The 63,849-nt window shown below is 39.7% G+C and overlaps 4 protein-coding genes across 6 annotated transcripts in view; 3 read left to right on the top strand and 1 right to left on the bottom strand.

Moving 5' to 3' along the window:
- eif2ak1 (eukaryotic translation initiation factor 2-alpha kinase 1) overlaps positions 1-4,393 on the top strand; it is a 10,998-nt gene extending 6,605 nt beyond the window's left edge. For both annotated transcript variants that reach the window (XM_063003179.1, XM_063003180.1), the window contains exons 10-15: positions 131-245; positions 427-521; positions 1,160-1,289; positions 2,602-2,681; positions 2,834-3,067; positions 3,697-4,393. In XM_063003179.1, coding sequence (XP_062859249.1) covers positions 131-245; positions 427-521; positions 1,160-1,289; positions 2,602-2,681; positions 2,834-3,067; positions 3,697-3,816 — 774 coding nt within the window. In that variant the 3' untranslated portion in view covers positions 3,817-4,393. The remainder of the gene's footprint in view (positions 1-130; positions 246-426; positions 522-1,159; positions 1,290-2,601; positions 2,682-2,833; positions 3,068-3,696) is intronic.
- Positions 4,394-27,667: 23,274 nt separating this feature from the next.
- usp42 (ubiquitin specific peptidase 42) lies at positions 27,668-38,592 on the top strand. Of its 2 annotated transcripts, XR_010013849.1 has the most exons (19): positions 27,668-27,899; positions 28,015-28,224; positions 28,319-28,429; positions 28,518-28,617; positions 29,045-29,112; positions 29,296-29,366; positions 30,307-30,389; positions 31,351-31,462; positions 32,163-32,303; positions 32,386-32,486; positions 32,593-32,743; positions 32,822-33,448; positions 34,612-34,694; positions 34,806-35,702; positions 36,591-36,865; positions 37,062-37,208; positions 37,328-37,377; positions 37,475-37,545; positions 37,689-38,592. XR_010013849.1 is itself a non-coding variant. In XM_063003182.1 (18 exons), coding segments are annotated over exons 1-17 (3,411 nt in total). In that variant the 3' UTR covers positions 37,330-37,377; positions 37,475-38,592. The 2 variants fall into 2 exon arrangements, 1 of the variants encoding a protein (XP_062859252.1); XM_063003182.1 differs by having other exon boundaries at positions 37,475-38,592.
- A 1,772-nt stretch (positions 38,593-40,364) lies between these two features.
- cyth3a (cytohesin 3a) lies at positions 40,365-57,795 on the bottom strand. Its single transcript, XM_063003829.1, has 13 exons — positions 57,528-57,795; positions 49,489-49,571; positions 49,336-49,400; positions 49,164-49,230; positions 48,898-49,016; positions 48,203-48,283; positions 47,906-48,018; positions 47,415-47,563; positions 47,202-47,313; positions 45,785-45,861; positions 42,869-42,940; positions 42,618-42,772; positions 40,365-41,353 (listed from the first exon to the last, which is right to left on the bottom strand). Exons 1-13 carry the CDS (start codon positions 57,544-57,546, stop codon positions 41,281-41,283), a joined length of 1,185 nt encoding a protein of 394 aa, XP_062859899.1. The 5' UTR covers positions 57,547-57,795; the 3' UTR covers positions 40,365-41,280.
- A 5,655-nt stretch (positions 57,796-63,450) lies between these two features.
- Positions 63,451-63,849, top strand: part of minpp1b (multiple inositol-polyphosphate phosphatase 1b) — a 16,946-nt gene continuing 16,547 nt past the window's right edge. The window contains exon 1 of the mRNA XM_063003830.1: positions 63,451-63,849. This exon is cut by the window's right edge and continues 184 nt beyond it. Coding sequence (XP_062859900.1) covers positions 63,451-63,849 — 399 coding nt within the window.

The following is a 63,849-nucleotide window of genomic DNA, read 5'->3' on the forward strand; positions in this document are numbered from 1 at the left end:
ATTCTCATAATCATTTTGACTTTATTCTCGAAATTAAAACTGTAAAATATTTTTACAGTGGCCCCAGTACGCCGTCGTAAATGGTCATGTTTTAATGTGCTGTTGTTGTTTGTTGTTGGCATATATTCAGCAGGTTCAGTTCCACTTGATGCTCTACATTCAGATGCAGCTGTGTGAACGTTCTTTAAAAGACTGGATTCAGGAAAGAAACTTTAGGCCCGAGTCAGAACTCACAACATTATCGGGTAAGTTTAGTATTACTTACAAACACAGAGTACCCATTAACACATCAAAGTCTAGAGTGGTTTGTCTCATATTATATTCATTAAATTTATGAAAAAATGCATTCTTTTGTGGTTTGCATTTTATATTAAACATTGATATTTAAATTAAATAATAATGTTAAATATTTGTATTTATTTCCAGATGCTTTTCAGTCTGAAGCATCTAATATTTTGAAGAAAATACTTGAAGGGGTGGAGTACATTCACTCCTGTGGCATCATGCACAGAGACCTTAAGGTAGGTTTATATGATTTTATATTAAACTGTTAGATATATATGGCCAAAAGTATTTGGATATCCTGTTTCAAAACAAATGGTATTAAAATGGAGCAAACAATTTTAACTTTTTTTTCAAGGACCCTTCTTACTCACTCTGCTCTGTAGAATCTGTGGTTTGCAAGATGTAAACAAAGCATCCACAAGGGGGCAATCGTGTACAATTTTATTTAAATGTTATTATTTTTCTCTGTGGCCGATTTTTTGACTCGGGACCCAGGGTTTGAAAAACCCTCAAATAGAGTGAACTAGCAACAGCCAGGCTTCTGAGAAGGCTTCTCGCAAGACTTTAAAGTATGTCTGTTTTTGTGCAGGAAAGGGCCTTCCCTAAACTGTTGCTGCAAGGTTGGAAACATAATTTCCCTTATATAACTGCACTAGTGCACATTTAATGACTTGAGTTATAGTAGTCATATATTAATCATTCTTCACAGTAAAACTGAGAGATCATTTCTGTTATCTATGTTTTAAATGTAGTCATTTGTACGCTGAGCATGGGGTGGCACTGTTTTCAATTTATTTAGTAGAATTTACACTCATTCTAGTGATTTCGATTTGATGAATAATTCATTATGCTGTGTTGATCTGTTTGTTTACAGCCAAGAAATATTTTCCTGCATGGGAACGAGTGTCATGTGAAAATAGGAGATTTTGGGCTGGCTTGTAAAGATATTGTACTAAATGACAATGAGCAGCTATCTTCCACTTCTCCTGTAGCTGTAAATACAGGTGAGAACTGAATTTCAGTGAGCCTAATTACTACACTGCTTAAATAAATAAAGGGAACATCTAATTATCACAGTAGAACATCAAGTCAGTTAAACCGCAGGGATCAATCTGTACACAGAGGAATCATGAGCAAATGTGAATCAATTGTACCTGCTTTTGTGCAAATGAAAGTGACAACAGTAAAGATTTTCACCTTGAACCATTCAGTCATTGAGATCCAACATGTGATTTAAGTGTTCCATTAATTTTCTTGATGATCTCTCAAACACCCCCAACTTTTTAGACTTTTTTTAGTTTTTAGGATTTGGGAAACTATAGTAGAAAACCTTTTGAAAAGGCTTAAAATATGCACCACTACCCTAGTTACATTCATTGCAAGTTGGTTAGAGATTATTAGAGATTTTATTTAAAATAAGAACTTACCTACTGCAGCTTTGTATATTATTTATGCTGTAATTAAGTATGGAAGCATGTATTTTCTTAATTGGCTTCACCTCTGAAAATACATTCCTGCACTTCTGGATCCAAACTATCCCCCTTTAATCACCCAATCAGCGCCCAGGTGGTGCAGCAGGACATTCCGCTAGCTCACCAACTCCAAGATTCTGAACTCCTCTGTTCGAAACTCGGCATTGCCACTGGTCGGCTGGGTGCCATCTGGTGGTCACAATTGGCAGTGCCTGCAGCAGATACTAATTGGCCACCATATCTGCAGGGTGGGGGCTGGACTATGTGTGGGTATGATCTTCATACGCTGTGTAAGGACCCTGATTGGCGGAATGCAGGGGCGAGAAGAGGAGGGCTGTACACATGTCGGCAGAGGTGTGTACAGTGACGTGCTCTTCTCGGATACAATCAGGTAACCCTCAGCAGCGGAAGACAAATTGAGTGCGCTAAATCGGGAGGAAAATGGGGAGAAAATGCATTTAAAAAAAAGAGCTGGATCACCACAAACCCCCTCTAACACGTGTCAATCTGCAGCTGCTTCACCTGCCAGTGTTGGGTTCCGTAACCCCTGGAAAAAAAAACCCACACAGACACTACGACTAAAAGTCTACACACCCCTGTTAAAATCCCATGTTTATTTGTGATACAAAGATACAAGATGGGACTTTCTCCTTATTTAATGTGATATATAATCTGTACAATGCAATTGAAAAAACCCCAAACTGAACTGTTTCAATATTAATTAAAACCTTTCTATAAAGTGCTAACAAAGGTATATCGGGGCATTTGTGTTGATTTTGTAATCTTGATTTGTTCTGCGTCTGACCATGATGTCAGTCTGACCTTTATAAATGTTGTTTTGCAGAGATTGTGCACACTACAGGAGTGGGTACGTTTGTCTATGCCTCTCCAGAGCAGCTGGAGGGCTCTAATTATGACTCAAAGGTACTTAGCTTATCTACTTGCTTTAAATGAGACTAAATTTGTATAAGTAATAATAATGTATACTTTCTATAATTCACTTTGTAAAGAAAAGCAGTTATACATTTTATTACAATGCTTACGGTTTACATTTCTTTTATCTTCTGTTTGTGCAGTCTGATATGTATAGTGTTGGGGTGATTGCTGTTGAGCTGTTCCAGCCTTTTCAGACAGAGATGGAGCGTGTCCACACACTTGGGCACCTGAGGCAGGGGAAGGTACCAGACACCCTGTCTATAAACTGGCCAGTCTTGACCAAGTATGTTAGATTGCTGACCAGCTCTGACACATCTGTGAGACCAAGTGCTTCTGAACTACTTCAAAGTGATCTTTTCAGCGACAAAGACATGGTATGATGGTTGTTTTAGAACTTTAATTTTCTCCCTATCTATTCATATGCAATTATCTGATTGTATTTAGCCTCTACTGCTGATGACATCCACTCCTGACCTAAAAGGGCTGTAGCTAACACATGGTGTGGTGGTGTATATTGGGATTCTAGAGAGACATTTGTCAAGTCAATGAATATTTCTGTAAGGTAATGCCAGGTCTTGTTCTGCATGTGCAACAACAGTGTGAAGTATGTGTGATTTACTTGCCTGCAGTCCACATCTGTCTCCTACTGACCGAATGAACAACTCATTTTCCTCTGGTAAAATGCAAGGTCTCTAAAGACATGGATCAACAAGTGGTTGTGGATTCCAGTGGCCTTCACAGAGCTTTGATCTCAACTCCATTAAATAAATTTTATGAGCCTCCAGCATCAGCGTCTAACCTCTCAAATGCACTTTTGACTAAACGGGCACTTTTGACTAAATTCCCACAAACACACTCCAAAATCTCAGTTTAGAAAGAATGATGTGGTACTAGGCCTTTATCTCTCAGAAATGTGGTTAATCCATATGATGGGACTATGGTCACATTGTGAATGGACTGTGAATGGAGTTGAATTTAATACAAGAATTGATTTTATTTTCAGGAAATCCACAATTTGCAGAGGAAGATTGATGAACAAGAGGAGGAACTTCTTCAACTCAGAAGACAGATAAGCGAGCTGCAGAGCTCCCAAAGTCATGCAGACAAACCAGAAAAGACTTAGCTCTAATCATTGCTTATACTTTGCTAAACCCATGTTAAACAGAACAAAATCATGGTTATTACCTAACAGTGAAAACTCAAACTTATATAGGAAAATCTCACTTTTTGTATATTGTCTGTCTTCAACAACTCTGAACTAGCTAGTGTCTTTTCTCACTTTGTACTGATAAAATGTGATTTCATAAATGTAAACAAACTTTTTATCACACTGGTTTACAATTGGGCAAAAGCAAGTGGACGAAGTGTGTTTTCAAAGTTGATTTAGTCCAAATTTGCCATCCTACTCTACTGTACATTTATTAATTTATTTATTTTAACCAACCACTTCATCCTGGTTAGGATCACAGACACACTGGACAGGGCACCAATCCATAGTGGCTTGACTGTACATTATAATTATACAGCAGAAGTGATGGAAGTAAAGTCTTCATGCTACCATTTATACAAGCATTCAATGGTTGGAAAATGCTTTCAGTTTCTCTTTGTTAATATTTTTCAGTCCTGCAGTTACTGCTTTGTAAAGATGGTGTGAATGGGTGTGAGTGAAGCTTTAATTTAAAATTGTTTAGTTGATAAAACCAGTCTGTGTCTTGAGGTGCAAACTACATACATTATATTTTCCAGCACTTTTAACTGCCAAGCTAATAATAATTTGAATTTGAAATGCTTATAACATATGCACATACAACAGAACGTATAGTGTACCTTGCCTGTAAAATTTCTTCATATCCCTTTGAAATGGTCACCTTTTGTGTCTTGGAAAACTCACAAAAATACCTTTCTCCAGCTTTTCACATATTGCCTTACAACATTCAAGTAATGAGAAACAAGAACATGTTCTGAATTTCATTTAAAAAGGAAACCTAGAATAACATGGTTATTAGTGATTAGTCCTTATTTAGTACTGTATAGAGACGACTATTAATTTAATTACAGACAATCTGTTGGAATATGTGGAATATGGAAAATGCACACCTAGATTGGGGAACATCTGCCAATTTTGCTTTGAATTGTTTGAGTTCAGTCAGATTTGGTGATGACGGCAATGAGCTGCTCTCTTTCAATACATCCAGAGATTCTCTTTTGGATTTAGGTCAGGGCTTTAACTTGACCACTAAAGAAACTATAGTGATGTAGTATAAATGTACAAGAAGTCTTAATAAACCGAGAAATATTAATTAATACAAACAATTTACATAAGTTTACATAATTTCTAGTTTAAATTAAAAACATCTGGTTGCCTTGACAAATGTTCATGAACACCATTACTCAACCCCCAGCCTCAGTACTTGATGGAGCATCCTTTTGCCTTGATAATCTCCAAATCAAGCAAAGCTTGGATAATGGATCTGGAGTGGAATATTCTTTAGTGGAAGTTCCAGTCAGGAGTAAAACAAGGAGCTGCTCATGGGTTCATCATGCTCATGCTTTCAGAAGAGCACAGGCGGGCCCGGTGCTGGTTGGCTGTGGGCGCAGTTACCCGGATGTAGCAGTGGGGAAACTACGTCATTGTTCACCGCCGGACGCTCTGTGGATATTATAATGGACGAACGTAGCTAAATCTTATTAACAGAAATACAGGTAAGTGCGCTAATGTAATTTATTACGTCTTATATTTGGCGGTTATACCACGTTATGTTGTGTGTGGCGGGTTTAATATGAATGTGGCTGGAAACGCCGGTTTGCGCGGTGTGTGTGTGTTGTCTCTAGTAGTATGCTAGCCAAGCTAACTGTCGGCTAACGCGCACCGGCGAATTTTAAATGTCGTGCTCCTCCTATTCCAGTCCCCACCGACTTTAACATTTAAACACTCAAACCCCGCGCTAATCTACCTGCTACGAGTCGGGGAGACCACACTCGGATGTGCAGGGATCAGTTTTCTTGTTCTGTCTCTGTTACACAGGCTATTTGTCTCGTGTTCACCCATGCTACTGACGTCCGAACCTGCACACTACTGTACTAAACAGTATGTCAGGATAGAGCACCACCATCACCACACACATCCAAGATCACATCCGAACCTGCACACTACTGTACTAAATAATATGTCAGGATAGAGCGGCACCATCACCACACACATCCAAGATCACATCCGAACCTGCACACTACTGTACTAAATAATATGTCAGGATAGAGCGGCACCATCACCACACACATCCAAGATCACATCCGAACCTGCACACTACTGTACTAAATAATATGTCAGGATAGAGCGCCACCATCACCACACATATCCAAGATCACATCCGAACCTGCACACTACTGTACTAAATAATATGTCAGGATAGAGCACCACCATCACCACACACATCCAACATCACATCCGAACCTGAACACTACTGTACTAAACAGTATGTCAGGATAGAGCACCACCATCACCACACATATCCAAGATCACATCCGAACCTGAACACTACTGTACTAAATAATATGTCAGGATAGAGCGCCACCATCACCACACACATCCAACATCACATCCGAACCTGAACACTACTGTACTAAATAATATGTCAGGATAGAGCGGCACCATCACCACACACATCCAACATCACATCCGAACCTGAACACTACTGTACTAAATAATATGTCAGGATAGAGCGCCACCATCACCACACACATCCAAGATCACATCCGAACCTGCACACTACTGTACTAAACAGTATGTCAGGATAGAGCACCACCATCACCACACACATCCAACATCACATCCGCACCTGAACACTACTGTACTAAATAATATGTCAGGATAGAGCACCACCATCACCACACATATCCAAGATCCCATCCGAACCTGAACACTACTGTACTAAATAATATGTCAGGATAGAGCACCACCATCACCACACATATCCAAGATCCCATCCGAACCTGAACACTACTGTACTAAATAATATGTCAGGATAGAGCGCCACCATCACCACACACATCCAAGATCCCATCCGAACCTGAACACTACTGTACTAAATAATATGTCAGGATAGAGCGCCACCATCACCACACACATCCAAGATCACATCCGAACCTGAACACTACTGTACTAAATAATATGTCAGGATAGAGCGCCACCATCACCACACACATCCAAGATCCCATCCGAACCTGCACACTACTGTACTAAATAATATGTCAGGATAGAGCGCCACCATCACCACACACATCCAAGATCACATCCGAACCTGAACACTACTGTACTAAATAATATGTCAGGATAGAGCGCCACCATCACCACACACATCCAAGATCACATCCGAACCTGAACACTACTGTACTAAATAATATGTCAGGATAGAGCGGCACCATCACCACACACATCCAAGATCACATCCGAACCTGCACACTACTGTACTAAATAATATGTCAGGATAGAGCGCCACCATCACCACACACATCCAAGATCCCATCCGAACCTGAACACTACTGTACTAAATAATATGTCAGGATAGAGCACCACCATCACCACACACATCCAAGATCCCATCCGAACCTGCACACTACTGTACTAAATAATATGTCAGGATAGAGCACCACCATCACCACACACATCCAAGATCCCATCCGAACCTGCACACTACTGTACTAAATAATATGTCAGGATAGAGCACCACCATCACCACACACATCCAAGATCCCATCCGAACCTGCACACTACTGTACTAAATAATATGTCAGGATAGAGCGGCACCATCACCACACACATCCAAGATCACATCCGAACCTGAACACTACTGTACTAAATAATATGTCAGGATAGAGCACCACCATCACCACACACATCCAAGATCCCATCCGAACCTGCACACTACTGTACTAAATAATATGTCAGGATAGAGCGGCACCATCACCACACACATCCAAGATCACATCCGAACCTGAACACTACTGTACTAAATAATATGTCAGGATAGAGCGCCACCATCACCACACATATCCAAGATCACATCCGAACCTGCACACTACTGTACTAAATAATATGTCAGGATAGAGCGGCACCATCACCACACACATCCAAGATCACATCCGAACCTGCACACTACTGTACTAAACAGTATGTCAGGATAGAGCGCCACCATCACCACACACATCCAAGATCACATCCGAACCTGAACACTACTGTACTAAATAATATGTCAGGATAGAGCACCACCATCACCACACACATCCAAGATCCCATCCGAACCTGCACACTACTGTACTAAATAATATGTCAGGATAGAGCACCACCATCACCACACACATCCAACATCACATCCGAACCTGAACACTACTGTACTAAATAATATGTCAGGATAGAGCACCACCATCACCACACACATCCAAGATCCCATCCGAACCTGCACACTACTGTACTAAATAATATGTCAGGATAGAGCGGCACCATCACCACACACATCCAAGATCACATCCGAACCTGAACACTACTGTACTAAATAATATGTCAGGATAGAGCACCACCATCACCACACACATCCAAGATCACATCCGAACCTGAACACTACTGTACTAAATAATATGTCAGGATAGAGCACCACCATCACCACACACATCCAAGATCCCATCCGAACCTGCACACTACTGTACTAAATAATATGTCAGGATAGAGCGGCACCATCACCACACACATCCAAGATCACATCCGAACCTGCACACTACTGTACTAAATAATATGTCAGGATAGAGCGCCACCATCACCACACATATCCAAGATCACATCCGAACCTGCACACTACTGTACTAAATAATATGTCAGGATAGAGCGGCACCATCACCACACACATCCAAGATCACATCCGAACCTGCACACTACTGTACTAAATAATATGTCAGGATAGAGCACCACCATCACCACACACATCCAAGATCCCATCCGAACCTGCACACTACTGTACTAAATAATATGTCAGGATAGAGCGGCACCATCACCACACACATCCAAGATCACATCCGAACCTGAACACTACTGTACTAAATAATATGTCAGGATAGAGCACCACCATCACCACACACATCCAAGATCACATCCGAACCTGAACACTACTGTACTAAATAATATGTCAGGATAGAGCACCACCATCACCACACACATCCAAGATCCCATCCGAACCTGCACACTACTGTACTAAATAATATGTCAGGATAGAGCGGCACCATCACCACACACATCCAAGATCACATCCGAACCTGCACACTACTGTACTAAATAATATGTCAGGATAGAGCGCCACCATCACCACACATATCCAAGATCACATCCGAACCTGAACACTACTGTACTAAATAATATGTCAGGATAGAGCGCCACCATCACCACACATATCCAAGATCACATCCGAACCTGAACACTACTGTACTAAATAATATGTCAGGATAGAGCGGCACCATCACCACACATATCCAAGATCACATCCGAACCTGCACACTACTGTACTAAATAATATGTCAGGATAGAGCGGCACCATCACCACACACATCCAAGATCCCATCCGAACCTGAACACTACTGTACTAAATAATATGTCAGGATAGAGCACCACCATCACCACACATATCCAAGATCACATCCGAACCTGAACACTACTGTACTAAATAATATGTCAGGATAGAGCGGCACCATCACCACACATATCCAAGATCACATCCGAACCTGAACACTACTGTACTAAATAATATGTCAGGATAGAGCGGCACCATCACCACACATATCCAAGATCACATCCGAACCTGAACACTACTGTACTAAATAATATGTCAGGATAGAGCGCCACCATCACCACACACATCCAAGATCACATCCGAACCTGAACACTACTGTACTAAATAATATGTCAGGATAGAGCACCACCATCACCACACATATCCAAGATCACATCCGAACCTGAACACTACTGTACTAAACAGTATGTCAGGATAGAGCACCACCATCACCACACACATCCAAGATCACATCCGAACCTGCACACTACTGTACTAAATAATATGTCAGGATAGAGCACCACCATCACCACACATATCCAAGATCACATCCGAACCTGAACACTACTGTACTAAATAATATGTCAGGATAGAGCACCACCATCACCACACACATCCAAGATCACATCCGAACCTGCACACTACTGTACTAAATAATATGTCAGGATAGAGCGGCACCATCACCACACACATCCAAGATCACCTCCGAACCTGCACACTACTGTACTAAATAATATGTCAGGATAGAGCGCCACCATCACCACACATATCCAAGATCACATCCGAACCTGCACACTACTGTACTAAATAATATGTCAGGATAGAGCGGCACCATCACCACACACATCCAAGATCACATCCGAACCTGCACACTACTGTACTAAATAATATGTCAGGATAGAGCGGCACCATCACCACACACATCCAAGATCCCATCCGAACCTGAACACTACTGTACTAAATAATATGTCAGGATAGAGCGCCACCATCACCACACACATCCAAGATCACATCCGAACCTGAACACTACTGTACTAAATAATATGTCAGGATAGAGCGCCACCATCACCACACACATCCAAGATCACATCCGAACCTGCACACTACTGTACTAAATAATATGTCAGGATAGAGCGCCACCATCACCACACACATCCAAGATCACATCCGAACCTGAACACTACTGTACTAAATAATATGTCAGGATAGAGCGGCACCATCACCACACACATCCAAGATCACATCCGAACCTGAACACTACTGTACTAAATAATATGTCAGGATAGAGCACCACCATCACCACACACATCCAAGATCCCATCCGAACCTGCACACTACTGTACTAAATAATATGTCAGGATAGAGCACCACCATCACCACACACATCCAAGATCCCATCCGAACCTGAACACTACTGTACTAAATAATATGTCAGGATAGAGCACCACCATCACCACACACATCCAAGATCCCATCCGAACCTGCACACTACTGTACTAAATAATATGTCAGGATAGAGCACCACCATCACCACACACATCCAAGATCCCATCCGAACCTGCACACTACTGTACTAAATAATATGTCAGGATAGAGCGGCACCATCACCACACACATCCAAGATCACATCCGAACCTGAACACTACTGTACTAAATAATATGTCAGGATAGAGCACCACCATCACCACACACATCCAAGATCACATCCGAACCTGAACACTACTGTACTAAATAATATGTCAGGATAGAGCACCACCATCACCACACACATCCAACATCACATCCGAACCTGCACACTACTGTACTAAATAATATGTCAGGATAGAGCACCACCATCACCACACACATCCAAGATCACATCCGAACCTGAACACTACTGTACTAAATAATATGTCAGGATAGAGCACCACCATCACCACACACATCCAAGATCACATCCGAACCTGAACACTACTGTACTAAATAATATGTCAGGATAGAGCACCACCATCACCACACACATCCAAGATCCCATCCGAACCTGCACACTACTGTACTAAATAATATGTCAGGATAGAGCGGCACCATCACCACACACATCCAAGATCACATCCGAACCTGCACACTACTGTACTAAATAATATGTCAGGATAGAGCGCCACCATCACCACACATATCCAAGATCACATCCGAACCTGCACACTACTGTACTAAATAATATGTCAGGATAGAGCGGCACCATCACCACACACATCCAAGATCACATCCGAACCTGCACACTACTGTACTAAACAGTATGTCAGGATAGAGCGCCACCATCACCACACATATCCAAGATCACATCCGAACCTGAACACTACTGTACTAAATAATATGTCAGGATAGAGCGGCACCATCACCACACATATCCAAGATCACATCCGAACCTGCACACTACTGTACTAAATAATATGTCAGGATAGAGCGGCACCATCACCACACATATCCAAGATCACATCCGAACCTGAACACTACTGTACTAAATAATATGTCAGGATAGAGCGGCACCATCACCACACATATCCAAGATCACATCCGAACCTGAACACTACTGTACTAAATAATATGTCAGGATAGAGCGCCACCATCACCACACATATCCAAGATCACATCCGAACCTGAACACTACTGTACTAAATAATATGTCAGGATAGAGCGCCACCATCACCACACACATCCAAGATCACATCCGAACCTGAACACTACTGTACTAAACAGTATGTCAGGATAGAGCGCCACCATCACCACACATATCCAAGATCACATCCGAACCTGAACACTACTGTACTAAATAATATGTCAGGATAGAGCACCACCATCACCACACACATCCAAGATCACATCCGAACCTGCACACTACTGTACTAAATAATATGTCAGGATAGAGCACCACCATCACCACACATATCCAAGATCACATCCGAACCTGCACACTACTGTACTAAATAATATGTCAGGATAGAGCACCACCATCACCACACACATCCAAGATCACATCCGAACCTGCACACTACTGTACTAAATAATATGTCAGGATAGAGCGCCACCATCACCACACACATCCAAGATCACATCCGAACCTGCACACTACTGTACTAAATAATATGTCAGGATAGAGCGGCACCATCACCACACATATCCAAGATCACATCCGAACCTGAACACTACTGTACTAAATAATATGTCAGGATAGAGCACCACCATCACCACACACATCCAAGATCACATCCGAACCTGCACACTACTGTACTAAATAATATGTCAGGATAGAGCGGCACCATCACCACACACATCCAAGATCACCTCCGAACCTGCACACTACTGTACTAAATAATATGTCAGGATAGAGCACCACCATCACCACACACATCCAAGATCACATCCGAACCTGCACACTACTGTACTAAATAATATGTCAGGATAGAGCGGCACCATCACCACACACATCCAAGATCACATCCGAACCTGCACACTACTGTACTAAATAATATGTCAGGATAGAGCGGCACCATCACCACACACATCCAAGATCACATCCGAACCTGCACACTACTGTACTAAATAATATGTCAGGATAGAGCACCACCATCACCACACATATCCAAGATCACATCCGAACCTGAACACTACTGTACTAAATAATATGTCAGGATAGAGCGGCACCATCACCACACACATCCAAGATCACATCCGAACCTGCACACTACTGTACTAAATAATATGTCAGGATAGAGCGCCACCATCACCACACACATCCAAGATCCCATCCGAACCTGAACACTACTGTACTAAATAATATGTCAGGATAGAGCGGCACCATCACCACACATATCCAAGATCACATCCGAACCTGCACACTACTGTACTAAATAATATGTCAGGATAGAGCACCACCATCACCACACATATCCAAGATCACATCCGAACCTGAACACTACTGTACTAAATAATATGTCAGGATAGAGCGGCACCATCACCACACACATCCAAGATCACATCCGAACCTGAACACTACTGTACTAAATAATATGTCAGGATAGAGCACCACCATCACCACACACATCCAAGATCACATCCGAACCAGCACACTACTGTACTAAATAATATGTCAGGATAGAGCACCACCATCACCACACACATCCAAGATCACATCCGAACCTGCACACTACTGTACTAAATAATATGTCAGGATAGAGCGCCACCATCACCACACACATCCAAGATCACATCCGAACCTGCACACTACTGTACTAAATAATATGTCAGGATAGAGCACCACCATCACCACACACATCCAAGATCACATCCGAACCTGCACACTACTGTACTAAATAATATGTCAGGATAGAGCGGCACCATCACCACACACATCCAAGATCACATCCGAACCTGAACACTACTGTACTAAATAATATGTCAGGATAGAGCGCCACCATCACCACACACATCCAAGATCACATCTGAACCTGAACACAACTGTACTAAATAATATGTCAGGATAGAGCACCACCATCACCACACACATCCAAGATCCCATCCGAACCTGAACACTACTGTACTAAACAGTATGTCAGGATAGAGCGGCACCATCACCACACATATCCAAGATCACATCCGAACCTGAACACAACTGTACTAAATAATATGTCAGGATAGAGCGCCACCATCACCACACACATCCAAGATCACATCCGAACCAGCACACTACTGTACTAAATAATATGTCAGGATAGAGCACCACCATCACCACACACATCCAAGATCCCATCCGAACCTGAACACTACTGTACTAAACAGTATGTCAGGATAGAGCACCACCATCACCACACATATCCAAGATCACATCCGAACCTGAACACAACTGTACTAAATAATATGTCAGGATAGAGCACCACCATCACCACACACATCCAAGATCCCATCCGAACCTGAACACTACTGTACTAAACAGTATGTCAGGATAGAGCGGCACCATCACCACACATATCCAAGATCACATCCGAACCTGAACACAACTGTACTAAATAATATGTCAGGATAGAGTGCCACCATCACCACACATATCCAAGATCACCTCCGAACCTGAACACTACTGTACTAAATAATATGTCAGGATAGAGCGCCACCATCACCACACATATCCAAGATCACATCCGAACCTGAACACTACTGTACTAAATAATATGTCAGGATAGAGCGCCACCATCACCACACATATCCAAGATCACATCCGAACCTGCACACTACTGTACTAAATAATATGTCAGGATAGAGCGCCACCATCACCACACACATCCAAGATCACATCCGAACCTGAACACTACTGTACTAAATAATATGTCAGGATAGAGCGCCACCATCACCACACACATCCAAGATCACATCCGAACCTGCACATTACTGTACTAAATAATATGTCAGGATAGAGTGCCACCATCACCACACATATCCAAGATCACCCCCGAACCTGAACACTACTGTACTAAACAGTATGTCAGGATAGAGCGCCACCATCACCACACACATCCAAGATCACATCCGAACCTGCACATTACTGTACTAAATAATATGTCAGGATAGAGCGCCACCATCACCACACACATCCAAGATCACATCCGAACCTGAACACTACTGTACTAAATAATATGTCAGGATAGAGCACCACCATCACCACACACATCCAAGATCACATCCGAACCTGAACACTACTGTACTAAATAATATGTCAGGATAGAGCGCCACCATCACCACACATATCCAAGATCACATCCGAACCTGAACACTACTGTACTAAATAATATGTCAGGATAGAGCGCCACCATCACCACACACATCCAAGATCACATCCGAACCTGCACATTACTGTACTAAATAATATGTCAGGATAGAGCACCACCATCACCACACACATCCAAGATCACATCCGAACCTGAACACTACTGTACTAAATAATATGTCAGGATAGAGCGGCACCATCACCACACATATCCAAGATCACCTCCGAACCTGAACACCACTGTACTAAACAGTATGTCAGGATAGAGCGCCACCATCACCACACATATCCAAGATCACATCCGAACCTGAACACTACTGTACTAAACAGTATGTCAGGATAGAGCACCACCATCACCACACATATCCAAGATCACATCCGAACCAGCACACTACTGTACTAAACAGTATGTCAGGATAGAGCGCCACCATCACCACACACATCCAAGATCACATCCGAACCTGCACATTACTGTACTAAATAATATGTCAGGATAGAGCGCCACCATCACCACACACATCCAAGATCACATCCGAACCTGAACACTACTGTACTAAATAATATGTCAGGATAGAGCGCCACCATCACCACACACATCCAAGATCACATCCGAACCTGCACATTACTGTACTAAATAATATGTCAGGATAGAGCACCACCATCACCACACACATCCAAGATCACATCCGAACCTGAACACTACTGTACTAAATAATATGTCAGGATAGAGCGCCACCATCACCACACATATCCAAGATCACCTCCGAACCTGCACACTACTGTACTAAACAGTATGTCAGGATAGAGCACCACCATCACCACACACATCCAAGATCACATCCGAACCTGAACACTACTGTACTAAATAATATGTCAGGATAGAGCACCACCATCACCACACACATCCAAGATCACATCCGAACCTGAACACTACTGTACTAAATAATATGTCAGGATAGAGCGCCACCATCACCACACATATCCAAGATCACCTCCGAACCTGCACACTACTGTACTAAACAGTATGTCAGGATAGAGCGCCACCATCACCACACATATCCAAGATCACATCCGAACCTGCACATTACTGTACTAAATAATATGTCAGGATAGAGCGCCACCATCACCACACACATCCAAGATCCCATCCGAACCTGAACACTACTGTACTAAATAATATGTCAGGATAGAGCACCACCATCACCACACATATCCAAGATCACATCCGAACCTGAACACTACTGTACTAAATAATATGTCAGGATAGAGCACCACCATCACCACACACATCCAAGATCACATCCGAACCTGCACACTACTGTACTAAATAATATGTCAGGATAGAGCACCACCATCACCACACACATCCAAGATCACATCCGAACCTGCACATTACTGTACTAAATAATATGTCAGGATAGAGCGCCACCATCACCACACACATCCAAGATCACATCCGAACCTGCACATTACTGTACTAAATAATATGTCAGGATAGAGCGCCACCATCACCACACATATCCAAGATCACCTCCGAACCTGAACACTACTGTACTAAACAGTATGTCAGGATAGAGCGCCACCATCACCACACATATCCAAGATCACCTCCGAACCTGAACACTACTGTACTAAACAGTATGTCAGGATAGAGCGCCACCATCACCACACATATCCAAGATCACCTCCGAACCTGAACACTACTGTACTAAATAATATGTCAGGATAGAGCGCCACCATCACCACACATATCCAAGATCACATCCGAACCTGAGCACTACTGTACTAAATAATATGTCAGGATAGAGCACCACCATCACCACACACATCCAAGATCACATCCGAACCTGCACATTACTGTACTAAATAATATGTCAGGATAGAGCGCCACCATCACCACACACATCCAAGATCACATCCGAACCTGCACATTACTGTACTAAATAATATGTCAGGATAGAGCGCCACCATCACCACACATATCCAAGATCACCTCCGAACCTGAACACTACTGTACTAAACAGTATGTCAGGATAGAGCGCCACCATCACCACACATATCCAAGATCACCTCCGAACCTGAACACTACTGTACTAAACAGTATGTCAGGATAGAGCGCCACCATCACCACACATATCCAAGATCACCTCCGAACCTGAACACTACTGTACTAAATAATATGTCAGGATAGAGCGCCACCATCACCACACACATCCAAGATCACATCCGAACCTGAACACTACTGTACTAAATAATATGTCAGGATAGAGCACCACCATCACCACACATATCCAAGATCACATCCGAACCTGAACACTACTGTACTAAACAGTATGTCAGGATAGAGTGCCACCATCACCACACATATCCAAGATCACATCCGAACCTGAACACTACTGTACTAAATAATATGTCAGGATAGAGCGCCACCATCACCACACACATCCAAGATCCCATCCGAACCTGAACACTACTGTACTAAATAATATGTCAGGATAGAGCACCACCATCACCACACACATCCAAGATCACATCCGAACCTGAACACTACTGTACTAAATAATATGTCAGGATAGAGCACCACCATCACCACACACATCCAAGATCACATCCGAACCTGAACACTACTGTACTAAATAATATGTCAGGATAGAGCACCACCATCACCACACATATCCAAGATCACATCCGAACCTGAACACTACTGTACTAAATAATATGTCAGGATAGAGCGGCACCATCACCACACATATCCAAGATCACATCCGAACCTGAACACTACTGTACTAAATAATATGTCAGGATAGAGCACCACCATCACCACACACATCCAAGATCACATCCGAACCTGAACACTACTGTACTAAACAGTATGTCAGGATAGAGCGCCACCATCACCACACACATCCAAGATCACATCCGAACCTGAACACTACTGTACTAAACAGTATGTCAGGATAGAGCGCCACCATCACCACACACATCCAAGATCACATCCGAACCTGAACACTACTGTACTAAATAATATGTCAGGATAGAGCACCACCATCACCACACACATCCAAGATCACCTCCGAACCTGCACACTACTGTACTAAACAGTATGTCAGGATAGAGCGCCACCATCACCACACATATCCAAGATCACATCCGAACCTGCACACTACTGTACTAAATAATATGTCAGGATAGAGCGGCACCATCACCACACATATCCAAGATCACATCCGAACCTGAACACTACTGTACTAAACAGTATGTCAGGATAGAGCGCCACCATCACCACACACATCCAAGATCACATCCGAACCTGAACACTACTGTACTAAATAATATGTCAGGATAGAGCACCACCATCACCACACACATCCAAGATCACATCCGAACCTGCACACTACTGTACTAAACAATATGTCAGGATAGAGCGCCACCATCACCACACATATCCAAGATCACCTCCGAACCTGAACACTACTGTACTAAATAATATGTCAGGATAGAGCGCCACCATCACCACACATATCCAAGATCACATCCGAACCTGAACACTACTGTACTAAATAATATGTCAGGATAGAGCGCCACCATCACCACACATATCCAAGATCACCTCCGAACCTGAACACTACTGTACTAAATAATATGTCAGGATAGAGCGCCACCATCACCACACATATCCAAGATCACCTCCGAACCTGAACACTACTGTACTAAATAATATGTCAGGATAGAGCGCCACCATCACCACACATATCCAAGATCACCTCCGAACCTGAACACTACTGTACTAAATAATATGTCAGGATAGAGCGCCACCATCACCACACATATCCAAGATCACCTCCGAACCTGAACACTACTGTACTAAATAATATGTCAGGATAGAGCGCCACCATCACCACACACATCCAAGATCACATCCGAACCTGAACACTACTGTACTAAATAATATGTCAGGATAGAGCGCCACCATCACCACACACATCCAAGATCACATCCGAACCTGAACACTACTGTACTAAATAATATGTCAGGATAGAGCGCCACCATCACCACACATATCCAAGATCACCTCCGAACCTGAACACTACTGTACTAAATAATATGTCAGGATAGAGCGCCACCATCACCACACACATCCAACATCACATCCGAACCTGAACACTACTGTACTAAACAGTATGTCAGGATAGAGCGCCACCATCACCACACACATCCAAGATCACATCCGAACCTGAACACTACTGTACTAAATAATATGTCAGGATAGAGCACCACCATCACCACACATATCCAAGATCACATCCGAACCTGAACACTACTGTACTAAATAATATGTCAGGATAGAGCACCACCATCACCACACACATCCAAGATCACATCCGAACCTGAACACTACTGTACTAAACAGTATGTCAGGATAGAGCGCCACCATCACCACACACATCCAAGATCACATCCGAACCTGAACACTACTGTACTAAATAATATGTCAGGATAGAGCACCACCATCACCACACACATCCAAGATCACCTCCGAACCTGCACACTACTGTACTAAACAGTATGTCAGGATAGAGCGCCACCATCACCACACATATCCAAGATCACATCCGAACCTGCACACTACTGTACTAAATAATATGTCAGGATAGAGCGGCACCATCACCACACATATCCAAGATCACATCCGAACCTGAACACTACTGTACTAAACAGTATGTCAGGATAGAGCGCCACCATCACCACACACATCCAAGATCACATCCGAACCTGAACACTACTGTACTAAATAATATGTCAGGATAGAGCACCACCATCACCACACACATCCAAGATCACATCCGAACCTGCACACTACTGTACTAAACAATATGTCAGGATAGAGCGCCACCATCACCACACATATCCAAGATCACCTCCGAACCTGAACACTACTGTACTAAATAATATGTCAGGATAGAGCGCCACCATCACCACACATATCCAAGATCACCTCCGAACCTGAACACTACTGTACTAAATAATATGTCAGGATAGAGCGCCACCATCACCACACATATCCAAGATCACCTCCGAACCTGAACACTACTGTACTAAATAATATGTCAGGATAGAGCGCCACCATCACCACACATATCCAAGATCACCTCCGAACCTGAACACTACTGTACTAAACAGTATGTCAGGATAGAGCGCCACCATCACCACACACATCCAAGATCACATCCGAACCTGAACACTACTGTACTAAATAATATGTCAGGATAGAGCGCCACCATCACCACACACATCCAAGATCACATCCGAACCTGAACACTACTGTACTAAATAATATGTCAGGATAGAGCGCCACCATCACCACACATATCCAAGATCACCTCCGAACCTGAACACTACTGTACTAAATAATATGTCAGGATAGAGCGCCACCATCACCACACATATCCAAGATCACCTCCGAACCTGAACACTACTGTACTAAATAATATGTCAGGATAGAGCGCCACCATCACCACACATATCCAAGATCACCTCCGAACCTGAACACTACTGTACTAAATAATATGTCAGGATAGAGCGCCACCATCACCACACATATCCAAGATCACCTCCGAACCTGAACACTACTGTACTAAATAATATGTCAGGATAGAGCGCCACCGTCACTACACAAAAAATAACATATACACAATGCAGATAAATAATAGTGTGATGTATACAAGGACCTACAATAAATCCAGGGTGCATTTTTACACCTAAAAAGTTGGTACTGAGTAAATGTAAAGTGAGGAAAGGATCGAAGGAGCTGGGGTGCTAGTGCAATTTACTGCTGCACCAATTTGGTAATTTTTACTAACTACACTACAACCATAAATAAGTTTAAAGCGTCACTAGAGCAGGATTTTTCAAACTTTTTTTTTAAGCGACCCACATTATGTCCACGATATTTACTTTGAGAAATTGCCAGATAAATAATTTCAGCTTATAAATGGATTCTTTTCTGTAGTATATGATGTACAAACAGTCCACTTAATATTTGTACATCACATATATTTATATTTTATTACATCATAATTGTTGTTCTTATTGTGTGGCTCTATAGAAATATCAGAACAAAACGTATTATTACTTTGCTAAATAACAAAATAATTGAACATTCTTGGCAGACAAAAATTAAGTGCGCAAGTTAAGTTGTGAATAATGAACTTGATGTTTACAAATGCATGAATTGGACCCTGAGCTGGGTAAAGCGGTGGTAAAAGTGATGATGGATGGATTAAATAAATGTAAGATGAACCTGTGAACCTGTAAATCACGGTGATATTTTAATAACCATGATTAACTTAATTAAATGTCAGTAGTTGGTCATGTAGAAATTATAAATGGTTTAATAACGGAATAAACAGGTTTAATTGAAATATTAGACAATGACATTTACTGGTTACTGGACTTAAACTGGTTTAAATGAAATATTAGACAATGCCATTTACTGGTTACTGGACTTAAACTGGTTTAATTGAAATATTAGACGATGCCTTTTACTGGTTACTGGACTTAAACTGGTTTAATTGAAATATTAGACGATGCCTTTTACTGGTTACTGGACTTAAACTGGTTTAAATAAAATATTAGACAATGCCATTTTCTGGTTACTGAACTTAAACTGGTTTAATTGAAATATTAGACGATGCCTTTTACTGGTTACTGAACTTAAACTGGTTTAATTGAAATATTAGACAATGCCATTTACTGGTAACTGGACTTAAACTGGTTTAATTGAAATATTAGACAATGCCATTTACTGGTTACTGGACTTAAACTGGTTTAAATGAAATATTAGACAATGCCATTTACTGGTTACTGAACTGAAACTGGTTTAAATGAAATATTAGACGATGCCTTTTACTGGTTACTGAACTTAAACTGGTTTAATTGAAATATTAGACAATGCCATTTACTGGTTACTGAACTTAAACTGGTTTAATTGAAATATTAGACAATGCCATTTACTGGTTACTGAACTGAAACTGGTTTAATTGAAATATTAGACAATGCCATTTACTGGTTACTGAACTTAAACTGGTTTAATTGAAATATTAGACGATGCCTTTTACTGGTTACTGGACTTAAACTGGTTTAATTGAAATATTAGACAATGCCATTTACTGGTTACTGAACTGAAACTGGTTTAAATGAAATATTAGACGATGCCTTTTACTGGTTACTGAACTTAAACTGGTTTAATTGAAATATTAGACAATGCCATTTACTGGTTACTGAACTGAAACTGGTTTAAATGAAATATTAGACGATGCCTTTTACTGGTTACTGAACTTAAACTGGTTTAATTGAAATATTAGACAATGCCATTTACTGGTTACTGAACTGAAACTGGTTTAAATGAAATATTAGACGATGCCTTTTACTGGTTACTGAACTTAAACTGGTTTAATTGAAATATTAGACAATGCCATTTACTGGTTACTGAACTGAAACTGGTTTAAATGAAATATTAGACGATGACATTTACTGGTTACTGAACTTAAACTGGTTTAATTGAAATATTAGACAATGCCATTTACTGGTTACTGAACTTAAACTGGTTTAATTGAAATATTAGACAATGCCATTTACTGGTTACTGAACTGAAACTGGTTTAAATGAAATATTAGACGATGCCTTTTACTGGTTACTGAACTTAAACTGGTTTAATTGAAATATTAGACAATGCCATTTACTGGTTACTGAACTTAAACTGGTTTAATTGAAATATTAGACAATGCCATTTACTGGTTACTGAACTGAAACTGGTTTAATTGAAATATTAGACAATGCCATTTACTGGTTACTGAACTTAAACTGGTTTAATTGAAATATTAGACGATGCCATTTACTGGTTACTGAACTTAAACTGGTTTAATTGAAATATTAGACGATGCCATTTACTGGTTACTGAACTTAAACTGGTTTAATTGAAATATTAGACAATGCCATTTACTGGTTACTGAACTTAAACTGGTTTAATTGAAATATTAGACGATGCCATTTACTGGTTACTGAACTTAAACTGGTTTAATTGAAATATTAGACAATGCCATTTACTGGTTACTGAACTGAAACTGGTTTAATTGAAATATTAGACGATGCCATTTACTGGTTACTGAACTTAAACTGGTTTAATTGAAATATTAGACGATGCCTTTTACTGGTTACTGGACTTAAACTGGTTTAATTGAAATATTAGACAATGCCATTTACTGGTTACTGAACTGAAACTGGTTTAAATGAAATATTAGACGATGCCTTTTACTGGTTACTGAACTTAAACTGGTTTAATTGAAATATTAGACAATGCCATTTACTGGTTACTGAACTGAAACTGGTTTAAATGAAATATTAGACGATGCCTTTTACTGGTTACTGAACTTAAACTGGTTTAATTGAAATATTAGACAATGCCATTTACTGGTTACTGAACTTAAACTGGTTTAATTGAAATATTAGACAATGCCATTTACTGGTTACTGAACTGAAACTGGTTTAATTGAAATATTAGACAATGCCATTTACTGGTTACTGGACTTAAACTGGTTTAAATGAAATATTAGACGATGCCTTTTACTGGTTACTGAACTTAAACTGGTTTAATTGAAATATTAGACAATGCCATTTACTGGTTACTGAACTGAAACTGGTTTAAATGAAATATTAGACGATGCCTTTTACTGGTTACTGAACTTAAACTGGTTTAATTGAAATATTAGACAATGCCATTTACTGGTTACTGAACTTAAACTGGTTTAATTGAAATATTAGACAATGCCATTTACTGGTTACTGAACTGAAACTGGTTTAATTGAAATATTAGACAATGCCATTTACTGGTTACTGAACTGAAACTGGTTTAATTGAAATATTAGACAATGACATTTACTGGTTACTGGACTTAAACTGGTTTAATTGAAATATTAGACAATGACATTTACTGGTTACTGGACTTAAACTGGTTTAATTGAAATATTAGACGATGCCTTTTACTGTTCAAATACGACTGATTTGTTCTTGAATGTGTAGAATTAATGTGTTTATTACTTTTGCACAATATAAACGTTAGATCAGAATATTCCTCAAATGATGCTTTTTACTGAAAGAGCCGTTTTAAAGATCCGACTCGTCAGACAGCTGTAGTGAGAACTTACAGGTGTTTATATATTTAAGTGCTAAAATTTAAATTTTACACCCACATTTCTGTGAAGCAGGGAAGCCTCGGCTAGCTTAGCAACCGGACCGAGTTAGCTTGTGTACCGGGTGCCTCATATAGCACGGATACAAACCCCGCCGTTGTCTGGTCCTGTAAGCTCATTATTAAGTGAGTGGCTTTATCTACAACTAACAAGACGTTTGATTAAAGCTAAAACCAGAATCATTTTCCCGGAGTCTCCTCTCACAGTGCTTCATGTTGCGTTATGTGTGTCGTTACTTTCGTTTGTTTGTAGCAACGGCAGTTTGAACCGAGTTCAATGTTTCACTGCTGTTGACGTTCGGATTGCGTTTCCCGCAAGTCACGTGGTGTCAGTGTCGCACTACAGGTTTCAGTTTTGAAGAGTCTATTCAGTTTGGTTATTTAAATATAGTGTCTTTTAAAACGTTTATAAAGTCATTAATGGTTTTAAAAAGTCTTTACTGCCTGATGGAATGTGTACCAGGTAAACTGAACAGCTTGTTATTTAGATCATAACGTTTACACGTGTCAGTCTTACTGTAAACTGACACATTACATTCGTGATTTATTGTGGTATCGCCTACATGCTTTTTATTTGTATGAACTAACTATAAGTGATTATAACTATATATGATACGAGTTTTACATGTACCAGATGCACATTCTTTCATAGTATTTACACACTGATCCTGTTTATTATAGTGTTGCTCTCTGACACTGCACACACACTGTCTTTACACGTGTGTCTGATGCATTAGCAGATCCGTCCTGCCTTAATGCAACTTACTGGAAGTGTTTTGTCTGGTTTTGACAGCCTGATTTCACACTAATTACACACTTATTCTTTTAAATTAGAAACAGTACACCTTTTTTGCTGTCTGAAACATTTTACTGTATATCTAGAGCAGAGGTGCCCACTTTTCATGGCTTGAGATCTACTATTTTAGTCGACAGGTCATCACCTCATAATTTTTTAAAAAGGCTTTAAAGCTTTTTTTAAATGTGCCTCAGTTGCCTATATTGATATTCAGCAATACAGGGCAAGCAACTGAAAAAATCACACTAACCTTATTCTGATTATTTGAACTGAATGGTGTCAGCCAGGTTTATGTAGTCTGGACAATAGCTGCTGATGCCAGTTGTCTTCACCAGTAAGGGTGGACTGATATTTAGACTTTTTCCTCAGCCAGCAAGTTCCAAAATTGTTCAGCAGAAGCCCTTGACTTCATATGAATGTCAGATTGTAGGGTTTAAAATGTCTGTATGTAGCATGAGATCTGATTATTCTCCGTCACTGCAAAGAACGAAACATCTGTCTTTGCAGTGGTCCTGCTTAAGTCTTGCCTTTGTTCTTGGTTGTGCACTCATCTTCACAAACAGTGCAGGTTACAAAAGGAAAATGCAAAAATGGCACAAACTGGCTACTGAGGAATGAAAACTTTGTAGATTAGCGGTGCCATAGGCAGGGTGTGAGGCGTAGATGTGGTAACAAACCCGCAAATTGAAGAAACAGTGGCCACAATTCATGTCAATCACGTTGACCTGCTCAGTTGAAATGAGGCGCGATCTACCAGCGTGCACTGTGCAACCGATTGGTCGATCAGGATCGACGTATTGGGCACCCCCGATCTAGAGCATCATCTAGGAGTGTTTTACTCGTACTACAGTTCGAGAACCACTGAAGCATCTTTTTTGACATTAAAATTTTGGTATCTTGCATTGCAGTGTGAGCAGTCTCTTGTACCTAAGTGACATTTTAAAAAACACGAAGGAAGTAAGTGGGCACCCAAGGACACACAACACATGCAGAGTAGTCATATTCGCTGTAGCTTATCTTAATTGTTCTATAATAATAATAATAGTATGCCTGCCTGGCGTTAGTGGGAAAAAAAACTTTATATAATAACATCCTAAAGCTACAGCCAAACATGTGCTTTGTTTTAATATTTTAAAAAGATGCGAGAGAAAAAGACACAGACAGAAAGAGGTTAAAAAACTAGAGGTTCATCAGGCATATTTTCAGACCATTAACATTTAGTTTAACACGTAGCGGCAGCTTTCAAATGCAGCATAAGTGCAATGAAATGCTTCTGTAATTTCATTGATTCAATTAATTAAATAGACTAATTGCCTGCTAATTGTCTGGAATAAAAATCTGCAGATTCTGATTTTGGTGGCTGATTTTAGTTGTGCACCACTAGTAGTAACTTAACAGTTTTCTTACAGTACCATGTTTAAATATAAAGAGCTGCAAATTATTATGCATTCTACTTACAGAATCTATTTTTGTTCTCATCTTGTTTACTTAGTTCATGCATGAACACAGTGAGTGAGTCAGGGCCTAATAAAGATTGAAAAGCTTTTGAAAAGATATGGTTTAAACCATTTTGTTATTGTATTTTTTTTAGGGCTGTCAAACGATTAAAATTTTTAATCGCGATTAATCTCAGAATTTCATATAGTTAATCGCGATTAATCGCATTTTTTTAAAAAAAAAAGAAGAAAACAAGGATTTTTAAGTGAAATGTTACAGTTAAAATGGTGAACACATTTTATGCTAAATGTACTGATGTTAAAAACTGCTGGGACAAGAGAAAATTGTAATTCACTCACATACTAGGCAGAAATACTATCCAGCAGAGACCCCTGACTTCGTATAAATGTCAGATTGTAGGTTAGAATTTCTCCAAATATTGTAGATCAGCGGTGCTTTAGGTGGGATAAGGTGTAGTTATTGTAACAGACTTTTCTGTGCTTGTATTGTGACATTTGATGGACGTTTCTACACGAAGTGAGTGTGTTTTGACCCCTTGGGGCTTCCATAGTTCATGGACTAGCATGCTTGGCTAACGCGATGACTCCAGCTGTCCGGTACCGTAACAGAAAAAGTAATAAAAGTTTTCTGCTCCCGACAACTTGTGAATATACCGTGTATTTATTTCTTTATTAAGCGAGTGCATCACTACACGCTTGGTTACATTATGATAACAAACCGCAAATGAAAAACGCTGGTAAGTCTCAACATGAACTACGGATGACTCGCAGGCCAAATAGAATTTGCGTTAACGGCACTATTTTTTTTAATCGCGTTAAATTGAGATTGCGTTAATGCGTTATTATCACGTTAACTTCGACAGCCCTAATTTTTTTACATAAATTATATAAGCTCTTTCAGTCTAATCCATGTGGATCAGTTAAAAATAGATCAAATCCAAATAGATGCCAATCCAGAGTGTTTGGGCCCCAATTCTGATAATTGATCATTAATTTTAATAATCATGATGAGCAAAATACATCTTGACTAGCAAGCTACATGCAAAAAAGAAAGTAAGCTATGTTATATGTTTTCTTACAGAAATGAACAATGACCATAGTTGACAAACCCTCAGAGAAGTCTGACTTTGAGTCAGTACGGTGCACACACTCTGGCTCTCTGACTCCTTTCTCCTCTGGAGACATGGATGGCAACAGTTCCAGCTGGAGTGTGAACTCCCATGCCTCCGAGATCTTGAGGGCCAAGGCTGCCTGTACGGCTCCCAGCATTGGAGCAGCTGTGTACACCACAGCACTTCCAACTGAGAAGTGCCAGGAGCAAGGCAAGTATGCATTTTATTTCCTTGTCCAGGAATCTCGCCAATATTATTGCAGTTCCAGCTTTTAGATGCAGCTGTGTCATGGTTTGTTATTAAATTGCTTCTTTTAACTATGCAGTGGGGATGACGTGTGGTGATGGAATTGCCGTACCACAGAAGGTTCTGTTTCCACCGGAGCGTCTGAACCTAAAGTGGAACCAGGTCCATCGTGTTGGCGCAGGGCTCCAAAATCTTGGCAACACATGTTTTCTTAACTCTGCCCTACAGTGTCTTTCATACACTGCACCCCTATCCAACTATATGCTGACCAGAGAGCATTCCAAATCATGTGGGTTATCACACATTATACACTTACTACAAACATTGTGAATATTATTGTGGCATGATGTTATTCTGATTATTGCTGTATTTTTTTTATAAAGGTCGTGAGCCTGGATTTTGCATGATGTGTACCATGCAGAATCACATCACCCAGGTGTTTGCCAATTCAGGGAATGTCATAAAGCCCATTGGCGTGTTAAATGAACTAAAACGTGAGCATGAACTATTACGATAAATAGAAGCATATTGTTCTTATTTGGGTTTTCGCTTTTATAAGTATATCATCTTGCTTTCTTATAGGTATTGCAAAGCATTTTCGGTATGGGAGTCAGGAGGATGCCCATGAGTTCTTGAGATACACAGTAGAGGCTATGCAGAAGTCTTGTTTGCCTGGAAACATGTGAGTAGCTGCATCAAAATCAGTTGAATCATTGCAATACAGAACAGGTACAATTGTCTTTATTTGACGTAACTTTGTGGGGAAAAAAAGATTCTACATATCATTGTTTTTAAATCTCCAAATAATAAGAATAGTTTGCAATAAATTTTCTTATAAGTTTGGGGGTCCCACGTAAAATAGATAGTCTTTGTAATTGTTTCATTTTATGTTATGGCCACGACGGCACAAAGTGTTTGTTTGTTAAAGCTTTGCTACTTGTTTGTGTGGCCATATATTATCTGAGCCAGATGTTAATATTATCTAATCTGATTTAGTTTAAAAATAGCTGTTAAATTGTATGGTTTGGATCTTTTGGTTCTGCTAGTTTTACACAGATTGATTTTATACATTAAGTCTCTAATCCTGTCATTTATTTTTATTTAATTAGACTGGACAGGCAAACGCAGGCAACCACTCTGGTTCATCAGATATTTGGAGGCTACCTGAGGTCTAGAGGTAAGTTTTTGGTGTTAAGATGGTTTCATGTTTTCTAATTTAATGTCTAAATTTGTGTTTAAAATAATGAAAATCATTCCCTGTGTTAGTGTACTATTTGTTATATGTGAAGCTAATAAAGTAGTTCTATTGGTGATCTATTAATTTTTAATTAATTAATAATCTATTATTTTTTTCCCACAGTGAAGTGTTTAAATTGCAAAGCTGTGTCGGATACATTTGATCCTTATCTGGACATTGCACTGGACATTAAGGTAATAGTCAGGATTTTAAGATAGTAAGTCTTTGATAACCTTCAAGTGTTTAAGTAATATACACACACACACACACACACACAGTGGATTTAGAATGTATTCCAACTTCCTGAAATTTTAAAATAAATGAATATTATTCGAGTTTACCCACCAATCTACACTTACCGGTAATTATCCAAAATAATGACATGAAAACAGTTTTTTATTTTACTTAATTCAATGCTTTGTTAAACAGCGCTAGCAATTAGTCTTTTTGATTTGTCGCTACAAGCATTGCACACCAGGACTTTATCCCATTGTTCATGGCAGATCGTCTTAGGCTCTGACAGATTTGTTGGCAAGCATTTGTGAACTTCCATTTTAAGGTCTCTCTAAAGATGTTCATTGGGATTTAGGACTGAACTTTGGCTGCGTCAGATAATGACATTAGTGCTTTAAAGCCACTTGAATGGAATTGCCATGATGAAAGGTGAACTGTCACAGCAAAGGGAGGAGGTAAAGATGTTACCATATCTCTCTGCATTCAGTTTTCCAAGAGAAGAGTTTGCTGTTCTTTACAAATCAGTTTCTTTTTCATCTCGTCAGACTGGAATTCTGTCCAGTCGATGTAAATTGCAGCAGATGGACTTTAATTAAATTCTAGACACATCTCAATGATAATTCATGCAAACAATGCATCTGACCATAAGTCCTGTATGGTGGGTCGTCTTACAGTGCATCCTGCATTCCATACGCGTTCTACAAGTAACTACCGCTAACCCAACATTTATTATTGACCATGACATGAAATAGACATTTACTGACACAATTTTAGGGAGGCGTCTTAATGTTTTGGCTCATCTGTGTGTATAACCTTTTTAAAGCAAGTGGTTTCATTGTAATGATGATGAATGCTCGACTAATGTCACACACTAAACTAACACATTAAACTGTATTGCAGACGGCTCCAACTATTACTAAAGCTCTTGAGCAATTTGTTAAGCCTGAGCAACTAGATGGGGACAACGCCTACAAGTGCAGCAAGTAAGTGTCCACCCATATCAGCTTCTGTGCTTTTAGATAGGTAGTGTACACCGATCAGCCATAACATTGAAACCACCTCCTTGTTTCTACACTCACTGTCCATTTTATCAGCTCCACTTACCATATAGAAGCACTTTGTACTTCTACAATTACTGACTGTAGTCCATCTGTTTCTGTGCATGCTTTGTTAGCCCCCTTTCATGCTGTTCTTCAATGGTCAGGACCCCCACAGGACCACCACAGAGCAGGTATTATTTGGGTGGTGGATCATTCTCAGCACTGCAGTGACACTGACATGGTGGTGGTGTGTTAGTGTGTGTTGTGCTGGTATGAGTGGATCAGACACAGCAGCACTGATGGAGTTTTTAAACATCTTACTCTCACTGCTGGACTGAGAATAGTCCACCAACCAAAAAATATCCAGCCAACAGCACCCCGTGGGCAGCGTCCTGTGACCACTGATGAAGGTCTAGAAGATGACCAACTCAAACAGCAGCAATAGATGAGCGATCATCTTTGACTTTACATCTACAAGGTGGACCAACTAGGTAGGAGTGTCTAATAGAGCGGACAGTGAGTGGACACGGTATTAAAAAACTCCAGCAGCGCTGCTGTGTCTGATCCACTCATACCAGCACAACACACACTAACACTCCACCACCTAAATAATACCTGCTCTGTGGCGGTCCTGACCATTGAAGAACAGAGTGAAAGCAGGATAAAACAGTATGTAGAGAAATAGATGGACTACAGTCAGTAATCGTAGAACTACAAAGTGCTTCTATATGGTAAGTGGAGCAGATAAAATGGACAGTGAGTGTAGAAACAAAGAGGTGGTTTTAATGTTATGGCTGATCAGTGAATATATATGTATATACTATATAAATGTATATACTTTGTTTTTGGAATGAGGCTGTTTTGGTTTTGCTCATACTCATTTAAAAACATGCTCTGCTTGTAGATGTATGAAAATGGTTCATGCCTCCAAGAGATTTACCATTCACCGCAGCTCCAATGTGCTGACCATCTCTCTAAAGCGCTTTGCCAACTTTAATGGAGGGAAAATAGCAAAGGTATGGTCACAGAACACTATTTTAACCTTGGGAAATGGGAATCAGATGGGCTATAATACAGTTACACACCCCTATTACAATGCCACATCACAGACCTGTTTTCTTCTTCTCTTTTCATCAATTTTGGAGCGACGTCCAGTTCTTGTGCCATATTTTTTTTTACTTGTTGATGATCATCATCAGTGTGTTCCATGGTATATGTACTGCCTTGGAAATTTTCTTGTACTCTTCTCCTTACTGATACCTTTCATCAATGAGATTTTTTGATGCCTTGTAAGCTCTTTGTGGATCGTGGCTTTTGCAGTAAGATGCAACTAAGGTAATGTCAGGAAAATTTTACTGGAAGAGCTGAACTATATGTAGGTATAATTACTCACTTTATTTAATGGCAGGAATCACTGACTACTGTTTAACAAGCCTGAATGTGATTGGTTTATTCTAAACATAGCCACACCCCCAATTATAAGAAGGTGTGCAACCACATAATTGTAGTTTTATATTTTAGTTTTTCCCTTCAACATTGTCAGTTTGTTTTTCAGTTGAACTGGACAGATTACAGGCCACATTAAAGGTGGAATAAGTCTAAAATGATGCATCTTGGTCTGATTTTTTTACACCACAAAACCAGGCATTTTAATAGGGGTTTGTAGACTCTGTACATGCTGTTTAAATGCTACATCCTGTAATCTTCTCTGTACAGGATGTAAGATACCCTGAGTATTTGGACCTGCGTCCATACATGTCTCAGTCTCAAGGAGAGCCACTGCTGTATGGGCTGTATGCAGTGCTGGTTCATGCTGGTTTTAGCTGCTATGCCGGACACTACTACTGCTATGTGAAGGTTAGACCTGTTCCACATATTCACCACTTAACAGTTTGATTAAAAGTGAAATATTGTAAAAATCTGTAATGCTTTGTTTTAGGCTAGTAATGGGCAGTGGTATCAGATGAATGATTCATCTGTGTCTGTCAGTGATATTAGATCTGTGCTAAACCAACAAGCTTACTTGCTGTTCTATAGCAGGTAAGAGTCTTTTAATACTTAATGAGGTGTAAAGAGCTTTTTGTAGTCTGTTAAATAAATATTTTGTAAAATAATTATTTAAGTAATTTCTTTCTTCTGTTTATAGGTCAGCAGATCTGAAAAATGGGGATTTTAACCACGTGAATCGTAATACAGGCCAGTCATCCCCTCGGCCTCTAACAACACCCAAGACGAATGGGCTCCAATATACCTCTCAGTCATTCATTGGTCCACAGTTACCCCCTCATCTTGTAAAGGTATAGCCACATCATTCTTAACTCTTACTCAAATAATAAATGTCAGTATTTGAATTACTGATTATAAATGTTTTCCAGAAATACGTCAATGGGAACGTCTCCTCTAAGGAGTATCAGAGTGGCTCAAAGCCCAACAGCAACAACCCTAGTGGAGTGACCAAAATCAACTCCACTCCCTCTTCCTCCTTTTCTTCATGCTCATCTTCCACTTCCAATCAACTTGTGCGCCCCACATCCATCCCAGAGCCACAGAAGAGGCCCAAGCTGACCATTCACATCGGACAGGGAAAACTGGTGCGACCCAACCAGAGCCAGTCAAGCTCCGGCTGTCCTTTATCATCAGCCTCCCAATCTCGCTCACAGTCCACAAACTCTTCCTCAAGCACTTCGCAGTCTACCTCTGAGAGCCCGGCGCAGGTCAATGGAACACCTGCTAATCACAGTGCTGCTTTCCTGGTTCCATATAGCCAGGAATCTTCTGAGGACTCTGACAAGGATGACGGAGTCTTGGACAATGGTACCACAAAGCCTTACTCAGTTGCCAAGGCAGCCTGTAAAAAAGATGGTACGGATAGACCCTGTTCTGATAGTTTAAGCTCCAAGACAAATGGCTCTCACACCTCCGAGGCTTATACGTGTGAAAATGGATCAGGACACAGTGGCCAGAATGGACATCAAGTCAATGGATTCACACATTCTAAACAGGTATGAAATTCATTAGCCCTTCTGGTTGTTACATCTAAGCATTATGCTGGTACTAGTACTAGAATACTAGAACTGTTTTTAAAGGTGTATGTTGCAGTATTTTCTACTCATTTTGTCAGTATTGAGCTGATTTTGGCTACATAAAGCTATTTCCATGCTGTACCATTAAACCATGGTAAGGTGCTAATCTACAGTGGTTTATGACTTAAGTCATGGCTAGTTATTAGTATATCATATGATCCGTATTAGTAGATCATAGGAGTCAGTGAATTGCATGCATTATCTAATATTATTAAGTCAACCTGAAATGGCTTTGGGATTTGAGTTTAAATGGGTCACTCTGCGACTGAAATCAGCCTTCCTGCTGAAGGTATTGGCAGGTATTGGCAACACATCATATAAACACATGATTAAGACCTATGTCCAGCTCTCAAGCAGACTTGTCTAAAGGCTGTTCATCTTACTGGCTAAAGGTAGTGGTGGCATGGTCAAGTGCAAACCAGTACTCGCCTCCCTCCATCAAGTGTTGGTGTCCATAAATGCGGCAGCCACCTCCTTACTGATTTTTACATTGTTTAAAGTAAGTTTTGCTTTATTATGACCATGTACTCTGTGATCACCTTGGAGGATTCTGTATTATACTCCCGTTATCGAAGTCACAATGCTGTCCGATTATTTAGGGCATGTTGCTATGCAGTAGGGAGGCTTCTGAGAATCTTGATGTAGTCTTTACCAGGCAAAATGATACTCTTGTGGTCTGCAGTGTAAGGAAGTAGAACTTAGATTATTGCATAGGTAAACTGTAAGTTAAAGCCGTGAGGGGCTTTATATTGTAAACTTTTATTTATTATAAATATATTAAAAACATTTAGGCATGTTTAAGGTAAAGATTACTACTTTGATAGTATCATTTAGCAGGGAAAACAGCGTTGGCACTAGCCGTAATGACACCACTTTTCCACAGTTCAGCCATAAAACTATAATAAACTGGAGGATTGTCAAAGTTATTTTCATCTTTAAAGACATCTTTATGCACATGTCTTAAAGATAACTTTACACTCTAAATATAGAATTTCATTGAATACTTTCAAATTGTTTTATTTTTGGTTCTTCTAAAGTAATTGTGTGACAATTAACAGCCATTGGTTGTTGCTATTTTTCAGCTTACAGAAAGTCCAACCTCTGAATCTTCTCTGACCAGCGACACTGACAGTTCAGACAGTCAGCTCAGACAGAGCGTGTCAAGGTAAATAAATAAGGCTGATTACTCTTCCAGCTTTGTTTAATCTGCTTTTTAGAATAAAAACATGCCATTAATTGAAAACACAAAAATTGAATAATTCTCTCCTTTATTTAGCTCCAAGTTGGATGGCGTTCTTATTCCATCACCCTCCACAGAAAGAGCTAAACCGGTGTGTAACTCTGACACTCAGCCTGCCATACAGGGGTCAGCCACCAGTACGCTTGTTAAGCCACTGGGCTTGATGGACCAAACTAGTACGCAGGCAGCCTTACCAAATGGGTCAGGTCAAGTAGGGGGCATGACAGAGTCTCCTCCAACCAGTCAAGGTCTCAGCCCTCAGAGGAGTGATGGACTCGCAGTTTTAAATGGGCCAGAAAGAGCAGCCCAGGTTCTTGGTGGTGGAAATAAAACGTCTCCATCAGTCAAGCCTAATTCCTGGGATGAAAATGTACCAACTGATGACCAAGATCAGCTATCAGATACTTTCACAAAGGGCAAAAACGGAGACAAGGACAGCCATCGACATTACAGAGAGTGCAGGGACAGGAGTAAAGAGCGTTATGGAGGCAGCCATCGGTCTGACAGAGAGTATCGTCCACCTAAGGAGCGTTCTTCAAGTCGGGAAAAACGCTACCGAGAGGTTGATCGGTACCGGGACAGGCATGCTTACAACAGACGACACTATTACTACCACAAACGAGACAGAGGGGAGCGGTTGCACGATTGGCAGCGAGACAAAGACAAGAGGTATCAGACCAGTAACTACGACAGTCACCGCTATTTAGACCATCATTACCGGGATGGCGGCTCGAGCCATTGGCGCCATGTGCAGGAAGATAGACGTGATAGATGGCACTACAACAGAGAGCAGCTTTCATCTTCACGCTCCAAAAGCCCGTCACCTTATCATGGAACGAGAAAACGCAGGCACTCTGATGAAGACTCAGCATCTGAGGAGCGCAGAGCCCGAAAAAGTAAAAAGTCCAAGAAAAAGAGCAAAGAAAAACACAGGTAGGCTATTTTCTTCTAATATGCAGAATTTTGAATTACTGTGTACAGAAGTGCACTGTTCTTAAATTATAGCTGATTTTTATTAGTAGTATTTATATTTATTTTTATATAATGTGTATTTCTACACAGGTTTTTATGAGCATATTTCTGTGGCCAAAGGGTGGCACTATAGCTCAGTGGGTAGAACTGTTGCTTTAAAGCAAGATGATCATGGGTTCGAGGCGGCACGGTGCCTCGGTGGGTAGCACTGTCGCCTCATAGCAAGAAGGTCCAGGGTTCGATCCCCAGTCGGGGTGGTCCAGGTCCTTTCTGTGCAGAGTCTGCATGTTGTCCTTGTGTCTGCGTGGTTTCCCCCCTAGGGGGCTCCGGTTTCCTCCCACAGTCCAAAAACATGGTCAAATTAATTGGAGACACTAAATTGCCCTATAGGTGAATGTGTGTGTGTGTGTGTGTGTGTGTATGTGTGTCTGCCCTGCGATGGACTGGCGCCCCGTCCAGGGTGTTACTGTGTGCCTTGCACCCATTAAAAAGCTGGGATTGGCTCCAGCACCCTCCCCCCGCGACCCTAATAAGATAAGTGGTTAAGAGAGTAAGTGATCATGGGATCGATTCTCAGGCGGGGTGGTCCGGGTCATTTCTATGTGGAGTTTGCATGTTGTCTGTATGGGTTTCCTCCAGGAGCTCCGGTTTCCTCCCACAGTCCAAAGACATGCAAGTGAGGTGAATTTTAGATATAAAATATATAAAGGGCTGAGCATTTCCTTTGTACTCCTTCCAAAAACATAGTAATTTGCATATATTTACAATAAACGAAATTAATAAGGTAAAACGTTTGATATTTGTTCTTTGTCTACATAGAAACGAATCACTTTTCAACTTTATTTGTAGGGAGTACGAGAAGGAGATTTCTGATCGAAGTGGGGACAGCAGCTCTCGGCGGCACAAAAGTAAAAAAAAGAAGAGGAGGAGGAGATATGATTCAGAGGAGAGGAATCATACAGACAGTCATTCCACCCACAGCTCAGAGAAACAAGACTCGAAAAGCAGGAGTGGTGAGGAGAGAGAAAGCCGTAAGCATCGTTGCAGCTCTGACAGAGAGCATTCTCCACCCCGAGCGAAGAGAGTTAACACTGAGGACCATCACCAACCTAATGGTCACTCAGGTGCATAACATTGAATAATCATGTTTAAGACTCTTGACTTTTTGTCCAAATAATTGTTTATGTAAAATTATTATACAAATGAATCATAGTAAAAAAAAAAAAAAAAAAAAAAAAGAACCCAGAAACAAGCCCCAACTTCAGACTTATCGCCTCTGTTTTCGAGTGTTAATAAACTTGTGTTGTCTGTGTACTGCAGACAGTGGCATAAATCATTCCAATGGGAGTGTTTATGGATTCTGTCAGAACGGAATGGATGAACTGGTGAAATACAAACACATGAATCATACCTCCACTAACAGCAGTGGAGGAGACAATGAAGACTTGGGCGTCGTGCCGTGCCGATGTGAGTATATTTCATCCTAGGAATACGTGTAGCGTTGTTGGCTAGTTATCATTATGAATGAGCCAAACGGTGAGCAAATGAACGCAGCACAACTCTCAACCTGACTCTGGTTTCCACAGGAAACGAGTAAGTGGATTAAGCGAGTAAGTGGTCCCGCCTCAGACTAAAGGTGAGAGATGCTGAAAGTAAATTATTGTTCGAGGTTGGAAAAGTTGTTGCAAAGTGCAAGTCGTTTTCATAATTGTGATCTTGTTCATTTTTTAAAGACTTAAAGACTTGGACCATCACACACATGAGGAAAAGAAAAAAATCTCTACAGCTCCTACACACTGAAAGGGTGCTCAATCAATAAAAACTGTATTTTAATGCTTTAAAGATATCGATTTAGCTACGGACACTTTTTTTTACCTGTACAGCTGAACTTTTAAATAAAACACATTAAAATGTAAACAACAAATTTAATATATACATTTAATCCAGAAACAGAAGCCTGGAGCTTTACCATCAGAATCGCTGCTCAGACACAGACTCAGGATTTTCTCACTTGTGAAGACGAGACCTGTACTCCCTTTAAGGACGCCCAGCCGAGATAGAAAGGGGGTAAAGAAACAAAAGAACGGAACACAACACGCTGTGGGTCACAAACACTTTGTCCTCGTCACCCCACTTCGAGCTATGATGTCACCAATCTCACGCCTGTTAAAAATCTTAATGCAGCAGGCTTTGCTAGTGCTGTGCGTGCACCTACACCATGGTTAACCTGAACACACTTGACATGTTATGCGTACTTCACCTTTTACTACTTGTTTTTGATTCCCACACTGTTCTACATTCTCCAGGATCCATCTAATGGCATTATTTCTCTTTTTCAAGTTTCTTTGTACTGTATAGGAAAGAAATACTGTCGCATCTTGTCTTGTAGTGGTTTTAATTGCTTTGTGTGTAGCTTTTCCATTTTAGTATTTTTCTTTTAATACTGTGAATTTTATTTGAACTGTAATATCAGTTATTTGTTTGCAGTCCTGTATCAGGAGTTGACACATTATGATTGGAGAAAAACACTTAGCATCATGTAGGCCATGTTCTGATTTCTCCCTATCCCCCCCCCCCCCCCCTTTTTTTTTTTTTAAGCAACAAAAGTATATGAAAATTGTTATATTCGCATTATACATTTTACTGTAGCATGTGAAAATAATACATTGTACATTTAATATTAATTAAGAGGGAAAAGGCCTTAATGTCTACAATTGTAATATTGTAATTTTTCTCTCAGTATGTTTACAGATTTTTGTTTGGGGTGAATGGATATGTATGTAAGTGATTGAGTGGCTTTGTATAGGGTGAAGTCTGTTCTCCCCTTTTGGATATAAAAAACAAACAGAAACATTTGGTTTACTTCTTTACTGTCCAGCAGCTGTAGATTCATTTGAATTTATTTTGTTGGAATGTTTATTGCAAGCATGTTTGAATGCGTTCTCTTTTTAATTGCAAATTCTAGTTTGGTGCAGCAGCTACTGTGGGTCATAGGGACTTGAATATAAACTTACACCTCAGCTTACTGTCCGGAAATTGTAAAATAGTTTAGCGTGTGTGTTTTCTTTTACCTTGTGAGGGGGAAAAAAAGGTTTTTTAATTAATTTTCATGTTTTACCACAGAATTACCCTGGTCAGGGTCGTAGTGGGTCTGGTTTCCCAGAATCACTGGGCGCAATGGAGCAACACCCCCTGGACAGGACGCCAATCCATCTCTGGGCCTTGGTCACCCTCCCCATCATCCCACACAAGGCCAATCATGTTTGTATGTAATTACGCCTGAATATAATCCAGGCCGCTAGCACGTCAGAGTCAGTCAGCTAGTATAATTTACCTTTGTGCCACCTGAGCACCTGCAAAAAGGTGAATTGGCTATTCCTAATCAGCTCTGGATTAGAGGTAGTGAATGGGTGATGGACTGGTGCTGCATACTGCTCCATGTGCACAAGGACAGCCCTTGTTTAGTGAATGAAAGATTTTTTTATTCACATAATACTGTACAGTAACTTGGGTCTTGTTCTGGAAGGCATCACATGCTTTTCCTGTATCAGCATGGATTTGGTCCAGTTTTCTCCCACCTCCCAAACATGAGTAGGAGAACTAGCTGCTTGAAATTACTTGTAGGTGAAAAATGATTAGTGAATGATAACCTGTGATGAATTGGTTTTCCTGTCCAAGATAAAAACCCGGCCACCTTGTAAGTCCACATGGTAACCCTGATTGACCAATGAATTACTTTCACAGTGGATATGAAAATCATTAATACTTAATACATAAGACATGGAGCACTTGTGCAAAAATACTAATGCAACATTACTGGGTGGGATTAATATCACAGCGTTTGTTCAGAAATGAATGATTTCCACATTTCCACATGCCTGCAAATGGAAGTGGATCAGAAGTGAGAAGTGTTGCCAGCCCTCAACTATCAACAATAAGTAAATATTAATAATTGCATGATTATATACAGTACCAGTCAAACATTTGGACACACCTTCTCATTCAGTGGTTTTTCTTGATTTTTGCTGTCATCATAGCAAAAGGTGGCTACTTTGAAGAATCTAAAATATCAAACATATTCTGGTTTGTTTAACACTTTTTTGTTTACTACATAATTCAATGTGTGTTTCTTCATAGTTTGGGTGTCTTTAGTATTAATCTACAATGTCGAAAAGAAGAAAAAAAAAAGAAAAACCATTGAATGAGAAGGTGTGTCCAAACTTTTGACTGGCACTGTATGCTATGCAGAGAGAAGCCTTTAAACATAAACACAAATCTATTGTTTGCAAGAGTAACGGTATAAAGAATATTTACAGTATTGGGGTGTCCTTTTGAGGGGTTCTTTAGGTTCACACAACAAATAAGGTCTATGTTGGTCTAGGGCCAGTGATAGCTCAGTGGTTAAGGTACTGGACTAGTAAACAGAAGGTTGCCGGTTCAAGCCCCGCCACCACCAAGTTGCCACTGTTGGGTCCCTGAGCAAGGCCCTTAACCCTCAATTGCTCATTGTGTAAGTCGCTTTGGATAAAAGCGTCTGCAAAATGCTGAAAATGTAAAATGTTGCTTTACAGTGTTTCTTTTGGTGCCACTTTAGGATTTATAAACTCAATGGCCAGAAAGATCCAAGTTGTAAAACAGTTTTAATAAGTAGAATAATTAACTATAAATAATTTACAATAAAAAGTCTTAAAGGTAAAAGGGACAGAGAAAACACTTTGTTTGGTTATACGTTGTCCCCTTCAAAACCTATTCAGTGTAGCAGCGTGTGCATCATTAATTAATGAACAATAACCACCAAATGTGAAATGTTAAAGAAAAACCAGTTGAGCATGTTGATTTTTAAAGTTAGTCATTTTTAAAATTACATTATATCTGCATAACCAGTCCTGCTGATTTTGTTCACGCTGAGCAAAAAAGTAACAACAATTTACAGTAAATTTTAACAGTTTACTGTTGGGTCCTTCAGGAATTTACATTGTTTACATTGTTTACATGTTACACCAACAGCAGCTGCAAAGTCCTTCTAGTACCAATGAACCAGTGCTGTTCTTGCCAGTATGAGTGGGTGCTGTTGGGGAGCAATGGTCCTTTTACACGTACATCATCTCCATAAATAAGCCTTCTAAGTAACGAACATGAACTGAAATGAAACCAGTGTGTGTAAACATCCAAATAATACCACTGTGTAATGGTGGCGTTGCTGCTGCAGTTGGCCAATAAAGGGCAGTGTGGTACTGACTGTTCTCAACAGAATCGACGTCTTTAATTTTTAGAGTTGTGGGGTGATAAACTAACCTACAGTTACTGTCTATCCCAAACTACAGTCTAAAAAGCACACAAGCAGATGTTGTCCATGCCCATTTCTCCATCGTATCTGCAGATAATCCCATCAAGGTAAGCATCAAACATGGAGTGTTTAAATTCTGAGAGTGAATCTTTTGTTTCCTGTTGCAAACACACTTCAGATTTGTAGAAGGTTTGAGGTTCTCCATGCTGGATGAGCAGACAGATTCCTGCTTTAGCAAAGGTTACCCAGCTCTCACTTCTTGGTGGCCACCCGGCGCTTCCTGCTCGCCAGCATCTCATAGAAAGGGTCCTTGCTGATGCTGGCCCTGCAAATGGCACACGTAAAATTCTGCTCAGGTGGATAAGGATTACGTTCAAATATTTTCAGCAGAGATTAAGTTGCTCTTGAAATCATAAGTAATCACTGCGGGAACATTAAATCATTACAGTATAACACCAAGTCAATTAAACGTCATGGATTGATCTGTCCTGTTAGTAAGCATGAGCAAATATGAATGACTTTTACCTGCTTTGGTGCAAGTAAAAGTGCACTGGAGAGACAACAGCAAGGCAACCACCAAAAGGAAAATATTTTGCAAGTGGTGGCCACAGACAGTTGCTCTATTCTTATCCTGCCTGACTGATTCTTTTCTAATTTTGCTAGTGTCCTTGTCACTATTGGTGGCATGAGGCTGTACCTGCAGACCATTCAGGTTGCACCGGTAGTCCAGCTCCTCCAGGACGGTACATTCATATGTGACATCACAAGAAGGTTTGCTATGTCTTCCAGAACAGTAATGGTCTGGGAAGGCATACCCTTGGACGGTCACGCAAACCTTTATGTGAGCCATCTGTACCCTGACTGTTAAGTACCGGGATAAAATCCTCAGAGCCACTGTCAGACAGATTTTACACCTTGGGATTCTCCTGGTGCAGGACAATGCCTGGCTTCATGTGTCCAGAGTGTGTAGGCAGTTCCTGGATGACGAAGGCATTGACTGGCCCTCACATTTCCCAGATCTGAATTCAACTGAGAACCTCTGGGACATTCAGTATTAGTGTATCCTACGCTGCCAAGTAGTGGCACAAACTGTCCAGGAGCTCACTGATCCTGGTCTGGGAAGAAGGAGATCCCCAGGACGTTGTCCACCACATCTGATGTGACCTGGTATACTTGGTATTTAATGAATTTGTTGAATATGGTTTGGGATGCAGCATTTGCTAAATAAATAACCAGTTTGGCTACAATTAAACAAATATTTAAATAAAAATATCTGTTATTTGACCAACCATATTATCTGATTGCTCACCAGCCCTCTGATATGGAATGCTAGGAGGTCATGAAAGCATTTATGATGTATTTATAAATGAATATGAATGGATCCTGGTATTTCTGGTAAAGATGTAGAAAGGTTCCAGGGCTGTGTATAATATTTGTTTGGGCACTAAATTATTGCATATGTTTAAAAATGACCAGTTCAGAGGCAATTCAGATTAAATAAAATGAAGCACAATGTATTTGTAAGTGAGACATAGATGACACTAGATTATTTATTAATAGCAATGGAGTAATCTGTAGATTAAACTTACTTAATGGATTTGATCCACTCATCTTTCTCTTCTGATGTAGGAGCCGATATTCTGTACACCACATGGTTCCCCTCCACAACCCTGCCGTCCGCCTCGGTCTTACATGCCTTGATTAGCTGGCCTTTATGACCTGGGTTATAGAGCTCAAAGCAGTTCTAAAAGGTGAAGGGGTCAAACTGTTACTGACCACTTTACAACCCATTTCAACCAGCTTTACTCTGAATACAATGAGGGATTTTAACTGTGCTTACTGGTTTCCTTGGCTCATCCACCTCTCTTATGCTGAGATTTTCCAGTGGAATGATCCCTCGAGGTTCTTTGTCCTGGAAATATATTAAATCATTTCAGCAATTCCAGTTTGAGGCAAGGCCGTACTCAAAAAAATATTTTTGGGGGTCATGTCCCACCCAATTTTCAGATATGCTCATAATGCCCCCCTACACACTGATGTAAAATTCATAAATAAACACATTCCACTCACAAGCTTTGCGTAATGTTAGGATACGTCAGTGTTCCCATCAGTTGTTGGTATGGCAGGAATTTTTAGAATTGCAGGAACCCTCCCTCTCCCCCCTTCCCAGTACACTTGGTCCCCCCACAATGTTCAATTCATGGCTACAGCTTTGGTTTGAGGATCTTTTTGTCTGTTATCAGTGCAAATCATTTGTGGCTTTAGAGAGCAATTGTGTGAAGAGGTTTACAGTAAACGGTTTGACTGAACACTAGGCATTGTTAGACACACACTATTGTTTGTCCCTGGGTCTAAATCTAGCGAAGAACTGTAAAGGAAAAGCGCCATTTCCTCTGTGATTGATGAAAGTACACAGCAGGGTGGTGATTGCCTCAGGATTGGCAGCTTGTCTCACTTATGGGGGGGGGCGGGATGATTTTGAACTGACCACAGGTTTGACAGGACATGCCTTGATGTTCAGATGTACAACTGAAAGGGTTCGTGGGTAAGTAATGGACCTTTACTCATACACTATATAGCTAAAAGTATGTGGTCACCTGACCATGAGCTAGTCGGAACATCCCATTTTAAAACCATAAGCATTAATATGAGGCCCACCACCACAGTTATAAGAGGCTCCACTCCTCTGGGAAGGCTTTCCACAACATTTATTTTTTACAAAAGAGCATTCATTAGCTCAGGCATTGATGTTGGGCAAAGAGGTCCAGCTTGACATTTCTATTTATCTCAAAGCTGTTTAATGCAGTTTGATGAGGTTAGGGCTCTTTGCAGGTCACTAGAGATGCTCCACACTAAACTCATCAAATCATGTTTTTATGAACCCTTATGAACCCTATGGGCCCTGAACTGTAGCCATGTTAGAGGAATGAATTTTATGTACCTGATGGCATGTGAAATGTATTTATTTATTTCAGATTTAACACCATGTTAAACACATACAGTATCTGTGTAATATATGCACAGTTGAGTCACATTATTATGAGCACCAGCTAACATGCAGAGTAACTGCCGTGTGCAGCACAGACAGCAGCTTGACGAGCTGGGAGTGACTCAATAAGGTCCTGGTAGGTTGTCACATGTATCTGGAGCCATGCTGACTGCAGTGCATCCCACAGCTGCTTTACCCATGGTACCTTTACCCATGACAGCAACGAGGTATATACACTGATCAGCCATAACATTAAAATATTAAAACCACCTCTTTGTTTCTACACTCACTGTCCAATTTATCAGCTCCACTTACCATATAGAAGCACTTTGCAGTTCTACAATTACTGACTGTAGTCCATCTGTTTCTCTGCATACTTTGTCAGCCCCCTTTTCATGCTGTTCTTTAATGGTCAGGACTACCACAGAGCAGGTATTATTTGGGTGGTGGATCATTCTCAGCACTGCAGTGACACTGACATGGTGGTGGTGTGTCAGTGTGTGTTGTGCTGGTATGAGTGGATAAGACACAGCAAGAGATTGTTGTCAAAGACATTGTCAGTGCTGAATTGAGAATAGTCCACCAACCAAAATCATATCCAGCCAACAGTGCCCTGTGGGCAGTGTCCTGTGACCACTGATGAAGGTCTAGAAGATGACCAACTCAAACAATAGATGAGCGATCGTCGCTGACTTTACATCTACAAGGTGGACCAACTAGGTAGGAGTGTCTAATAGAGTGGACAGTGAGTGGACACGGTATTTAAAAACTCCAGCAGCGCTGCTGTGTCTGATCCACTCATACCAGCACAACACACACTAACACACCACCACCATGTCAGTGTCACTGCAGTGCTGAGAATGATCCACCACCTAAATAATATCTGCTCTGTGGTGGTCCTCTGGGGGTCCTGACCATTGAAGAACAGGGTGAAAGCAGGCTTAAAAGTATGTAGAGAAACAGATGGACTACAGTCAGTAATTGTAGAACTACAAAGTGCTTCTATATGGTAAGTGGAGCTGATAAAATGGACTGAGTGTAGAAACAAGGAGGTGGTTTTAATGTTATGGTTGATTAGTGTATGTGCAGACAGCTTATCGCACACCTTATATACCCACTAAACCAGCTCATGAAACAAGGCTTCCTTCATGAGCTACGTGCTGCCGGTGTCAAAAGTAAGAAGTGGTCATAATAATGTGGCTCGACTGTGTAGCAGGACAGGTGTTATAGATTGATATGTTTAAATAAATAAATAAATGACTGACTATACAGACCTAAGCGCAATAATATGCACCTGCTGTCTACACTGTAGTACTCAACCCACATGTTGCACACTTTACTGTTTTGTAAATATTCCACATGCTGCTAAATTGCATATCTGTATATTGCCTGTATATAGTCTCATAGTTTGTATATTTTTGTGTTTAATGTTTAATGCATACATTGCTTGTACACTGTATTAATACTAGAGAGATAACATCAGCCGAAAACAAATTCCTTGTGTGTATCCACATACTTGGCCAATAAATCTGATTCTGATTCTGATTACTGTTTTCCTTATTTATATTTTGGGTCCATTTTATATATTTTTTTTTTTTTAACTTGCCTGCAAGGTAAGTTAAACAGTTTGGAATGTGAAACTAGGAGAGGGTTTTGCATTCTTTTGGACATAAAATGTACAAACACCTATTTTTCATGTCATTATTATTATCTTCCTTAAATTGTCATTCTGTCTAGAACCACATCATTGTGTTTAGTTTTACTCACAGTTGTATATTCAAAGTAGTACAAGCAGTTATCTGTAAGAATAAACCATCTTCTTTTCCATGTTTTTACTTTTCCTCCTGTCAGAGAACAAAGCAACACAGAATTAATAGAGAACATTTTTAGATTACTAAAATTTAATGGGTAACAAAAAACCCCAGTGAATTATCTGAGTCACATACAGAACAAGCAGACACGGTAGCCAATTAGAGTCTGCTCCAGGCACTGCTAATTATGCTTGCTAGATGGCGCCCAGCTGACCGGTGGCAACGGCGAGCTTTGAACCGAGAAGTTCAGAATCTCGACGCTGGTGTGCTAGTGGAATATTAACTGTGATTACATTACAATACATTGTGTTATTAAAAGTTCTATCACAAACCCCCTGCAATGCCACTATGCACCCCAGGAAGCCCTGAACATATAAACTGTAATAATTATATGATGCCATATCTGTCATGACCCATTATTACATCAAACACTAGGCAATTCTATTTAGCAAATGTTATCATTAAGGTTATTAATTCTAATAAGGAAGTCTGCATGAAAAATAATAATACGATATTTGATTTCCAGGGTTAACAGGGACGAAATGATGTGCAGATGTTAATCTTATTCATCAGTGTGTTATATACAGACAAACATTGTCAGGTCTCAATAAACTTCTACACTGTCACCAGATATTCTCAAATCTTCTCAGATGAGTGTCATCACTGAGATAGACCAAAGTGAAAAACACCCTGTATTATCTAGGGCACCCTAAATAACTTTATTTTGCTATAAATAGCTTGTGCTAAGTGTGACAGGTCTGTTACTCTAAAATGAAGTTGACTTTATTCCTGCTAGATTAAAAACTGGCAGGGACAGAGACTGGTAAAATCGAGGGATGGATACAAGAACATCTTTGAAGTAAACCTCCTCCAGTGCACAGCTAAAGTAACAGTTTGACAGTTAACAACATAAAGCCAAATACTAGAGTGGCTTTGGGTCGAATCTCTGAATGTCATTGTGTGGCCCAGCCAAAGCCCAGACATAAACCCCAAAAAACATCTGGACAGAGACTTAAAGATGGCAGTTCACAGGCTCTCACCATCTAATCTGACAAAGCTTAAGAGGATCTGCTCAAATCCAGCTGTGCTGGAGATGGAGATGAATCCTAGAAGACCTGCAGCTGTAATTGCAGCCAATAAGGTTTCTACAAAGTACTAAATCATGAACTGGACTGGTGATCAAGTGGATATTAATGGGTAAAATGACATTAATATCTATTTAAAATCAAATGCAATAAGTAAAGAGGTTTAAATACTTTCTCAATCCAGGTTAATTTGTTTTATAATAAATGTATATGATACAAAAACAAGGTATTGCAAATGTAAACAGCATAATCAGAGTGATTATTAAAGTATACGATTGATTTACTCACCCAGCTTCAGCAGCCATCCTTCTCTATCTGGATTGAAGAATGTGTGTGTAAGGTCGTTGCCATCATCTTCAGGGATTTTAAAGGGTTCATTTTTAATGCTTTCATATAAATTCTGCAAAAAAAGAAGATGTAAAAACAGCAACTAGTTAACAAGAAACACAGATATAAACTGAGAACACACACAGAGTTGAATGAATACTGTATGAGACTCACCCTGAGCAGATCTTCAGGTAGATCACCACCTTCATTGATGCCACGGTTCATTGAGATAAACCTCTCAGCAGTGGGCTTGTCTCTGACATTGGGGTTGTGCAGGCTGGTATTAAGCATGATAATAGAGAATGACAGGACGTAGCACGTGTCTGTAAATCAAACGTGAGTTTAACATAAATAACATAAATACAGCATCCACTGAAACCACGACAATATCACACACAAAATAATATAAATATAAATAAACATAATTTAACAGAGCAGTTTCTTCCCACAGGCCATCTCCCTCCTAAATAAGTAAATGACTGACAATACAGACTTGCATTTTGTCTTGGGTTTGTGAAATGTAATAAACTGCAAAACAGTTTCATAAAAATGTTTAGGGCTAAAAATTCAATGCACTGAATGTATTGCAATGTTATTTTTACTACTGTATATCAGTTGGTTCCACTTAAGGTTCTTTTTCATTCTTTCACCAGTAAGACTCTTACCTGTGGACTGGAAGACACCGGGATTGCACTGGCAGTATCTCAATGCAAAAGCTTCCATCATCCGATCAATTTTCTGAGCCTCACCTGGAAGCCTGAAGCTCCACAGAAATTGCCTAAAAATGAAAATGATTAGTTAAAAGAATCAAAAACACTTGCCATTTTTGTGGAAAGGAAATTGACACGATTAACAGAAAAATAAACGTAGGCATTATGTGCATTATCTTTATATATTTATGTATTAATTTATTTTTATTAACATTTGTTGCAGATGTTGTAGACAGACAGCTGACCGCTCACCGTAAAGCCTGCACCAGGCTGAGGTCTGCAAACTCATGGAGTTCCACAAAAGCCTGCAGGACTTTGATGTTGAAATCATCTCTAAGGACAATAAAAATATATATAATTGCCTTTAATCACTGTCTGTGAGGATCTTTGCATGTTTTATGTGTTTCCATGTCTCTGTGTTTGGCTGGGTTTAAATCTGGTCTTTGGCTGAGCCACTCAAGGACATTTAGAGACTTCACCTGAAGCCCTTTTAGGGTTGTTTTGGCTGTATGATTTGGATCAATGTTGTGTTGAAAGAGGACTTAATTTGAGTAGGCTCTTAAGGATATTTTTTGTCATCTTCGTCTTTCTGTCCCTGTGAGGCACCCCCTTAATATAATGCTATCACCACCATGTTTCACTTTTTTTTTTCTTCACAGTAGGGATTGTAGTATTAGCCAGGTGATGTGCAGTGCCTGTTTTTTGCCAGGCATAGTGCTTGCTGTACTGCCTAAAAAGTTTATTTCAAACCATTAGACCACATAATCCTTTTTCTTATTTTGCATGAAAAATAATTTATTTTATTCATGTCTCAAATTTATGTCTAAAAAATAACAGAAAAGATAGACAAACAGAAAATTGGCCACACAGGCTAATACATAGACGTGAAACAGCTATGTATTTTTATTATTAAAAGGTTTTACAGGTCATACAATGCTGTAACTTACCTTTCTCCTAAATAATTGCCAATGACTGTTTTATTTAAACCCTCTCCTTTGAATAAAAACTGTGCAATGTCTTCAGGTGTGTGTTGCAAAAGTTCATTGTCCAAAAGAAACTGGATTCCCTTAAAATAAGAAACAAATATTCATTTTAATAATAATAATAATTCCTTTTAACATCCTAATAATGTACATCATTTAATATTATAAAAAGTAAGATTTTGTAGCAATATATCAACATAGCTATAAGTACTGTACAATACTAAAAATACCTTTTTAGGATCCATATTGAATTTCTTTCTTCCAATAGCAATCTGTTTATTCCTTTGAGTGGTTTTGCTATATTCCAAAAAAACAACAACAGTAAAGATTAACACAAACTTACCCTAAACAAATGTAACTTATCACTTCACTAATAATAAATATCTAGTAAAGAGTACTCACCACTCTCCCAAACTTGTTAACTGATCGATCTCAGTCATCACTTCAGCTATTTCAAACTTTAAACGCTACAACACACAGAACATAGTAGCACCTTTATTAAACCTGTGGCTCCACTTAATTAGGTTTAATGGTTGTTATTTCTGTAAAATCTACCTCAATGTCATCAAGTAGTTCTTTCTTTCTTCGTCGAATATTGGACAGTTCATCTCTTTCTTCTAGGGACAGATCTTCAGGTACTAAAAACACAAAATCAAGAAAAAAAGAAAACATAGGATGACAATAGTCTAAATAGAGTAGAATTAATGATGCATTGTGGAGAAATCATTCAGATAAAAGTTACTTATTGGGAATCAATGAACTGAAAAAGAAAAGTATCTCTTATTTACAATGCAGCAGAACTACACCGATCAGCCGTAACATTAAAACCACCTCCTTGTTTCTACACTCACTGTCCATTTTATCAGCTCCACTTACCATATAGAAGCACTTTGTAGTTCTACAATTACTGACTGTAGTCCATCTGTTTCTCTGTATGCTTTGTTAGCCCCCTTTCATGCTGTTCTTCAATGGTCAGGACTCTTACAGGACCACTACAGAGTAGGTATCATTTGGGTGGTGGATCATTCTCAGCACCGCAGTGACACTGACATGGTGGTGGTGTGTTAGTGTGTGTTGTGCTGGTATGAGTGGATAAGACACAGCAATGCTGATGGAGTTTTTAAACACCTCACTGTCACTGCTGGACTGAGAATAGTCTACCAACCAAAAACATCCAGCCAACAGTGCCCATGGGCAGCGTCCTGTGCCCACTGATGAAGGTCTAGAAGATGACCAACTCAAACAGCAGCAATAGATGAGCGTTCGTCTCTGACTTTACATCTACAAGGTGGACCAACTAGGTAGGAGTGTCTAATATAATGGACAGTAAGTGGACACGGTATTTAAAAACTCCAGCAGTGCTGCTGTGTCTGATGCACTCATAGCAGCACAACACACACTAACACACCGTTACTCTGTTTATCTTCTGAATGTTATAGGAAGGTGGTATCCTTTAATGGGTGGCTACTATAAGCTTTACATAATGTAACTGTAATATGATTGTTACTGATGTGAGAACATTTTGTTCACATTTTATTATGTAATAACTACTTCAGCACAGAGAGCTAATACATAAGGTAATAAGGGATTTCCTGCTATTCTCAGCTTTAACCTCTCGACAATGAAAGGAAAGCACATGTACTGAAGCAAAGTTCAACATAAATCAACTCCTAATTGATTAATGTGATGTGAGCACATGAAACACGTGGGTGATAAAAACTTTATTTTGAAGCCATTAGTCCATTACACATCAGAACCTCGACCCTGTCAATACTCACTCCAGAGCAGTGCCAGCACCTTTAACGTAACAATAAGCATTACTAGGTTGAATCAGATGCTAAACTAGTTACATCTAATGCTCTGACCTGGTTTATGGACTGACATCAGATTGCAGTTCAAATCTCTACTGGCTCATGTCTGTCTATAAAAATCTGTTCATCTTTATCATTGATGTTCCACTGAAAGTCTTTGGCAGGTCAGAAACAAATTCAAAAACCATTGTAGGTTAGTAGCTTAGGGTTAAATTTATCTTAAGGGTAAACTTTAAAACAAATACCTAATACTAAGGGTTTGACACTGATAGGCTATGTATTGGGTAGTAAAAAAACTACCAGATGAACCCTTCTCTAATAAGTAATTTAGAGTAATGCTAGAACCAAGAGCTTAAACCTTCCTGTGAAGTGGTTCAAAGACTGCAAATTCTGACCTGGTTGGTTACAAATAATTTTAAAGCATTTATCCTCTACCTTAAGTTTTGCCAAGATTTTATGCTAAGAAAGCCCCACTTTGCTAAGAAGAACTATGTGGCTTTTAACACATTTACTGAATTCAGAAGCCATATTTTCCACTGTCAAATCTTTTCACTATGAAATGTTTTAATGTTTGTACTAATTGTTGCCGTTTTGCAAGTGGAATTTCGTCAATTCTTGCATTCTTGCAGTAGTGGCTGCTGTTGTGTAATTTTTCTATACATGACGTGTAGTTCATTTTCAATAGGACAGATCTGGACTGCAGGCAGGCCAGTCAGGCACATGCAGTCTGTGTCAAAGCCACAATGTTGCAGTGACTTACGTTTTTTTGTGTTGTGTTGTGGCACTTTTCGGGCATCATGAGGGAACCGCCCTTGACTAGTGAGCTGCCCCAGAAGCAGTGTGACAGTGCCTTTTGGGATAAGGCCCCACGTTTTGACCCACAGTGGGCGAAGTTGGTAAGGTGCCACTTGTTTTTTTTTGTCATCCACTGCTTGCTGTGCGTTTCCTTTCTTTTCTCTTCTTTCTAAAAACTGGGTTGTCGCAGGTGCTCTGAGCAGCTTTTCATATTGTGACAACCAATTTTCATTTTGTTTCGATTCTTTTGGACACCACTTTTATTTTCCCTTTATCCTTTTTGTTTTTAGCCACAGTATTGATCTGCCTTGGGTAAACATCCAAAAAAATGGGTTCATTTTTAATTCTTGCAGGTGCGGAGCTACATCTGACACCTCCGTGGTGAGGTGCAATCCACCTCATTACAATATCTCATGATACCCTCACCTGTAACCAATTCACCTGCTTATTGTGGAATGTTTCATTACAGTCTAACTTGTGTTATGTTCTACTGTATATACCTTTTACTTTTATTTTGCCCTTTCTTAACTTTTTTGAGTATGTTGCTCTCATCACATTCAAAATGTGTTTGCTTCAATAACATTGTCTCAAAATAAATGATGCATCATAAACTTCTGTCTGTCCTTCACCCTCATTACTCAAACTTCTTTGTTTGTCTAGTTTTATACACACTGACAGCAGCTTTTCATTCTCATTTACATAAATCATTTATGGTTTCATATGTGAGAAGCGTCAGCAGCATCATGGCAAGTGGAGTAATATATTTAGTCTGTCATTTCCTGTAAGAGATCCACACTGGATGCAGTCATTCTTAGATGACTAACGTTAGTGATGGATTAGGAGGCATCTTACGAGGGGTCACTTTCACAGGCAAGTAATGAGATCTGAGTAATTTAATACGATGTAAAATTAGATTGATGAGAGCAGGCAGGGTGGTAATGTTGCGTTTGAAAGATTCTCCTGAGTGCTTATCTCATACTGTAAGTGCTTTTCTCCAGACATGTGTACTGGATTCTAAATCCTATGTAAAAAAAAAATATGGGTAAGGGCATAGAAAGGACCAGCTGAAGTTAATGATAATCACTAACAAGGAATTTGACGGCTGAGCCACAAAGATTAAAGTTTTTACTGCACTAGCTGTTGACATCAATGAAATCCCAAGACTGGCATGACGTACATGCCTCTCTCTTCGGCTGTATGTAAACGTTTGATCTCAACTCAGTTCAATTCTCAGTTCAAATGATTTATTTACAGATTGGCCTACTTTACATGCACTGGATAGGTCTACTGAGCACAGATTATTCTGAGCACCGCTGTACCTTCAGCTGTTTGCACATTTTGATAAATCACTCTGTACTAACGTCCTGACTAAATGTTAATGCGAATATAAAAAACAAAACATTATCTGGTCCTGTGAATGCACAATGACATGAATTAAAGATTCACAACAAAAGAGATTACATTTAGTGACATTTATTAACTGAAATCGTACATTCCAGTAAATAAATGAAAAAAAATAAATGAGTAAATAAATGAAAGAATGTGGTGTGGAGGGGGGGGGGGAGGGGGGGTTTCAAGACAGTTGTCTGACAGCAGCAGTAAAGTAATCTCCAGGCATTTAGAAGACATGCAGTATTCACTGGTTAAGCAGTTCATAAACAAGCTAAGGTTCAGCAACCAGTCGTGTTCAATGGAAGAAACAGAGAATGACTTATTGTGCAGGTCAATGATTAAAACATCCTTTTGTCTACAAATTCACCAACATATTCACAGAAACAGAAGCTCTTAGTTTTACCAGTTCTCTCTCTGTGTGTGTTTTGCCATCTGCAATGGAGAGGTCTGTGTCTAACAGACAAAAAATGCAGTCACCCAGCTCATCTCCATTCCTTGCTAAGAAAAACATCTTTAAAGCCGATGTCTCATAAATAGTTCCATATGTGGCATGGAGACAACAAAGAGCTCTTCACTCATTTTTTTTTTTTTACTTTGACCTGTATCTAATGGTCAAAAATACTCACTAGTACTGACAATAATACTTTTTCTAATAATATACAATGCTTTTATATGTCTATTAAATATGCTATATTAGGTACACCAATTTCTTCTAAACAACTGAGGGACAACAGTTCAGGTATACAGTATTATCAAGCATTTTGATTTAAACTGAGATACCTGTATTATAACACACAACTACAGGGGTTGGACAAAATAACTGAAACACCTGTCATTTTAGTGTGGGAGGTTTCATGGCTAAATTGGACCAGTCTGGTGGCCAATCTTCATTAATTGCACATTGCACCAGTAAGAGCAGAGTGTGAAGGTTCAATTAGCAGGGTAAGAGCACAGTTTTGCTCAAAATATTGCAATGCACACAACATTATGGGTGACATACCAGAGTTCAAAAGAGGACAAATTGTTGGTGCACGTCTTGCTGGCGCATCTGTGACCAAGACAGCAAGTCTTTGTGATGTATCAAGAGCCACGGTATCCAGGGTAATGTCAGCATACCACCAAGAAGGACAAACCACATCCAACAGGATTAACTGTGGACGCAAGAGGAAGCTGTCTGAAAGGGATGTTCGGGTGCTAACCCGGATTGTATCCAAAAAACATAAAACCACGGCTGCCCAAATCATGGCAGAATTAAATGTGCACCTCAACTCTCCTGTTTCCACCAGAACTGTCCGTCGGGAGCTCCACAGGGTCAATATACACAGCCGGGCTGCTATAGCCAAACCTTTGGTCACTCGTGCCAATGCCAAACGTCGGTTTCAATGGTGCAAGGAGCGCAACTCTTGGGCTGTGGACAATGTGAAACATGTATTGTTCTCTGATGAGTCCACCTTTATTGTTTTCCCCACATCCGGGAGAGTTACGGTGTGGAGAAGCCCCAAAGAAGCGTACCACCCAGACTGTTGCATGCCCAGAGTGAAGCATGGGGGTGGATCAGTGATGGTTTGGGCTGCCATATCATGGCATTCCCTTGGCCCAATACTTGTGCTAGATGGGCGCGTCACTGCCAAGGACTACCGAACCATTCTGGAGGACCATGTGCATCCAATGGCGGTGCCGTGTATCAGGATGACAATGCACAAATACACACAGCAAGACTGGTGAAAGATTGGTTTGATGAACATGAAAGTGAAGTTGAACATCTCCCATGGCCTGCACAGTCACCAGATCTAAATATTATTGAGCCACTTTGGGGTGTTTTGGAGAAGCGAGTCAGGAAACGTTTTCCTCCACCAGCATCACGTAGTGACCTGGCCACTATCCTGAAAGAAGAATGGCTTAAAATCCCTCTGACCACTGTGCAGGACTTGTATATGTCATTTCCAAGACGAATTGACGCTGTATTGGCCGCAAAAGGAGGCCCTACACCATACTAATAAATTATTGTGGTCTAAAACCAGGTGTTTCAGTTATTTTGTCCAACCCCTGTACATTCATTCATTGTCAGTTTTAACACCATTTTATCCAATTAAGGGTCGTGGTGGGTAGGATTCACCGGGGAATGAAACCCAGGACCTTTTTGCTGTGAGCTGACAGTATACCCACCGAGCCACCTTGCCGCCCCACACATATACAATTCAGATCTAATTATTGTCTTAAAATATATATATATTTCCAGACTGCAGAAAAACATACCATGAATCCAATGACTTGCACTGGATCCACTGACTTGCTCATTGGTAGTACTAGCAATCAAAAGGTTGCTGGTTCAAGCCCCACTAATGCCAGATGGCAGATTGCCATAGTTGGGCCTTTAACCCTCAATTGTTAACATTGTATCTGTCACAATTTCAAGTCTTCTTGGATAAAAGCATCTTCTAAGTAATGTAAATGTATGGTTTGGGTGATCTAAAGTGAACCTTTTTACAGTCAGTTATCAGTCAGGTAACATCAACATAATGGTATGGTAAAAGTAACATGATATTATGGGGATGCTTTTAAGAGGTAAAGAATGGCAAGATCAGGATTGGTAGGAAAATGTGCAGTACAAAACGGTCTAAACATGCTGAATTAAAGAATTCAAAATAAAAATAACAACTTTATCAAATCCACCCAACATCTGTAACAACCTGTCAAACTTATTTAAGATTTATTTAAAAACACTACTTGGTGTAATAACCAGTTTTTGTTCTTTACCAAAAAAATAGGGTCTGATTCAAAAAATAGCATGTCTACTCAAATCCCAAGTGTAATAATCATTTACATGAAAAATGGTGGAGGGATGAATACATATTAAAGCACCGTATATGCACCACTGTAAGGATAATGCAAATAGCCAATTGTCCATCTTGTGGCTGGGGTTTGACCTTCAGTTATGCTGGCAGAGACACTGTTTATAATTCGTTTTAATTAAGTGCTGGCCCCTGCCTGCATCATGCCTAGTGCCAGACGACACCCTCAGGAGAGTACAGCTCACATCACTGTCAAACCTCACTGGACTGCATCGAGCAAATGTACCCAGCACTGAACAACTAAAGCCGGGTGCTCAGGTGGTACTGGGGTAAGGGTTGTGCCAAATCAGTTATGCTGACCAGAATAAACTGCTGTGAAAAGACCTAAATATGGGTGCAACTGGAAAAAAAAAACTCCAACAAAAAATTATCTACAAGTCTGAAGTCACTCTTGCCAAATAATGTTGACCTACACGTGTTTGATGTTGCTTGCCAGCTTGACCGTACAAAATGGCCTTAACCCAGACGTGTCCTTCCTTACCTTTCAATCAAAGTCAAAGCAAATAGTAGACAATTTTTTTTCTCATGTCCAGATAAAATAAACTAACTTCTGCATTGCCGAGAAGGTCAATGAAATTGTTTTAGGGAAAAAAGTCTGTTAAACTTTAAGAGCACCTTCACATCACCTCAAAGCTGAAGAACAGTTTCACTTTGACCTCCATCCTGAGGCATGCTGATGAAGTGACTCAAGTCCCTTGAGACTTTAATGCAAGCAGGGTCACACACAGCTAGCGGTGTAACTACAACAGGTCAGTCAGAGGAGAATAAGACAAATCACAACATTCATAAAACTTTAACAGTTTCAAATAATGTTCATGACCAAAACCTCGTTGCAAACTTGTGCCTACCAATCAAACTATTGAGCTAATGTAATTAAATCACATATTTGTTATTTGTGTGCCACAGTGGGTCAGCCGGCAGTATATGTGTATGCCACACAGCTTGAGGGGCTTATGGACTTTGGTTCAAAGGTTGCCTTAGATTATGACGGTAAGGGGTTTGGCATGCAAGCATCGGGTTCCTTTAGGGTACTCTGGTTTTCTTTCACCTCCCAAATGGATAAAACTTGACTAGATAAAGGAAGTGAATGGGTGATTGTTTGATGCCATTTAATAAAGTGTATCCCTGCCCTGCATCCATCAAGCCCTAATCAAGATTAACTCTTTATTAAAATGAATATTTAAAATAATCAAATGACAGAAATGTCTTCATTTCATCTCTAGTTTGTATTAAAACATGCAAAAATGCATAAATAATATGAGGGTGCTTCAGTGGCACAATGGAGATCCAGGTTCTGGTATCAGTTGGCTGGGCATCTGCACAGACATGATCGGCTGAAACCCTACAATGGGTTGTAAAAGGTATTCCTGACCCATTATTTCCCAGTGGAACCGGACATGTGACAGCGACACTGTCCAGGATAAAACGGTTGATCAAAATGTTATGAAATGAAACTCCATTGCTCCACCTGGCGGTGGAAAAACTCTATTGCACGCCACTGGTGCCAACCAACCAAGTTCTCACTTACAATATGCCATCATTTAGTCATATAACGGAGCTGGTTGTGAACAGAATAATAATGAGTAAATACATTTATACATACATGACAGGTGTTTATTTATCTGCATTATCGGTTTTTAAACAAACTCTTGTGTCAGAATAAAAAGATCTCGACTCTCTTTCTTGCTGGAGTAGATCTTGTAAACAACAGTTATCTAGAGCTACAAAAAAACTGTTGCCTTACCTTTGCTGTCCTCATCCATGATTTGAAGTAAGTACTAATTCTAATAGATTACAGCACAAGTAGATCCAAACGCTGGGTCAGTTCTCCGAGAGTTCTCCGAGCGCCTCTTTTACATGTGTGGTCCAGCAGCCGCGCAACCCAGTTAATCTTCAGTCAGCATCAGCAGCATCATTCTAACCCTGCACTCACCGGAGAGACTGTTTAACCCAAATCCACGTTTAACTGGAGTGTGGGGTGTTCACTGGAATGCTTTTTCTACACAGTCTGATCCGTGGTCAAGAGCCTCAACAGCGACTGGATCAGAGACCCTGTTCTAGAGGAGAGGCGACGTGACGTCACTAGATTAGCTCCGCCCCCTGTAGTAAGGCTTTACTGTAATTGATGACGTCATAAATGTAAATCCTTCAGTGACAGAACACTGAAAGTGTATATTTTCTTTTCTGTAAATAATCAAGCCAATAAACATTTTTCATCCAATTTACTCGGTAAACTCATTACTCATGAATTATTAAGTCCTGGATGAGTTTTTTGTAGATAAAGTAAAGAAATGTAATTATTTGAGCTTATATATAATATTTTGGAAAAATCAAGCCAGTCACAAGTCTCTGCAGGAACTCTGGAGACATTAATGACTCATTTACTTATGTTGTGATATATAAAAAATTATTATTATTATTATTAGTAGTAGTAGTAGTGGTAGTAGTAGCAATAGTAGTAGCAGCAGTATAGTAGCAGTAGCAGTAGTAGTAGAAGTAATAGTAGTAGCAGTAGTAGTAGAAGTAATAGTAGTAGCAGTAGTAGTAGTAGCAATAGTAGTAGTAGCAGTAGTAGTAGAAGTAATAGTAGTAGTAGTAGCAGTAGTAGTAGTAGCAGTAGTAGTAGTAGCAGTAGTAGTAGAAGTAATAGTAGCAGTAGTAGTAGTAGCAATAGTAGTAGTAGCAGTAGTAGTAGAAGTAATAGTAGTAGTAGTAGCAGTAGTAGCAATAGTAGTAGTAGCAGTAGTAGTAGAAGTAATAGTAGTAGTAGTAGCAGTAGTAGTAGAAGTAATAGTAGTAGTAGTAGCAGTAGTAGTAGTAGAAGTAATAGTAGCAGTAGTAGTAGTAGAAGTAATAGTAGCAGTAGTAGAAGTAATAGTAGTAGTAGAAGTAGTAGTAGCAGTAGTAGTAGCAGTAGTAGTAGTAGTAGTAGTAGTAGTAGTAGTATTGCAACCATGAACAAAAATAACTAAAAATTTTACTTGGTAGCTCAACAGTTAAGATAACGGACTAGTAATCAGTAGGTTGCCAGTTCAAGCACCATCATTGCCAAGTTGCCACTGTTGGGACCCTAAATCGCTGGAACCGTATTCAGTGATAATTGTAAGTCAGTTTGAGTAAAAGCGTCTGCTAAATGCTGCAAATGTAAATAAGTTGTTTTTCTTAGGTATTATGGTGATGTGAGTAGAATTAAATGAAAATATACAAGAGGTCTCAGCAAAAAGTCTCAAAAAAACAATTTTGATATCATATTGAAATATCAATTTAATAACAAATTGATATAAATTTGAGCTAAAATTAGAAAAAAACATCTAGTTTTCTTTAGTTCTTGAGTTCCCAATGGTTTAATCATGTTGTAACCCATCATTAGGTCATACAGACCAGCAGCAGTATTCATTAGGTCATCATTAGGTCATACAGATCAGCAATATTATGCAGACATTAAACAAATGTACCATGGCAGCATTAAGAAAACATCCTGCTAATCTAAAATATGACATCATACATTTTCTTGTACATTTTCATTTTCTTTCTCATACATTTTCATATGTTCATTATCAACTGATAAAGATGCCAATGAAGGGCTCACAGCAATGTAAGTGATGGATAACAAACAAAATAGAATATGATAAAATGCTATTGGAATATATATTTTTGCCTTGTGCTTTATTGTCATGTGCAGTGTTTACAACAAAGAAACAAAAAAAATACCAGACTTTTACAGAAAAGTTTCTGACCTTAGAAGTTTCCCTTCTGTGGTCAGTAAGTCACACATTCAATATTCAGACTATAAGTTTTTTTGTAGTTGTCCTAGAAATGACACCACAATAATGGGAAGTTTCCTTCCACCTATTCAACACCCAGCTGTCAACTCACTACAGACCCAACATAGTAAACCATTTTAGGAGTATTAATCAATAACACATTTTTGACCACATTATTATTTTAGATATTATTTACAGCAATTTGAAGCAATTAAACATCAATTCATGATGACCTATGATGTTAGAGACAAGGCTATAGCCATACTATAGAAAAAAATAATTATTAGTAAGATATTGAACTGTTTGGTAGATATCCAAATTGGTTTGGATAGATAGGCCAGTGATAGCTCAGTGGTTAAGGTACTGGACTAGTAAACAGAAGGTTGCCGGTTCAAGCCCCGCCACCACCAAGTTGCCACTGTTGGGTCCCTGAGCAAGACCCTCAATTGCTCATTGTGTAAGTCGCTTTGGATAAAAGCGTCTGCTAAATGCTAAAAATGTAAATGGTTTAAACATGTCTGCAAAAAATATTACAATATAACAACTTTTGTTTACACGCTATGATTAATATTACAATTAAACCACTGCGACTACAATAACACTAATGTGGTTAAATGGTATGGTTTGATTTTATTTAGCCAGACATTTGTACTATTAGCAATAAACATGTTCATTATGGACTGACGAATTGTAACAATGCAATTTATTCATAAGCTGCAATACTTGTATTATTAAACATAAACATTTTGCTTTGGTCTTTTAAAACATAGCCCTGTATGAACAGTAATGCCTGGGTTTGAACAGCATCTAATTAATGGCAGACCAGTTGTTTGGATAATATCTGACCAACAAGAATATAAATGTAAGCTGTTGACCGCAGTCGCCTTTTAACATAGAAACAGTTTTACTGAATGCACAGTCATTTACAAAACAGTTAATTCAGAGTCAACGCAACCCACACACACATACTGTGAGAAACAGCACAAACTCCTAATTCTACATGTATGTGATGAGCTGAGTAAAACTGAGACTCCTGTGTGGGAATCACATCCTGTATGAGGAACACAGAACATATCCGCTGCAGCTCAGGAAGACCCTGTTATGACAACTTTTCCTTTTTTTAAAGAAATTGAGGAAAGAAAAACACAAGTACAATTTCAATGAGAAAACTATTACTTCACACGGGCTACTTCACCATTCTTTATATAGTCAATAATCATATGAGACATAAATGCTGAAATGCTCACTAATTCATATAATAATATATATATAAATAATAATTATATAAATATAAAGAATAATTATTGCTTATTTATGGGAGCATGTTAATGCATGCTGATGATACAATTATGTTTTAAGTTTCTTCTTTCATCCATGTGGGTTTAGAATAGAATGATTTTATTTTATTACAGATGTACAGTACAATGAAATTCTTTCTTCACATATCCTAGCTTGTTTGGAAGCTGGGGTCAAAGCACAGTCAGCCATTTGTATGGCGCCCCCTGGAGCAGAGAGGGTTAAAGGGCCTTGCTCAAGGACCCAACAGTGGCAGCATGGCAGAGCTGGGATTTGAACTGTCAACCTTTCAATTGATAGCCCAAAGCTCTACCTATTAGGCCATTACTGTCCCTGAATATAGAGCATTATTCTGAATACTCTGAATGTGTGTTTTTCTTACAATCCTCATGTCAGTTGGTGGATTGGCAAGTTGCCTATAAGTATGACTGAGTGTGAATAAGTAAGTGTGTGCCGTCCACACTCTAATGAAGTGTCGCCTTGTCCATGGTGCGTTTCTGGAATAGGATTTGGACCCACTCCAACCACAAGCAAAAAAAAAGTATGAATGAAGTATGAATTGTTGGTAGCCAGTTTGCGTTTTACTTTTGATTATCCTTTAAAAACACCAATAACCACAGACATTCACATTCACTAACTCACACCTTGGGTTAATAATGAAAAAGTAATAACCTTCTTCGAGTTTTTTTTGTGAAGTCTAAGCAAACGTAAGACATTTAGGAGAACGTCGTGAACTTCACACACAGAGACGGTTAATTAAAACTGTTATATAACATTATAAAATTACTATCATCTAGTGGACATAATTAGTGGTTAAACGTTTTGTGTGTATGGGGAAGACGCACACAATAATATACTGTAGATGGGTGGATGGGTGTCGTGATGGATGGATGGATGGATGGATGGATGGATGGATGGATGGATGGATGGATGGATGGATGGATGGATGGATGGATGGATGGATGGATGGATGGATGGATGGATGGATAGATAGATAGATAGATAGATAGATAGATAGATAGATAGATAGATAGATAGATAGATAGATAGATAGATAGATAGATAGATAGATAGATAGATAGATAGATTTAAGGCCTTGGTGGCAAGCTACATAGATCAAAAGTACACACTGAAGAATCACATTATACAAACAAGTACTTGCATAATCACAACAACACACTACAACAACAGGGCCTGTGGGTACATATGGAGGTGTTACTTCGGTATACAAGGCTGGTATAGATTGGATCAACTGTAAAGTATAAATTATAAAGTGTACAGTGCAAAGAAAAAAAATGTGTAGATGAATGTGCCTGTCACAAATGTGCACACCCACATACATAGATATATGTATGGGGGAGGTGCTGGAGCCTATCCCAGCTTTTCAATGGGCACAAGGCACACAGTAACACCCTGGACGGGGCATCAGTCCATCACACTCACACACAGCAATTCAGTGTCTCCAATTCATCTGACTGCATGTTTTTGGACTGTGGGAGGAAACCGGAGCTCCCGGAGGAAACCATGCAAACTCCGCACAGAAAGGACCTGGACCGCCCCGCGTGGGGTTCGAACCCAGGACCTTCTTGCTGTGAGTGCCACAGTGCCACCATACCCACAATAATAAAAACTTAAATACATTTATTTCTATTGTCTACAGAAATCTAATTTGTGTTGTAATAATATTTGATTTATTTGTTTGTTTGTTTATTAGGATTTTAACGTCATGTTTTACACTTTGGTTACATTCATGACAGAAATGATAGTTACTCATTACACAAGATTCATCAGTTCACAAGGTTATATCGAACACAGTCATGGACAATTTAGTGTCTTCAATTCACCTCACTTGCATGTCTTTGGACTGTGGGAGGAAACCGGAGCTCCCGGAGGAAACCCATGCAGACACAGGGAGAACATGCAAACTCCACGCAGAAAGGACCCTACTATTTGATTTATAGTATTATATAATTGTATAATATTATATTATGTAGTAATATTTGTTTTGTGTCTTAGATTTTCCACTGCACTGCTTCTAAATGTGAGTTTACTTTTGTTGAAGTTTCTTTCAGACTGAAATCTGTTTATAATTATTATTATTAGCTGAGGTATTTTGTTTGTTTACTGAGGTTGGTGATGCTTATACAACTGTTATCTAGGCCCTAAAACATGACATTTAAGTAATGAGTACTATTTCCTCAGGACTGTATCTACCTGGGTGTGCTGTATGCAGTACGCCATTTCGAACACTGTATTTCTATAGCCGGTAGTGTTTTATTCCCACCTGAAAAAACGGAGTAACCCCGCCTCTTGCAACATGACTGGACGATTTATTTTTTTTAAAGTTACTATTGGCTAGTCGCTCGTTTTCGCCAAAAAATCCACCTATTGGAGACTACATAGAATAAAACCACAAGTCAAAGTGTTGTATGTACTTGTATGTAGCTGAAATGACAATAAAACCTCTCTGACTCTGACTGACTCTGACTGTAGGAGGTGGGGCTTGTAAGAAAGAAAACGGGTGTGAAACAAAGTACGGTTGACAACACTATAGTAAAGCTTTCGGTAAGACAGGTATCCGCTACACTAAAGAATTAAAATAAAAAAATGAAAGTTGCTTTTTACAGAACCAGGCATTTTATTATAGTTTCTTTATGCATGATTATGCTTCGCGTTTCCTATTGCACATTCACTAAAGCAAGCATACCAGCAATAGCGACTTACTTCGGGACAAAATGCCGGTACGAGGAAGTGAACCCACATTTAATAGACGATATTTTATTTGTAAATAAATCTCTGATCGCACCTCCACAATCCGACTGTCATGCAGTGCACGTGGTGTCAGTGATCAGACACGGCACGCGCTACCCCACCGCCAAGAACATCAGACGGATCGCGCGCCTGTATGATCTGATCATGAATGAAGCCTCGAGCACCGAGCCGTGGCTCCATCACATCAGGACAGAGTGGAAGATGTGGTACACCGAGGACATGGACGGAAAACTG

Source organism: Trichomycterus rosablanca, chromosome 10 (genome assembly GCF_030014385.1).
Source record: "Trichomycterus rosablanca isolate fTriRos1 chromosome 10, fTriRos1.hap1, whole genome shotgun sequence".
Lineage (NCBI taxonomy): Eukaryota > Metazoa > Chordata > Actinopteri > Siluriformes > Trichomycteridae > Trichomycterus > Trichomycterus rosablanca.

Coding starts and splice junctions, on each gene's coding strand:
- usp42 (XM_063003182.1), top strand. CDS start 27,668: ATGACCATAGTTGACAAACCCTCAGAGAAGTCTGACTTTGAGTCAGTA. Junction 30,390..31,350: donor AACGCCTACAAGTGCAGCAA/GTAAGTGTCCAC, acceptor CTCTGCTTGTAG/ATGTATGAAAATGGTTCATG. Junction 32,744..32,821: donor TACCCCCTCATCTTGTAAAG/GTATAGCCACAT, acceptor AATGTTTTCCAG/AAATACGTCAATGGGAACGT.
- cyth3a (XM_063003829.1), bottom strand. Junction 48,284..48,897: donor GGCAATTATTTAGGAGAAAG/GTAAGTTACAGC, acceptor TATTGTCCTTAG/AGATGATTTCAACATCAAAG. Junction 47,314..47,414: donor TACCTGAAGATCTGCTCAGG/GTGAGTCTCATA, acceptor CTTTTTTTGCAG/AATTTATATGAAAGCATTAA.